Source organism: Chanodichthys erythropterus, chromosome 23 (genome assembly GCF_024489055.1).
Source record: "Chanodichthys erythropterus isolate Z2021 chromosome 23, ASM2448905v1, whole genome shotgun sequence".
Lineage (NCBI taxonomy): Eukaryota > Metazoa > Chordata > Actinopteri > Cypriniformes > Xenocyprididae > Chanodichthys > Chanodichthys erythropterus.
Window position 1 is genome coordinate 23,696,645 of NC_090243.1, and position 68,578 is coordinate 23,765,222.

At 36.5% G+C, this 68,578-nt stretch overlaps 1 protein-coding gene across 1 annotated transcript; it reads right to left on the bottom strand.

The window, feature by feature from the left end:
* Positions 1 to 16,058: 16,058 nt before the first annotated feature.
* Positions 16,059 to 60,381, bottom strand: vstm2a (V-set and transmembrane domain containing 2A). Its single transcript, XM_067378662.1, has 5 exons — positions 60,303 to 60,381; positions 58,521 to 58,690; positions 27,041 to 27,091; positions 25,759 to 26,092; positions 16,059 to 16,135 (listed from the first exon to the last, which is right to left on the bottom strand). The coding sequence occupies exons 1-5, from the start codon at positions 60,379 to 60,381 to the stop codon at positions 16,059 to 16,061; spliced, it is 711 nt and encodes a 236-aa protein (XP_067234763.1).
* Between the last annotated feature and the right edge of the window lie 8,197 nt (positions 60,382 to 68,578).

Here is a 68,578-nt window from a genome sequence, read left to right on the forward strand (position 1 = left end):
AGGGTACTGCCCCAGTGACAGCGCCGTACCTTTTTTTCTGACAGTGTAGTTCCAGTTCCCATTTTCCTGCGTTTTGTACAGGATTTATTATCATCCTTTTGTATGAATGAGATGCGCATCTATTAGTTGGAAAGTGTTATTCTAAAACATAAAATATTATTCTCTTTGTTTGGTTCTTTCATTCATCACCAGTACTTTTTCTTTTATAAATACCTGAAACACCTGTCTGAAGGAATTCTAAATAGTTTTTGAAGTTGTGAAAAAGATTTAAGTTCTGTTCCATTGAATAATTGATTCATTATACTAGGACCTTCATCTGCCCATGTTCTGAATCCACTGTCCCACACAGATAGAAACAATTCAATATATGGGCATTTTTTTTTAAATTGGTCCAAATTTTTAGAGTATGTTTTATCCATTTATCCACCAATTCTCCTTTTAAGACCCGATTTTATCTAATGTCATTTGCTCATATTACAGACAATTTCAAAATCCCTAAAAAACATTATTATAAATATTTGCAGATTAGGAACTTCATACATACTGCCCGGGGTCAAGGCTTGATGAGCCAGAACTAACAAATTTGGAGAAATGTATATCTAAATCAAGCCAAGGTGGAGGACACATATCTCTTTTATACAATATGCTATTATCAGGTTCTCAGGAATCATCTGCATCCAGATTAGCTATGTGGGAACAACACCTTGGATTGAAGATAAATGGGAGCAAAAATGTGTAAATACTGTCAATAGCAGACTTAAACTGTTATAGGACAACTGGCTAATGCGTACTTATATAACTGTAAATGTAATAACAATGAAAAAGGCACATTAATTCATTGTATGTGGGAATGTGATAGAATTAAAGAGTTTTGGAAAGAAATTAGTAATATGATATGGCATTTAGTCTCAGTGAGATTACCACTGGATCCTGGATTTTTTATTCTTGGTATTCATCCAGCTAATTGGAATATTAAGAAGGATGCACAAGTATTGATAGATGTGTATACTGCATGCCAAAAGGCTCATAGCCATTTACTGGGAAAAAAAAACAAACAGAAAGGCCTACTGTATCCCGATGGTTAAGAGAAATATCTTCATGCATTGCAACGGAAAAAATAACCTATATTATTAAGGGTAAAGAAGACAAATTTAAGAGTGTCTGGAGTCCCTTTAACTATTTATTGAACACAGAGATATTAACAATATAATGGAGGAGGAACAAACTGCTTAATAATTAGGTATTATATTCATATGAACATATACTTTAATGGACTACTAACCCTACTTTATTGCTTATATTTTTGTTTATTATATGCAATCTATTGTTAACTCTGACCAAAGTATATATTGTATCACCCAATGTGATACTACACTTTTTATGTAAAATGAGCCCCAGTGTTTGTTAGTTTTTGTGTTTGTACATTATGTGTTGTTACAGATATGTGATGTACATTGCTGTGTAAGTGTTCAAGAAAATGCAATAAAAATAGTATTACAAAAATGATTGTCCTCGGTTCTATCATGATTCCCCATTTCTAAATCCAAGCCACTACTGCAGTTAGCAGGAACCAGAGATCACCATTGCTTCAGATGTATTTTCATTAACTTTATATCCCGAGACTAGTCCATATTCATCCAGACATTGCATGAGTGCAGGGATAGAATGAGACGGGTTTTCTATGAAGAGCAATGCTATTTTATGTTTCGTCCTCCATTCCCTGAATCTGTGTATCTTTTTATTCCTCGTCAGGTGTGGAAAGCTCATATTCCATGAATGGTAAACACTTAAAAAAGGGCTTTTGTTGTTCATTCAGAGTTGTTTAGTCAGTCGTAAATGAACCTCACATAACACAGGATCCCACCTGTAACAAATTTGACTTTCTAGACAGCCAAATTTTACTAAAAGCCCATCATGCCAGTGGTGATTATCACCAATTTATTTATTTATTTATTTATTGCATGTTTTTGGCCCAAAAATCTGAGGGAGCGCATACCCTTGTTCCCTGAAAAGACATCTCCCTTGTGTAACATCTGCTGGTGCTTTTAAGTTCTCCATAGGGGGCCAGGCCTTTGTAATCAAGGGTCTGATTGTTCTCGAGTGTTTCTGAGTGCTCTCTACAGGCAGAACTACACTGAAAAATAAATTATTTCATCAACAAAGGATTGTCTCAAATGAACACCTGAATGAACTTTCAGACCAATATATTAGAGTTTTCCTGAAACAAGTTGGTCACCTCTTACTGCATGTAGAACATTTTTGTTCTTAAAGTTTTGAGTAATCTGCCCTGTTCCCTTTTTTAGTCCAGTTTATAGGATTGTTCTTGCAGCAAACCATATAGACGCACAATAGCCACATTAAATATGAGCCCTTCAGAACTCCTTGTCTGAGGTTCATTTTTATCTATAAACCTGATCCAGTAGATTTATTTTCATGTAGATGTGGTTTGGATCGCTGTCTTTTTGTTAAACCTGTCAGATACTAAGTGCTGGTGTTAGATATAAAGTCAAATGCTGTTAAGCACTGTGGGTGTGGATTTGCCAAAAACGACTCAAACTTAGACAAACAATATATTTCTGCTTTGCTTTCATGGTTTGTGATGATGGCTGTCTGAAGAGCATTCTCCAGTTTTGCATATGAATGTAATGTATCATAAGAGTGTTGGACCATTGGATGCTCCGTTGAGCGCATAATTTAATGTACATGGCCATAATGATAATTGTGTCTAAAGAAACATGAGATGCTCTGACCCAGTTGTCTAGCATCACAATTTGGCTCTTGTCAAACTCACTCAAATTCTCAAATTCAGTTCTTTTTTCCCTGATATGGCTGCTTTGTACATTATTTCCTCCTGAAAGACTTTTTATAGTATTCATATTTGGTCTCCTCATGTTTAACAGACAAAGAACTGTGGGTCCAAACACCAACTTCAGTGATGCGAGATTATAAGACTATTTAGCTATACCAAACATGTCCTTTTCCAAACAGGTTATGAATGTTATCGATTAGTTGAAGGTTCGATGCCAAAATTAAATTCATAATTTGACGTTCCTGCACTTCTTAATGATCACAGTCTGTGGTGCTGAGGAACTGTACTTTACATCCTCAATCAATACTATGGACCTCCAGCGGGCAGTGAATATTTCCTTTATAGATTTCTCTGCCATGTCCTCAAAACAAATAATTGCGCAAACAACATCTATTTACAGCAAGGTCTTCTCAGATGGCCTGAGGGGAATTTGCTGTGTTCAGGTAACCAGAGAAGAATGATATTCCTCTCCTTGATAACAACAGCATATATAAAGTATCCCAGAGGATGGACTATTGCAGCGTGATCTCATTAGTATTACGTGAAGTGTGGTTTTAGCACACATACATTTTTTCATACACTTAGAGAGACTCTAATAAGTACTATATCAACACATTGACAGTTTTATATATTTATGACTCCCATGAGGTTCACCGACTATGAAATTCTTGGAAATCTTATGTTGGTTTTGTTATATTTATAATAACACTTTACAGTAAGATTCAATTGGTCAATATTATAGTTATCGTGAACTAACAATAATTTAACAGTTTGAACCTTATTGTAAAGTGTTACTGTATTTATAATAAATAAGATTAATTAAATATGTTTAATGGCATTACATTTACTTGATTGAACAAATCTGACATTTAAAATTTTATGTACAAATGTAACATTTATGGAAGGGATAATCCATGGCTAGCTGTGCATTAAACGATTACAACGCATAACGTGGAGGCAACGAACCACCCGCTGCGAGTGCGTTCCTATCAGTTCCAGTCATCATAGCATTCGTAAAGATGTGATCTTCAAACTTGTGTTAATAGTAGACTTTACATTTGAGATGCTTTCAATTTGTTGGTATTTTATTTTTTGGTGTGTATCCTAACCAGTGTTGGGGAAAGTTACTTTATTGTAACACTAGTTACTGTTAAAAGTAACTAAATGAGCTACTTAGTTACTTTTTATGGAACGTAAAGCATTACGTTACTTTTGCATTACTTTTTCTCAGCTGGACTGGGATTGATTGTTTTTTATTAATAATAATAATAATAATAATAATAAATAATTTAAATTTAAGTTCTATTTTTTTCGCAAGTATAAATTGCTAAATCTTGTGCACGGTTTACTCTTTCATTTCCCTCAGTTTGCTAAAACTTGCGCATGATTTACTATTTCATTCCCTTGATTTACTAAATTGTCTTCATGATTTACTATTTCATTCCCTTGATTTGCTAAATTGTGTGCACCATGTACTTTTATTTAGTTCCATCGATTTACTGAATTGTGAGCACAATTTACTATTTCACTTTCCTCGATTTGCTAAATTGTGTGCAAGATTTACTATTTCGTTCACTCGATTTACTGAATTGTGCGGACGATTTACTATTTTGTTTTCCCTGATTTGCTAAATCATCTACACAATTTACTGTTTAGTTCCCTTTCGAACACACTGTTGGGGAACACCTCCGCGTGAGCCGGTGTCTGAAGCGCTTATCAAATCCCGGCAATCCTATTGGCCAGCAATAGCTTATGATGTCACTATAGGTGTGACCCGGAGTATATAAAGGGAACTGAGAGAACATGTCATCCCCTTTTCATCTTCAGGGACTGTTTTGTTTGAAGCGCATTATTAAACTGGTAAGAAAATGTAAGGATATTAGCTTAAAATAAATATGTCAATTAATCATAACTAGTTATAATTAATTATGAATATTTGGATCAGTTAATAAAATGTACTTAATGTAACAAAATTAATATTACAATCAACTAACCTGTTTGTCCAGTGAACACTCATTAATTCTAAGAAATGTTCCTTTCCAGGTTATGGGAAACAATATTGTTATTGTACGGTACTACTCAGAGCATGCAGTCAAGATCTGATCATTTAAGAAGCAATTTATTCACAGACAGGGAGTCAGAACCAAATATGTATTGTGCACAAGTTTTATTAACTAAATCACGAACACGTAGCTAACTAACAAACACAAACATACATACACACGAGTCACACATAAAGGGGAACAATGATAAATGATCGAGTGAAACCAGAAGTGGGAAACCATAGGAGCTACAAAGAAACCAAAAACCAGGAAAAGAATCATCAGTATTCATCATAAAAACTCCCTTGTAGCAAAAGGATGTTCACAATTTTAACTAACTAGCAGCAATTTAATATATCGTATGATCCTTGCATTAGGCCTCTGCCTTTTTGAAGAGTGTCTGGATGTCTTCTGCGTTGAATGAAGAAGCGATAACAAACTTGCATGGTTAGTTTAAATCTTGTAGTAGGAAAGAGTTCTTTCACTCTTCTAGAGGAGCACATGGCTGGGGTTGCAGGTTTAGGATTACAGGCCTGGCAGGCCCTTAGGTCTTGGCCTAAAGAGATCGCCCTGCAGGGCGTCAGTCTGTCCAAAGAAGCAAAAGAGAGAGGAGGAGAAGTGTGCGCTGGCTTTTAGCCTCTGGTGCTGGACATTCCCCCTCTGGGTCAGTGGACCAATGATACATAATGTGCATTTAAAAGTCTGAAAATAAACCTAATGAGGTTAAAAACACAGAATAGTTGTGATATATGACAAGCGCGGAGCGTGCGTCTGTCTCTGGATCAGCACTAAAGCACATTTGAACTTAGCAGTGAATCTTTGCATTTTATTCTTTGCCATAATCCTAATCGAACATTGGGTGTATTACAGCTTCAGAATTATATTCGTATTGACTATAAACAGTGAGAAGGTATAGCTAAGAGTGCTCCAGACCAACCTAACGAAAGTATGACTTACAGAAGGTACACTTAACTAAGAATGGGAAACACGTATTAACATTAAGGTACAGCTTAAGGTATAATTTAAGAACAACGTAGAGTTAAGAAGGTTTCGGGAAATCCAGCCCTGCACATTAACTGGTTCAGTTGTTTTGAAGAGATTCTTGTAATACTGATATGTTGCACAGGTATCAACATACCCTATACACGAACATTCAAATCTTCAAAATACAAACTCACAGACACCAAACTTTAGGAACAGGTAGGTTCACGTTAACCTTTGGTTATTATAATAAAATATGCATAACAATACTGAATTCAAAAACCAAAGATAATACACAAACAGTAATAATGGATGCCATGTCCTATGGATATGCATGTTCATTTATAACAGCTTGTCTATAAATGAATGCAGGAAAGCCTGTTTTGAGGGTTTTCTATGTGTCTCTTTGTCTCTGCTTTTCCACGTGAAACACACACATACTTCAGGGCAATAAAACTAAGGCTGGTCTTCTCAGGGGATGGGGACAGATCCCAGAGTAAGTTTTAAACAATTATTTGTTAAATATAACAAATAATTGTGTCTGATTTGTCTCAGTCGTTGCAAAAATTATGTCTGACAAATGTTTCAGAAAGTGTGTGGATCGTGTTCCGGGTTTGATGACACACACAATCTGTGTATTTTCTGTCTGGGAGAAGAGCATGCATGGGATCTGCTTGTGCAAACTGTAAGCGTTTGCCTGTTAGGACGCTCCGCTCTTGTTTGGCTCTCGTTTGTTGTCATTTTAATAGTTATGTGTTACTTTACTAGTTACTCAAAAAAGTAATCTGATTACATAACTCGCGTTACCCCCAACACTGATCCTCACATACTAAAATGTACACTTTAAAAATGCTGGGTTATTTCAACCCATGTTTGGGTCAAATATGGACAAGCACAACCGTTGGGTTTAACATTTTAAACAAACTGCGTTTGTCCATATTTGACCCAAACATGGGTTGAAACAACTGAGCATTTTTTTAAAAGGTGTACAGTTTATGTGCACATATTTATGGATACAAATGAGATCACCACGAGTTTCAGGACTAGCTTTAGAATGGAGGAGATTTTGGGTTGGTTTGAAAGTGTCATCAGCAAATCACTATGTTGTTAAACAGCGAGTGAATCACAATGACTCATTTGGTGCAAAGACAGAGGTTTTGTAGATAATTATGGCTGCACAATTAAGAATGAATCCGACACATTATTCACACAATCATCTGCCAGATTGATTCATCATCCCTGTTGAGGGACACTCTTTCGATTTAGCAAAGAAAACAGCTGAAAAATGAGAAAGTTGAGCTGAAATGAGATGTTTTGACATGTTGAAATACAGTCCTTGGCTGCGTGTCATTTGGTAGGATGGGTGTCATATTTCTCTCCCTTTCACTGCACTTTTTAGGCCATGAGTAGAGCGAACACATCTTTAATTAGGCAGTGTGAGTCGAGGCTCAGAGAATGGCCCTCAGTTAACAATATTTCGTATTAATTAAAATGTTAATTAAGACAGAATCCCTGAAGCCAGAGAGTGAGTCAGAGTCCTTTTTATAGGTCATGTGCGCTTCTCTTCTGGACACTGTCAATTTTCAGACTCCGCATGAATCCAGACTTTAAAGTCTCTGCATACAAATATCCTGTGCCCTTAAATTTATGAATTACTTTCCGTTCTTGGCCTTTGCTTGACTGAAGCAGTCTGGGATTGCCGGGGTGGATCTCATTCATATTCGTAGATAGACTATTTGTATTGACATAAAATGCATGATTTTTTATTTTTTTTTTATATACAACTTTAAAATCTTATGTAAGTGTAGTCATTTATCAGTAAATGGTGGAATTGAGAAAGACCATTTTTAATAGCATATTTATTTATAAATGAAATCCATAAATCTAGTTTAGAAATATTAACTGACTTGATATCAGGCACAAAATGCTAAGGCATTTAATTCCAGTAAAAACAAAGTTTAAATGCTTACCTCGTCATCTGCCAATCATTTTGCGGCAGCAGTACAGTCAGATGACAGAACATACAAGGCTGAACACTGCCACTGACAGTTTCTGACATTTCCAGTGCGTGAGATTGTCCTGTTTTGTTGTTGCCGGTATGCTGGAACATCAGCTCTAGAAGCTCCGCCCTCTTCTTGAAAGGGGCTGGAAACACCAGCTTATTTGCATTTAAAGGGACACACACAAAAAAGCGTGTTTTTGCAATTTTAACATGCTATAATAAATGATCACAGACACACTCTGGGGACACCAGAGACTTATATTACATCTTGTGATTATAGGCATTACAAGTCCTCTTTAAGGGAACATATGTTGACGTCAAGCGGCTTTCAAAAAGTAATAGCAACCTAAAGGTTTGCATTATGAGTTCTTGGTAAGATTTTTTCTTAATTAAAGAGTTTTCAATGTTTTAACTTGATTTCCACAGTTCTGGAGAAACTACATCTTTTTATACTAAGAAAGTCTGGGTGGCTGACCCAATTATTATACTTAAAACGAGTAGTTGCCGTTTTAACAGACTGATTGGTGCCGAGGAAAATGTAGGTCACAACTTATATTCAGATAAAGTTATTTCTGCTAACACAGCTGCTTTTGAATGACAGTTAAAGGGATAGTTCACACAAAAATGAAGATTATCACATGATTTTCTCACCCTCAAACCATCCTAGGTGCACATGACTATCCTCTTTCAGCCAAACACAATCAGAGATATATTTAAAAATATCCTGGCTCTTCCAAGCTTTATAATCTGAGTGAACTGGGCAAGATAATTTAACTCTTTAACGGAGAAAGATGCTTTTTGTGAAGTTATTACAACTTGATGAAAGATTAAGGACAAACATTTTTATTCTTAAGAATAATATGCAACACTAAGAGTCACAGAATCTTTTATCAATTTATTATTTATCACTGTGATTTATCAATAACAATAAAATTAATAAGTCATCTTCTAATGCAACATTTAAAATGCATTTTTAAAAGACTTTTTTATTATTTATTTATATGGTACTGTGGCTACATTTTTTAATATGAATTAAACAATTTTAAATGTTTATATTTTCCAGTATCAAAAGTGTATGTATGTACGTTTTTATGTTTGAATTTAATGTGGCAGTCATTAAAACCAGGGACGACCACAAGCAGGGTCATTTTGATTTAATATTGATTTTAAGTTAATCAATGATAAGATGCACAGAAAACACTTCTTTCGAAAATTCAAAGTAAGTTTTGAATTCATGCAATTTGTTCCATGTTATTTAAGGACACATTTTGGACGTCATGCTTGAAAGATGGCAGGTTGTGCGGTAAAAACAGTGAATTTCCAATGTTTTCCGTAGCTAATTTAGTTATAAACATGGCTTTTGTACAGTATAGTTATTTGAATCTGCGAAATGCTGTTAGCAATGATTCGAGGGCTCATAACTGGCACTCGAGCCCATAATAAATTAGATTTTGGTGTCATTTTTATTGTGTATTCAGTGGACGATAGGCACTTGCTGGCAGAGATGCAGGCGTTCACTCTCACATGCCCTCTGAAACAATCCTCTCCCTAAATCGTCATGATGTTTTCATGAGCTCTTTCTTTTCACTCGTGAAGCACTAATATCCCCTCATTGTATCACAATCACTATATATCTCTCCTCTTTTCTTTTGTACTCCAGTCTCCTCGCAGAAATCACACCCACTCATGACTCTCAGCGGCTTCACTTCCCCAGTATCTCCAGCTTTGTGTCAGACGTGGAGAAAAACAGGCTTCGAGCCATGCAAAACCTACGGCAAGGCCGTTTCTGTATCATGTAAAGTGTTTTAAACATTAGATTGTTCTTTTGATGTGTTTAGCGGTGGATGCTTCGCCACAGGGGAAATTTGCTTTTGCTTTATCTACATTGACGTAGCCGTGCTTCCCCTCTCCGTGTTTTCCCAGTTTCCCAGACGCTGAGTTCATTAACATGAAGGATTTTTATAGGATGCCATTAAAGGACCTTACATCAACGTCTCCTCAAATTGATTGGTTTTAACGAGAACAAATAAAAGATGCAAGTAGTGTTTTTACAATGAAATGTTTATTTATTGTCCTCATATTATTCATTCAGTAAGTATCTGTGCTGCTGACGCAGAGGTCACGGGCTCAAATGACCCAAGAAGCTGGAGATTACAATTCTGGCCCATCATTATTACGCCCTTGAACAAGGTCGTTGACCCGGATGAGTTAGTGCTACCTGGTTTAGCGGGGATAATGTGATTATGCATGTGTTTTTGCCAAAGGTGAAATGACCACTAGACCAGTGGTGCTAAAAGTGCTATGATTTTTACTTCCAATGACACGGAGCAAGAATACAGGGGTTATCAAGTCATAACAGCTTTTCCTTTTCCTCAAATAAAGCTATTATATAGCTTCAGATATTATATTTTTAACAGCATTTATTAATCTTTGTTAATAAAAATACAACTGTTCATTGTTTGTTCATGTTAGTTCATTAACTAATGTTAACAGATTTTGATTTAAAAATGTATTAATAAATAGATTAATAAATGCTGTAGTGGCGTATAATCGTGATGAAAGGGAAGTCATCTTTTCTTCTCTATTGTTTCGCATATCCATGTGAAACGCCTTCGCAAACAAGAACAAATGTAGGGCGGGCTTGATTTTGATTGGATGGTTGTGGTTTGCTATTGGTGGAGCTCATGTGAGTGACAGGTTGCCCCGCCCTCATCATCAGAGAAGAGAAGAGATGCTGCAAGAGGGAGGGGGAGATATTGACAGCCAATCAGAATCCATCCTGCTTTAAAGAGCTCGAGAATTTAAAGTGATAGACAATAAAACTGAAGCATTTATAATAAACAGAACATTATTGTGCATTGGAGTAGACACTAATATAGTTTAATAACAATAGGTTTAGCATGTTAAGTTTGCAATGACATTAAAGACCTTATTCCAATTATTATTAAAAAAATTCAATTCAATTGAAATTTCAAATTCAAGTCAGAGAAAATATTGGTTTATATGTTGGACAGTGTTTCTGCATTAGTCAATGCAGGTCAAGCTTTCGCCTGTCATGAGCTCTCAGGATTTATATAAGGCTACAATACATTTCTGGCAGGGTCTTCAGCACTTTTATCAGGCAGCTTCTCTTTATGGTGGCTTCCAAAAAAGCCACAAATCATGACTCTAAAAAGTGTGTTTAGAAGAACATGAGGAACATATTGGCTGCTTCCCCAGTCTATTTCTCCTTTCTGTGTTTTGTTTTTGAGGTAAATGAATAAAAATGAAGACAGTGCTTTAGAGAAATTTAATTGTCATATTTCATAAGCGTGGTGTGGAAATGTCTTTGAGCGGTTTATACAGCACCGTGTCATATCTTTCCTCTCATTCTCAATCAATCATCCTTCAAATTCTGTTCTTCAAACATCAGATCCTCTAAAGCACATCTGCAGATGATAAACAAGCGGCTCCTTTCTGCAGTAAAAATAAAACAGCTCAGAAAACTGATACACCACATACTGTAAATTACACTGCACTTGTCATAAAAAATCTGTCTGTAGACAGCCTGTGAAGATAGTTTATTAAAATTTGGCTCATTTTGTCTTATAATACAAACTTCAGCTTTGCTCAGCCATGACAGTAAAATGAAAATCACGTCATGTTTTTGAAAGAGTCCAGTAAACATTTAATCATGACTCAAACAAGATGGTGATCCATATATACATCGATTCCCGTGTTGAAGAAGATCTTAACCAGGAGGGCGACTTTCTGAAATACAAATCCTGGGTTTTCTCCGAGTGGAACGCATGAATGGATTCATAACATGCACAAATCAACATCATCCAAAATAACATCCAGAGATCCATCGTCAGTAATCGTTTTTATCAGATTCAGCTGCTGCTGTTCTGCTTTCCAAAAATTGAGCCAATGAGGTTTGGCCAAAACAACGTCCCAAGTGTTGTATACGGACGTAAAGTCTTTCCCATGGAAATCTCCAAACGGATGGAAACATAGAAACACACATAGGAACATTTCTGTCCTTTCAATTCACGGTAATCGTACACATATACAATTTTTCTTTTCTGAGATAAAAAAAAAAGAAGAAAAAAAAGAAGTGGAAATAAACCATGCGGCTTGTTTTTACAGTGACTTTTACACAGGCTGTACAAGGCATCAGAAACTCTCTTCTTCATAAACTTTTTAATGAAATTAGTTAGTTTTTTTGTACTTTATAATATAACAACCCCAACTTTATTTATAGCTAACCACAGGTGTCCAGCGTTAAAATGCTGCAGATGGATTTAGATGAGGTGTTTTGTCTATTTACAGCACACACAAATGTGGCTCATCATCATCGTGTGGCCTATTTAAAGTGCCGTCTTAAAGTTACAGTTTTATGTAGATAAACCTACTCAAATCAACAAATCTACGCCGTACATTACCATCGAAGGTCTCTCGGATAGCAGCTGCTCTCAAAGTCACATATGCCCATAAATCTAGAGAGAATTTAGAGCTTCCAGCTGGTTTATGATTAGTCTTTCAATTATGAGGAGTACAATTTGGCAAGAATCTTGCTGAACAACCTTCTATTGCATGACCCGTCTCATTATTCAAAGACACATCATGGTGTATTTTTTTGGTCCGTGACCTCATTTAAGGATCCGGATCATACAGCCATCGAAGTACAGACTAACAGTTTACATTCCAGTGTTCCTATTGGAGCTACAAGCCAGAAACTTCCGTCACCGAAGCTTTTTGTATCCTACACCATTAAAGCATAACCGTTTTATCATATTTCAATCGTTTATGAGGGAACTGTTAGGGTTAAATTAGAAACGTTTTCATCATTACTCATTACTTTCCATTGGATCTCAAATCAGGTTTATTATAGTTAACTAAAACTAAAACTGAAACTAAAACCATGAAAAAAAAAAAAAAACATTTAACACTTCACAATGTTAACATTAGTTAAGTACAGTACAGGACAATTAAAATGACATCTAAAGCATCTATTAATCTTAATGTTAATTTCAAAATTTACTAGTACATTATTAAAGTCAATTTTGTGTCTGTTTATATTATTTAATGGACCTGAGCTGACATGAACTAACTGTGAGCAGTTGTATTTTCCAAAAAAACGGCCATTCTAGCCATGCACAATTTTTCAAGTCATATTTTACAACTTTTGAGTCATTAATCACTAATAACACAGCATAACGCTCTACTTTTTTGCAGAGGTTTTGACAGAAAACTGAAGTGAAAAAGCGACATTTTGCTGGTGAAGGATAAAAATCGCTACGGGGTCCTTCCCTTATGTGACTTTCTAAAAGTTAACAGCATTTACTTTTGTGTTTTCTGTTGAGAGATTCTACTCCTTATGCTTTAATCCCAGTGTAATCCCAATACAACTGCCCTGAAAGCCAAAACTGAGGAACAAACACAATACGCACAACTCCACCATGGGTGAGAAAATGAGTTTTCAAAAAACAAGCATAGATTTGGCATAATACATGGGGGTGTTGTGTGTTTTGTAAACAGTCCTGCAATGTGCCCGTCTCAGCAGTCTTTGGTTAAATTATATAAAAACATCTCAAGACATCAATACATGAGCAGAATGTCAAACAGAGTGAGCTCCATCAACCGCAGCTTGAGATTCTTTTCAAAACCTTGACATTCCTGTAGGGACGTCTTGTTCTTGTTGATAACACAGTGTTGGTTAAATGTCACCATCTTCTTTCCAACCACTATTGTTGGATTTAAAAATATGGTGATGAGGGCATCACTGGTGATCATATGTCATTTTAAAGGGGTCATGATATGAGAAATAAAATTTGCCTTGATCATTTGACACATAAGTGGTCTCTGAACCATAAAAAACATCCTGCAAATGTCTAAAAAGCTTTTATTTAATAAAGCACCAAAAACGGCTTGTTTTGATATTGCAGGATCTGTGATGTCACACGGGCACATACATGAGCAAGCATCGACCAATAGTTATACATCATCGCATCATATGCCCCGCCCACCGGTGTTCAGTCGCTTAACGGCTTACATTTGTCTACACTGGATGTGAGCGTCACGTCAAAAGCAAATGCAAGTCATTATAATCACTGAGGCTGTCTACACTGATACAGCATACAGATGTGTGTTCAGTTTCTGACATCTGTCGACATCAGGACAAATGGAAAGAATGTTCGAAAACGAGTGAAAACGAGTGAAAGAATATTCACTTTCACGCGTTTTGTGACTTCAGAAGGATCTCAGCATCAGAAACAAGTGGATGGTTTATTTTAATGACGTACCAGATTGCGTCAGATGATTATATGTTTGTTCGGAGCATTTGACTGAAGATTGTGAATGAGGCACAGTTCGCAAAGAAACTTTTGTTGGCAGTCGACTGTACTGGATCAGACAGCAGCTGTATCACAAATCGTAAGTAAATGATTTCATAATGCTTTGTCTGTAAAGACGATTTTATATGGATCATTTTTCAAAACACTCACATTACGTGCAATAGCGAGTGGCGTTGATACTGTTTCCTATGCATTAGCCAATCATAACAGTGGGCGTTTACTGGAGCCATGCATTAAAAACTTATCATCTCAGAATGAGGGCTGAAAATAATTGTTTTTCCGCATATAATGTTATGTTAGATTTTTTTTTGTGTGAAAATAACTTTATTAACATTATAAGTGAACCTCAAAGAACATATTAAAATAATAATAACAAAAATTCATGTCATGACCCCTTTAATGCAGAACGTTTTGAGATATTATTCTCAAAACGTTCAGTCTGGCCCTGATTAAGCAAGATCAGAGGATGTTTTAGTGACATATTGTGTCCAGTCACTGAATAAATATCTTCCTTGTGATGTTAAATGATTAGAGTAATTTTCGTTTGGACTAAGTGCCTTTGGTGGCACAAGAACAAGGCCGAAACATTCATTTTAAAAGTCTCCTGCAAAGCTGACTGTTCCATCGCTTTAGGGAAAACGCTACCTAATTCATATCGCTTGCAATCTGCATTGCCAAACTAGAAAGACAAACTCAGATATAAATCATTCTAAGTTAGCCAGAAAGTACAAAGCTCTTCCATTTTAATTAAAAGTAAAGAAAGAGGACGAGAAAACCAATCGTCAACAGCTATTGATTTTGTCAGCTTTAGTGGAAATCCATGATGCAACTTGATTTTGAAGATGGTAAACACACGGCGGAAATGACAGTTGCTTCAAGAGGTGAAAAGCAATCATCTTCAACACTTGAATGTAGGTGAATCACACTTGAGATGTTTAGAGGACACAATCACAACATTCAATAGCACTGAAGGTCACGAAACACCTTTAGTGATTTGAAGGTTGAAAGCTCAGAAAATTTCTTTCTTTCAGTATGTCCAACCCTCCCCTCCAACAAAAAGCAAGCAAGAGCCAAACAAACAATATCTCTTCAATCCAGCTACACTGAAACGACGCTCTTAAACGGCATTGTCGTGTGTGATTTAGTTTTCAGCCATAGACTATACTATGCTCACATGCTACATGCTAAGTGAACATGACTGGGCATGTGAGTATACAACGCTACTAACAGGACGGAGGGGCGAAAGGAATATACTCACATTTATTATGCCAAAAATAAATGAAAAGCACATGTATTCAAGCAAGAACATCTGCATGAATGAAAATCACTGCAGCTCGATGCAGTGTAAACACTGTGATTTACCACATCAATTAGCGATCCAGAACACAACATGTACTAAGCCGTGGAGCTGTTAGTTTTGTTTTCAAGGCTGTTTTTGCATATGAATGGATGGCAGCTGTACAAGGGAATTTAAAATCAAATACTATATATATATATATATATACTGTATATCTGTTCATATATTCATATGTTACACAAATATAGACTCTTCCGAACTTCAGAGCAATGTATTAAATTCACAGCTGGAGATAAAAGATAAACAAAAACCAACCAAAAATATATATGGGGCGCAAGATCCCATACGAGTCCGTTTGTGTCTTCTGTTCGATTTGGAGCATGAAGCACGTGTCCGCTATGGCAGTTTCCTTCTCCTCCTATAGGCTTTTGAAACAAAAGTGCTTCTGGTGATGATCATTAGACTACATTGGTGCAGTGTTGTGGTTTGAAGTAAGGGACGACTGTGCTGTCTGCTCCGTCCAAATAGCAGGCAATTTTCTCTTGGCTCGGAAATAAGAGTGATTCTGGGAAAAAGAGTCACTGTCTTGAAACTATAGCCATGCTTCCCTCATGAGGCCGGACGTGAGGAGAAGAAGAGCAAGTCCATTACTTGTGGCTATCCTCGTACCTGTGGGGAAAAATGATAGGACATTGAGCCATGAGAAAAAACATTACTTGGAATAAAATAAACATTAAAGGGATAGTTCACCCAAAAATGAAATTTTTTATGTTTATCTGCTTACCCCCAGTGCATCCAAGATGTAGATGACTTTTTTTCTTCAGTCGAACGCAAATTATGATTTTTATCTGCAACCGCTGCCGTCTGTCAGTCAAATAATAGCAGTGATTGGGAACTTGAACAATAAGAGTCGAAAAAACTTCCATAGACAAATCCAAATTAAACCCTGCGGCTCGTGACGACACATTAATGTCCTAAGACACGAAACGATCGGTTTGTGCGAGAAACCGAACATTATTTATATCATTTTTACCTCTAATACACCACTATGTCCAACTGCTTTCAGCTTCCTGTTAGTGAGGTCAAAAAACGCGTTCTGGTGATGGAAGTGATGTCTCGCCCATATACTTCAATGAGCGCGAGACATCACTTCCGCTGTCAGAGCGCGATCAGACCTCACTAACAGGAAGCTGAACGAAGTTGGACATAGTGGTGTATTAGAGGTAAAAATGATATAAATAATGTTCGGTTTCTCACACAAACCGATCGTTTCGTGTCTTAGGACATCAATGTGTCGTCACGAGCCGCAGGGTTTCATTTGGATTTGTCTATGGAAGTTTTTTCGACTCTTATTGTTCAAGTTCCCAATCACTGCTATTATTTGACTGACAGACGGCAGCGGTTGCAGTTAAAAATCATAATTTGCGTTCGACTGAAGAAAAAAAGTCATCTACATCTTGGATGCACTGGGGGTAAGCAGATAAACATAAAAATTTTCATTTTTGGGTGAACTATCCCTTTAAAATGCCCCTATAATGCTACTTTAACCTGTTAACCTTCACCAGGATGCTGACACACTGAAGCGCTCTCTGTTTGAATCAGCTCAAAGTTACTGTTAGATGTAATGTAATTACCTTGAGGTGGATCCAAAATGGTCAATATTCATATTCATGCATTTTATTCATATTTCATGTTAATCATTTATGGCTCATATTACTTTTGATTTCATATATTCATGTACTCCTACTCTATATATTAATCCTCATCATATTTACTCTTTATTGTACCCTTTATGGTTAATTTTCTTTTATATTTAAGAGTATGTATGCTTGTTATATTCAATAGTTCTTTAAAGTGTTCCAGTGTGACAGGTCACGTCGACACGCTTGTGGTTAGATTACTGGACGTCTGCCAAGTACTGCAGAAGCGATGTTTTCGGAATTAGTTGCTCATTTGCTCAACTTGATGTACTTTTATATCAAAATATTTCTGCTGACATGTGATAATGTAAGATCTGCAAATTCCCTTAAGGGGGTCAAAACAACCCCTATATCTATTTTCATCTATTTTTAACATCTGACCAGTCTATGACATAATGGATAAATCCATTTGACCTTTTCTTATTAGACCAAGTTTGAGTGGGATGTAAATTTCCATATGCTTAGGGTATAACATGGACTGAGTTGTTGATAGTTTAGCCTTTCCCTTAGATTTTCCCTTTGCTTTTCATTGCTCTTCTGCTTCTATCTCTCATTTCATTCTGCAAATGTCTTAATTTTTTTCCTTCTTTCTGAATATTCTGATCTTCATCTATTACACTCTAAAAATGAAAATGCTGGGTTAAATATGGACAAACCCAGGGATTGGGTTGTTTTCACCCAGCCATTTTTTTCAACCAATTTTGGATTTATTTTTTTTAGCCAGCAATATAGTAATATAGTAAAAGGCATGTTTTTGCTAAACCCCCAAATAGGGGTAAATTTGTGGGGTATTTTAAGCTGAAACTTGACCAGACCAGAGACTTATATTACATCATGTGAAAGAGGGCATAATAGGTGCCCTTTAACCCAACCTGCTGGGTTTGTTCATATTTAACCCAACTTGGGTTGTTTTTAACCCAGCATTTTTTAGACTGTAGATACAATACTCTGGATTTTACAATACTCTAAATGTTATTATTAACCATTAATAACTTACTTAATTTGTTTGTTTCTATAATTTTTAATTAATCAATTTGTTATTCCTTATTCACATTTAATCTCTGACATACTCATTGCTGGACTGCCTGGATCTCATTTTCTCAAGTTTTTGCACATCACCTTGACAAACTATACACTCTAAAAATTTTTTGGTTAAAAACAACCCAAGTTGGGTTGAAAATGGACAAACCCAGCAACTGGGTTGTTTTAACCCAGTGGTTGGGTTAAATGTTTGCCCAACCTGCTGGGTAGTTTTATTTAACCCAACTACTGTTTAAAAATGACTATATGTCTGGCTTAAAATGAACCCAAAATAGGTGAGAAATTAAAAACCAGACACATAATTACTAGAGGCAACAATAATAATCAAAAGGTGTACATTTATTAATAAGCAATTTAATAAATGTTTATTGTTTATTATTCATTATCTTATTAATAAATGCTCATTTATTAAACATGTTCATAAATGTTAATTTAGCATATTATGGGTTCATTTTAAGCAAGCAATACAGTAATTTTTATACAACAGTTGAGTTAAATAAAACTACCCAGCAGGTCGGGCAAACATTTAACCCAACCACTGGGTTAAAACAACCCAATTGCTGGGTTTGTCCATTTTCAACCCAACTTGGGTTGTTTTTAACCCAGCATTTTTTAGAGTGTACTCAAATACAAATTTCTATACAGAGGAATAATATTTATTCAATTTTTACCCAAAATGCGCCGATGTTATCATTTCAATTCATACTGGCATACTTCATACATTTTGTCCACAAATGGCACTCGTGATGAACAGGCATGTCATGTGACATTCCAGGAAATCAGACAAAGGCTTCCAGAGATCGCTGTAACATGCAGATAGACACTTTTGAAGACAATAAACACAAGATTGCAACGACATATGATTGATCTGTGTTCTTCATGCCATGTTGGGTATTTTCATAATGATAGATTTTATTTATAATGCAATGCTAATTGACATAGCTTTTATCATTGTGCAGAATAACATAAAATATTATTTTTTATCTGAAGCCACATCAGATTACAGAAGTTTAATTAAAACACTTGACTTGTGATATAAAGTAAGTTTGAAGCCAAAACATGGTTTTAATCTCATAAATGGTCGTGTATTGATGGTGTGCTAAGCTAACATGCTATAGCGAGCCCTAAGATGCACCTGCCATCTAGCTGAGCAAACAGTAAAGCTCACTGAAGTGTTTTTTTGTTCAAGGAGGGCATTTGATCGTTTCAAAAAAGGTGAAGTGAGAAGTTTGATCAAAGAAATGAGGGATTAAAAGTCATCAGTATTTATAATGAAGACAAAAGAAAAGAACAATTAGAGCCATAAGCAGGAGAGGTGTGAATGTGTGCATGGAAGACTGAATGTTTCAGTTTGCCCCACAAAACAATAGAGACAATACACTGAACGGATGCTGAGAAGATGACAATAAACATCAGTTATGTTTTCTGAAAATAAAATCACATGACATGATCTTGAACTAAATATTTTATAAAACTTAGAGTTTTGGAATTATCATTATCATCTTCAGATTTTAAATATATCAAGGTCAGGCATGTGGCTTTAGCTGCAGTGCATTTCTAGAGTACAACTTTAATTTTATTTTCATAAAGATATGTCAAAAATAAATGTGTTCAAAACTCTGAAGCCATATACAACTATTTCTTTCATTATAATGATTAAATTTCACTTTACAGTAAACTGCAAAGTGTCTGCTTTCAAATGAGACTGTTCTTATGATATTCGTGCAAAGGCTTGATGAACTGTATCTGTTTTAGTTTGGGTGAACCATTTCTTGGGATTTTTTCAAAAGGAGGAGTTCAGGCTAACAGGTTAAAGGTTCCTAATTTTGTTTTGTCTTCTCCTACAGCAGGTTTACATGAATCCAAGGTCAAAAAAACAATTCTTCCTACCATCCGCTCTTTTCTCTCAGTGTCTGAAATGTAATCAAGGATTCAGTCTCTCTAAACTGAGAGCCTGCTCCGATCTGATTGGTCAGATGGCCCAGTCTGTTGTGATTGGTCGACTGTTTATAGCGCATGTCAAAAAGAGAAAAAGAGAAAACTCCCTGTAAGAGTTTTGAACACTTTTCCAGGTCATTTTGGCCCTTATGTGAGCTGTTGCATTCATTCTTCACATCTCCTGACAGCATTTAATTACAGTATGTAAATTTGCTTCAGTACGGTAAATACAGCTCTCTCTCCCCCAGCCCTGTGACACTCAATAAAGATCCATATTATGCAGTGCAACTCTTTTTAATATTACTGTTTTTTTAACAAAGTGCAATCAAAACAACTCTAAGCCACCCGGGTACCACAAAATTGTATGGTTTTATTGGTCTGCATAAATAAAGGCGACGCTATCTACCTATTCACAGAAGCCTTGTGCTAAAACCTCCCCACATAAATCAAAGTGAAAACTGCCATTACACCATGAAAAGGGATTAATGCGCACAGCCTTCCTGCACACTTTTCTAAAGGCTTTTCAGAGTATTTTTAAAACACCTATGTGCTGACAGATGTTTTACGGAGAAAGGTATGTGTTGGAAGCAAGTTTAATTTAATAAAATGTTGTTTTTTAGTGGTGCAAGGATATGCAAAAAAGAGGTAACCGACAACTAATCTGAAAGAGTGGTTGCTTTTATATGAATTAACCCATAAAATACAATTTCTTGATATAAATTAATGTACTTAGGTTGATTCAGCAATATTTTTGACTTTTTTTTTCAGTGTAGGAATGCTTTGATGACATTTGTAAAAACAAAAAATAGCAAAAAATCCACTTTCCAGCATATTGTCAGCAGGTTTGTTCATGTTCCATTTCTCGCACAGAACTATAAATAACCCTGAATTTTTAATCTGCATTTCTTGTTGTTTCTCCTCATATTTTTTGCTCTAGACCTCCTTTGAACAATGAAATTAGGCGGGATGCAAGGCCTAAAGACTTCAAAGCAAATGCGATCTGATTCCGCTCTCGACTTACCGCGTTCCTGCCTCCACTACAGAAAACAATGAGGAAAGCTCAAGGATGTATACCGGCCATAAAACCCCCGAAAACAAGGCAACAAAGAGGAAATGGAAAATGAAATATTCACTAAATCACGGTGACATTTACGGGATTTTTCTGTCAGACCGAGCACGGCAATGTTCCGTGGGGAGCTTCATTCCAGCTCTATCTCGGGGAGGAGAACCGGAGAGGAGGAACCTCCCGTGACCCGCTGCTCCTCTCTGCCAGATCTCATTTGGCCCGAGGTGATCAACCCGAACGGGAACGTTCCTGAAACAAGCAGTCGCATTGGACCGAAGCTTCCCTCCCTTCTTCTGCTGGCAGGGAATAATTAATCATTCCTGCCGGCACTTTTTACTCTGGGCCGAAATGCGCTGTCGATTATGCATCGCATCTATACGTTCATTACCAGTCGCGTCTGATTAGCTGTAAGGAAGAGCATGAGTCATGCCAGAATGTCATCTTCAATAATTACAGCTCGCTGATGTTGTTGTAGTGAAGGTTCTGGAAGGTTAAAAGAGCTCAAAGTACTCGTGTTCAAGTGAACAGATTAGATGTGAAAAAGGTATACAATATGTACCTATAATATAATCTGACCTCGACTCATTTTACATGCTGTACAAATGATGTGTTAGAAGAACCTCTATGCAATCATATTTAATCATCTTAATGGTGGATGGTTGATTGATGATAGATCTTTCTCTCATCTTTCTATCTCTTCAATCAGTTGGAGAATAATTTGATATCTATGCTGGTTTAGAAATTTGCTCCTATTCAAATCATGAGCTGAAAACTGAATCGGCCACAGAGCACAGGATGCTGAATTAATGTGGCAGGAAGAGGAATTTACTGAATTGCAATTCAAAGAAATTCACCAAGGTTACTTAGTTGTATTAGTCTAACATGATTTAAAGAGGTCATGAACTGTGTTGTTTTATTGTTTTATAATGTTTTCTGGGCTGCACTTATTAAGTTAGTATGATTTTAACATCTAAAATTGTCATAATTTAGAAATAAACTGCATTTTTTTCTACCCTGATTTTATGCTCTGGTTTGAACGCTCTGTTTTAAGGGGCGTGTCTGTGTGAGACTTCAGAGTAAACGCCCACTACTGTGATTGGCTGGCGTTTCTGCATCAGAAATAAATAAGGAATAACTCTCTCAAAAACTTTTAGCATGTTTTTACTATTACAACTTTGAGGCTTAACTAATCATGAAAAGTGCTGCATTATATTGAGATCGTGGCATGAAAGGTTGCAGTGATGATCATTGTAGTCGATCACAGAGATGTTGTTGAGATCATGAAAGCAGTGATCTCGTCATTGAAACTCAGTTTCTGCACACTAACCAATGCTTTCATCATAACTAACAGTGCAAACTCGACGTAAATAAGAGATTTGTTGAATAAAATGGAAGTTTTGGCTCGAGTCCAGAACTCAGTCACTGATAAACTCTGTTTGATTGACAGCTCCAGCGATTGTAAATATATAATTTAATCATGTTTAAATAACAGATTATGTTCATCCTATTAAGAGAATCAAGGTGAAGTTGAGCATTTAGTTGCTGGTTTGATTTACTGACACACAGACAAAGATCATGTGACTGAACATGAATCATTAATATCAGATCAGGCATTCTCTGGGTCTGGTGTCAATAAATGCTTTTTTTGGACTAACAAGGACATTTTCAGTTCTGAAACTTACAGAATATTCTTATAGTACGATGACCTCTTATATATCAAAAGCTCAAGGAAAAGTTAATTTCTCAATTCATGACCTCTTTAAGACAAACTTGAATAATTACTAATTAATAATTATTGTAATTATTAATAATGATTAATTTATTCTTATATATATATATATATAAAACAATATATATTTATATATATATATATATATATATATATATATATATATATATATATACTTATATATATATATATATATATATATATATATATATATATATATATATATATATATATATATATATATATACTTAATTTATATTTATAGTTTATGCATATGTGTTCCATAATTAGTATTTTGGTAACATTTTACAATAAGTTTTAATATGACAACATTAGTTAACTTCATTAGTGATCATGAACTAACATTTCTGCTGCATTTATCGAATCACTAATTCGATTTGTAAAGCTCCGAAGCAGTGCTTTGAAATTGGTCCAAGTTATTTTATTTTTTGGCAAACAAAAAGTATTCTCGTGTCTTTATAATATTATTAATATTGAACCGCTGTACTCACATGAACCGATTTAAATATGTTTTTAGTACATTAATGGATCTTGAGAGAGGAAATGTCATTGCTGGCTATGCAGGCCTCACTGAGTCATCGGGTTTCATCAAAAATATCTTAATTTGTGTTCTGAAGATGAATGAAGGTCTTACGGGTGTGGAACGACATGAGTAATAAATGACAGAATTTTCATTTTTGGGTGAACTAACCCTTTAATGTCAACATTTACTAATGCATCTTTAAGGTCAAATGTTGTATCTGTTACATTACTCATGTATAACATGAACATTTTAATAATTAACATTAACAAAGGTTAATAAAAGATGTACAAATATATTGCTCATAGTTAGTTCATGTTAGTTAATGCATTCACTAATAATAACAAATGGGACCCTATTGTAACGTGTCACCAGCATTTTTTTGTTTAAATTTCAGATTTCTGTATTTTTCCACTGTGGTCCATAAAATGAATTACACTAAACAATATTATTATTATTATTATTATTATTATTATTTTTTTTTTTCCATTCCTAAATTCTCCTTTGTTAATCACCATCTTGCTTTCCCAGCAAACATCATCAGAACGTTGTGGCAAGGTTCTCTCAAAGTTTCTCTCAGAGTTATCCGGTCTTTAATAATGTTCTCAAAACATTAAAACATCAAAACAACTGGATTAAATGTTATTACTTGTTTCAAAATGTTCAGAGAACATTAAAACACTTTTTTTTTGTCTTTTTTTTGTGCTAATGATAAAATGTTATGTTCCTTTAACTTTTGTTTAACCAAGAAATTTTCTTTTATAACGTTGAGATAACATTCAGTATTAATGTTTTCATAACTCAATGGGAACACTAGAAAAACATACTTAGAACATATTTTTATTAGCTCTTATTTCAAATCCAATTCAAATTCAGTAACTGAATTGGAACATAAATGTCATTTTCAGTGTAATTCTGAATGAGTCTGATATTTGTTGATCTTGTAAGTGTCTGTTTGAATTGTTGTTGTTGGCAGTAACCAGATAATATGTGTCAATATCACCCGCTTTTAAATCTTTTATTTATTTTACACCACCACAAACTTGATTTCACTGTACACTAATAATATTTGACATTCAGACAGATCTGGTCCATTGTTTTTATAAGATTTTTTTTTTTTTTTTCATGCACAGGTTGCCTGTGATTTTAAAACTGCCACAAGCTCTTTGTCGAATGAATATAATGCATGTTAATCTCTCGCCGCTAACATGATCTCACATTAAACACTGAGGCAGAGTTCGCTTTCAGAAGAGGAACACATTTGCTATTTTAAGGTCAATATAATGTCAATGAAATCTCAGGCCTGCTATTTATTGTCTGCTGATGGTTTATACTCCACTACTGATTTAAATAAAACCTATTTCCAACTCTATTACATATTACATTATTTATGCCATAATATTGCAAATCTTGAAAAGCATATTGATATGAGTTGTAGCTAGCGACGGCTAGGTCACGGGTTCAATTTCAAGTCACTTTGGATAAGAGCAAATGTCAACTTTTGGTTGCATGATTTTCCTACACTCTCAAACACGTTTCATAAAACAATGAAAATGCACAAGTATTATAATTGCAATCCCATTATTATGTAATGCAAACTTTACAAATTGGTTGCCATTTGAGTATGAATTCCAATTCCATTAATGTGGAAGTAATTAAACGTTCCTTATTACACATGCTGTGATTGGTAATAAAAATCTTGCTCAAATATTCATTATTATGTACATATTTTAAATGTTAATTTCAGTGTTATTTGCTACTCACTAGCCGCACAAGAAGGATATTTATTTTGTTTGAGTAGTGCATCATATCAGCACAAAAAAACTAAACAAAACAAAAAACATGATTTGAGCTCATAAGTTTAAAATTACTCACTAAGCACAGCAATATCTTTGCTGTCGTTCCATTGCATCACAATTGATGATTAATAATGAAATCTTGCAAATGCATATGAATCCCTTTTTTATGGAAAACAGCAAGCATTTTTAAACGCAAGGAGACCTCTTAGAAGAAAAGAGCTAAAAGAGTTAACTGTGAGTTCGGCAAGCATGTTTTTAGATTTCAGGATTCCTCCACTGAAGTAGATACCCGAAGGCGTTGTAAATATGCACTTTTCTTGAAAGGGACTTTGATATTATGCAATCATTTAAGACATTTCTCCTTATATAGAAACTGAGTCAAGAGCCCTAGGATTCTATAAGGATCCCCACCAAACCTTTTCTTTCTAAGAATAAACATTAGACCCAGAAGCAGATCCCTCAGAGGAAAGTCTCTCACCTGACCCTGTGCTGTGTTCGACTGTTTTGGAGTGTGACGTCTGAGAGGTAGAAGTGGACTGGGACCTCTGGTCTGAACTCATGCTGTCCTGGCCGGGAGCCGAGCTGCTCTTGCGGGGTTTCTTATCGGTCAGGTGCAGCGGCGAGCTCTTCTTAATGGCCCTGTTGCGAGGGCGGATGGTGGCGTTGACTTTCAGGTAGGCTTGAGCCTTGTACTCCTTGAGCTCTCCGTAGTTCGCGTCCGTGACTCGACATTCGTACAGGCCCTCGTCGTTCTTGCTCACCCGAGAGATCTGCAGCTTGTGGGAGATGTCATTGCCTTGGACCTTGACTGTCTGTGAAGAGAACAGGAGATATAAAGTCATGAATCTTCACACATCCTTTCATAAGGGCATAAATATTGACTCAGAAAATGCCAAGATCAAGTTATTTAACTATATAAAGCTCACTGTATCAGGCCTCCATATGATCAAAACTTTGCTGTCGCACACAATCTTCTGCCGTCTGATTGATGGTTTAGACTTTTTTTTTTTTTGCAAATAAAAGCCTTTTAGTATAATTGTACAAACGTCCTTCAGCTCGTGCTTCACATGTCTTTCTGTTGTCAAATCTTTACTGTTTTTTTATCAAGTAAACATAAGAATAATAAGTAATATTTCAACTGGATTGAAGCGACTCATGATTATCAGATATGATCATCAGGCTTTTGAAGAAGGTTTATTTGTTCATCTCTCAATTATCACTTTATTGCATTGCATTATATGTTTTAAAACTACAGCTTTGATCATAAAACTAAACATTTAAATATCATCTTACTAAGACATGTTATTGGCAGATATTGATATTTATATGCCTTTTGTCTCAGTATCTGCTATATCAGATGTTGATTTACAAGCATCTGAATTTCATAAATATAAGAATCTGATGCAAATTGCATCTTTTTGCTCAATTTCGGCCTCTGAAATGAAATTGTGCTGTTTTTCCCTCCATATTCTCATTATACTATACTATATGAGTCATAAAAGCCTGCTGAATCAAATATGATTCTCAACAAAAAGACATATGCAAACTTTTTGTTTTGATTTTTACTTAAATATTTTTTGTCTAAAGATTCAATGAACTTTGTAATTCTAAAAAAAATTCTGACAAGGTTTAATATTAATGCTCTGAATTGAGAAACTGGGATTGTTCACCCAAAAATGTCAATCATGTCATGTACAGTTTCACTGCGTACACACGTTTTGAAGGAGATGCAGTATTATGAACACAGATCACATACTCACACTTATTTTGGTTCCTTCTTCATCAGGATCTGGATCTTGAATCAGCTCCATCTGATCATAAACAACAAGAATAATAATTAATATTGGTAGATATTTTATTGTTCATGCTCTTTTCACTATTACCTTTGCATCTAAATTGCCACATTAAGGGGATCAAATGTGAACAATAGCATACATTATTTTACTTTTGACCATAATAAAAAGTGTTTTATCTATTGAAACTCTTGTCTGAGATTCAAATATATAATGTCATAAGAAGTTTATTCATTATTTTAATTCACACTGCAGTAGTAAAATTTCAATACATAAGTCTTAAGATTTAAATCCTCACGTTTTTATTTATTAAACGTTCATGTTTCAGGTTTATAAACATGTCTCATTACAAATGTAGTCAAATGCTGAAATCATCTGCGCACAGAAACGTTGGAGATTGTTCAGATGTGAAAATGAAGCGTAACAAGCACATTATGGGATCCCACATGCACTTTAAACTCATGCAGAGATGTTCACTGCATTTACATGAGCCGAGCCACTCGTGACACGCTTCGCTCTGAAACACGCAGCACAGTGGATATACATGCTTAAATACACACACACACACACTTTAAAATAACTAAAATACACACAGCGCAGTGTTGAAGAGGAAAGTCTGGATGGTATTTGTTTTTCGATACTGAGCACTGAAACACTTTCAAATATTGAGAATCAACATGCATTTTTGGAATAATACATGGAAAAACACCAAACCAAAAACTTGCATCTTCATGACTGTGACACTTTCTTGCATTCCGTCTGTTTTTTATTTTAATGTTAATCGAACATGTCTTTGGCTCCACGTCTCATTCTGCATTTATAAGACATTGTTCTAAAAATCAGAGATGCACGATGTATCGGCAATAATCGGTATCGGCGGATAAAAGCAATTATTATCACCATCATGCATCTGCCCACTGTTTGAAAACAGCTGATGATCAGGGTGATTATATCCTGTGAATCAAGGTGCAGAAAAACGTGTTCAGACTGCAACTCTTACTGTGTGTGAAGAAAATCTCTGTTGTGTTGAATTTAGTTAACACAACAATAACACATTTACAGTTAAAAAATAGTGACGTTAAAGCAGGCTCTATTTGACCCTATCCATTGACCCTGCATTTTCCCCCCCCTGTTTTTTTTCCTGCTACAACAAACATTTTTATAGCGCCTCCCATCCAATAATCACAAAGAGCTTTGTGCTCCTTTACTTCTGATAAGAAATACAGTCTCAGTGTTCAAATTATGTCCATTTTATCATGAACTTCAAACAATAAATGGAGTCAAAATGTGACGTGACAGATCAAGTCTTTTCTTCCACATTAATACAAGTTACACCTCCAAAAACATGCATGAACATCAAAAGGTATGTTGAAAGATACAGTACAACTTACCGAAATGTATCATGTCTTAATCTGTGTTTCAACCACAGAAAGATGTCAATAAAACAGCTTGTGAACAATGTCACATAAGGAGCTTTATTTACTGTTAATTATGAATAAATCTGTCATGAAGAAAAGTGTTTATGAAAACTACCTTAAATTATGTGCAACTGAGTTTTATATAAACATTGCAGTTTTTATTTGAGTGTAATTATTATATCTGAAGATAAACAGCAGCTGAATATAATACCTCTGTTGTTAATTGTTACCTCTAATATTACAGTATACCAAATGAGATGGTTTCCTGTATAGTTTGCAGCATTTTTTGGAGAAATTTGTTTTTTTCTCCAAATTATCGGTATTGGCATTGGCATCAGCCGATATCATTCTGAATAATCGGCTATCAGTATCGGCAGAAATATTTAGTATTGGTGCATCTCTACTAAAAATAGATGAGCAAGTTTGTCAGTCAGATCACTTTTATGCATTTTATTCATCTGGGTTCTATGGTTCTCGACTCAATTTTAAAAATTGCAATTGCAAAAAATAGATATGCAATCATTTAAGGCATAATACATTCATGCTTAACAGGTTATCAACTTTTTTCTAGTGATAAATATGCTTACAAGTTGATAAATTCATAAAATGTAATGAATTACACTTGATTTTATTGAAACTAAATCCATGAAATGATCCCATGACAGGAACCAGTAAGCGGCTCTATATCCACAGTGTGACGGAACCCTTTCAGAACCTGTAACTTTCAAACGACTATATTGTGTCAAGTGGGTGGTTTTTATTAATCGGCAAATTAACCATCCCATTAGAGCGCAAGAGGTCAAGTCATTGAGAATCACAATGGCAACTTGTTGATTATCGGTTATCATTATCGGTTCAGAAATGCGGTATCTTTACCTCTCTAATTACACAGAGAGAAAAGAAACATTCCAGCTTTTGTCGCAATGACCCTGAATTCTTGCTCGGGTCCCTCGACACCATTAAAAACTCTGAATGCTTCAAAAGCTGTTAATTGTTTGTTGATGGGAGGGGGAAAGCATGGCACACAGACGGCGAGAGGTGTTTCCGTCGCGAGAGCTAAACAGAACAATGATTCATTAGAACAGGCACAGGAACAGATGGCACTGCAGGAACCATTTTCTGCTCTTTAAGGAGTTTGAAATATTCAAAAAGCACCACATCAAAAAACAATCAGCTCAAAATCCATCAGGCTAAAGAGGAATAACGCTTCCGCTCAACGACACGCGGCCGAATAATGAACTTCATCTGCTTGAGGTCTGAGGCGATTGGTTTTAAATTAAGCAATAAGGAACAGATTAGATCCACGGTAAACATGTTCATCCTTAACGCCAATAATGTCATGTTTGCTTGCGGCTCTCCGAAAGAATTATACGCTCAGGCTTCATCCTAGCTAACCTTTTGAGAGAACACCTTGAAAATAAGCTCGAATGAAGAGCCTCATGAGCCGATCCCACACTATTTGAACCCAGATTTAAAGCTGCCTCTGCTTTATGCATTGATTTTAGTAGGCATCATTTATTTAGATGAAAAAGCGCCAAATGGCATTATGAAGAGGAAGGCCTCGCTGACAGGGTTCATTGTAACCGCAGAGGCTCTCGTCTGCCACATGATATAAACAACATTTGGCTGAAATGCTCCAAGTTTCTTTGTGGTTTTGAAGAAGGGAATGCAAGGATAGAGGGTCGGTTTCTGGACTGGCAGTTTTTACTACAGAAGACAAATACATTCTTGCTTTTTCACAGTGAAGAACCATTTTATGTTCCCCAAAGAACCTTTCAGTGATCGGTTGATTTCATGAATGTTAAACGTTCATCATGGAAACACTGATGCACTTTATTTTTAAGAGTCTTTAGTGTTGTGAAAAAGTGTGCTTATTTGTACTGAATGTAAAAACAACACTGTAATTGCAGATAATATTAATAAAGGCCACTGAAGTGCACTTCAAACGAAATGATGCCTGTTTAACAAACTTAGGTATGCTTTTAAAAAGTGCACTTTATAATAATTCCAAATTAAAATCAGTATGTTTTAAGAACCTTCTGTCGTGCTTTAAATAAGTGCACTTGTTTTGATGTTGACTAAAATACTAAAGCACATGCTTAATAATTTACATAGTGTGTTATTTAATATTATATTTATCAATGCATGTAAATACATGACATAAGTTTCATTAGAAATGAAATCAAAGTATATTTTAGTTTACCATAAATGTACTTTATTTCAAACACAACAGACGTTACTATTAAATGACATATTTAGATCCAGCTTTATTGGATCTAAAATCTTTATTTTATTTGATATACATTTATTTTTTATCGTATAATTAGGTTACACTTTATTCTAAGGTGTCTTAAATTATACATTTAAATAGTGAGTAATATTAAGTAACTATAGGGTTAGGTTTGGTTTAGGGTTAGTTGCATGTAATTATGCATAATTTACTATGTAACATATGTAAAAATGACACTGTAAAATAAAGTGTTACTTGCTGTTAAAGTTCTGAAATCACATATTCAGTTCACACTTAATATACTTTAAAAGAATATTTCCACATTAAGTACTCTTTTTTAAAAGTATGTTTCATTTTTACAGTGCTGTAAGCCTTTTCAATGGGGCCTCAGTAGTTTTATTCTTATTACAAGTTTAATACTTGAATGTACTTCTGTAAAACATAGCATATATAACATATAAAAAATGCATTTTAAAATGCAGTGTTTTTATCTTTTGTACATTATTGAGAAGCAAAAAAGATATTAAGATAATATTGTTTTTTAGATAGTATGTCTCTGGCATTGGCATTCTTATATATTTTAAGCATAAATCAAACCACATTAAGTGACGTTTACGCTTAAATCAGTAAAGAAATAAAACATACTTGAGGGGTTTCATATTCTCAGTTTGATATTGCTTCTGAAATAAATGCATCTTGTTTTAGGGACATTTAGATATGTTTACTGGAAAATAAAACCAAAATTGCGATTAATAAAATTATGTTTTGCAGACGGGATCTGATTGATTGTTCTGAAGGTTGGTGAAAGGAAGCTCTCGGAGCAGCCGAAAGGATAACTCACTCACAGCTGATGTCTCGCTAATACGGCCCGTTGATCTCCATTACGCTGCGATCTCTTATCTCGGCTATCACATCCCGAGCATTTAGCTGGACCTCCAGTAGCCTCCCATTAAAATCAAATACAATTAAACTAAATGTGCTCTAATGAATTTCCGATTTCAATAGCGGCTCTGGGTGTTCAGCATTGACTTCTAAGTAGTATCTAGCTTAATCTGCAAACAGAGCCACTTCATTTCATGAACCCAGAGTCTGCTTCATAATATTTAAAGGGACAGATCAAACTAAATATATCAAGTTTATATTTTTAGGGTAACACTTTACAATAAGGTACCACTAGTTAGATTAACTACCATTAAAACACGCAATACATTTGATACAGTAAATACAACGTTCATTCATTGTCAGTTCAGGTCCATTAAATAATGTGAATAGATACAGCTTTTGATTGATTATTAGTAAATTGACTGAGATTCATAAATGCTTCAGAAGTGTTTTTCTTAAGTTAACCGTAGTGTAAAATGTTACCATTTTTATATCAATTTAATCACATATGTTATAGAAACATTTTTTCTCTTCTATACAATGAAAGCATTTAAAGTTCACCCAAAAATTAAAATAATGTCATTTATTACTCAATTCTACACCCATAAGACCTTTGTTCATCTTCAGAACACAAATTAAGATACTTTTGATGAAATCCGATGGCTCAGTGAAAGGTACAAAAACATATTTAAATCAGTTCATGTGAGTTCAGTAGTTCTACCTTAATATTATTAATGCATTAATAAACACTGGCTCGGAGCTTTACGAACTGAATCTGTGATTCAGATCTCCTATCAAATGGCTAAACTGCTGAAATCATGTGACTTTGGCGCTCCGAATCCCTGATTCGATTCGTAAAGCTCTGAACTAATCCTTTAATGCATGAGTTTTCAAGCTTCAAAATGGAAAGAAACACCATAAAAGCATCACAAAATAGTCAATATGACTTTTAAATGTGTATTATAACTTTATGTGAGCAAAAGGTAGGAATTCACAGAAACCTCAGTGAACCTTTGGTCAGATTCATTGTGACATTATAATTACACTTTAGAATAATGTTTAATTTGTTAACATTAGTTTGTTATCATTAATTTGTTAAAGCTGCAGTCCGTAAGTTTCTCCTCTTTGTCGCCATCTCTGTTTGAAACCTGCAATTGCGGTTATTTGCAGAATTATCATCTTCACGCGGGTTATGCATCGGCACGGCTCCTCAGAATGTGTGGATACTTGGAAAAATTTCCGGAAAATATCATCTGAACAGGTAAGTAACATGTCTGCCACTTTTGTTCTAACCAACTGAGAAAAACAAACAAACAACAACAACAACAACAACAAAAACATTACAATAAATCACGCTACCAATGGTGATTAAATCTAAATAGACACACATCAATTCTGTAGCAGATCTAGGCAGGTGGAGCTGGGGAGGAGGAGGGCTTCAGAAGAACTCTGATAGATTACAGCAAACAATGAACCAGAATATTTAAATGTTGATCAAGCAATCTCATTGGTTGCAGGATCAGCAGAGGTCAGTCAGCTTGTGCCATGTGGTAATGACTATATTGCACCCAGTTTGAACTAGACACATCTCTTTTGCTGTCACACCCACTGTCTTTTTTTATGCAGAGCAGCTTAAGCATGGTTATGATAAGTAATAAGTTCACACCAAGTTTAATAATGTGACAAACAAATATGTTCCTTTTCATGCATGCAAACGCGCTGCTGCCCGACAGGCCGATACCTTCAATTGCTTCGACTAGTCATCTGTGATTCTTACGCTCTTCATTACAGCAAACTGTCGTTCTTCATGCCCGCTGAAATTGACTTCTTGTAAAATGTGGCCCTGCAATTATTTTGCATAATGCACGAGGCTCTGAGGTCCCCAACACTAAATTAATGTCAGGGAAGAAGGATAGCATCATCTATATTAAGATATAAACATATCTCACTTGAATGGCCACGGCCGTCAAGCATATTTCACCATGAAGATGGAGATTAAGCCCTCGGATATCTGCAGCTGAACCTTGAGGATATCATTATTATGAATCTGTATCTGCCTCCTTATGAGGATATTGAACAGGGTTTTTTTTTTTTTTGTTCTCAAGGCAAACCGTATGATTAGATGCACACTTCTGAAACTTTCTACCGCCACACCAGCTCCGTATTCGTTCAGCACGCAGTTTCTTCAGCTTAAAGCTGGCTGAACTTCAAGCAGTTATTATATTGCTCTTGTATGCTGTGTGAACAGTGATGCATTATGATGGCCTTGCTTTACAGCCGATGAAATACAGCTGAGACAGCACATGGAGCCACTCGGTAGAGCCGGAGTACGAGGAACATGTTCCCCTCCTTGCTTAATGACATCTGGACTCTGTGCAATGAAATGAATGTGTGTGCATCTGCAGATTTCACAACACTAAAGCAACTAATGCACATGAAGACGAGGAGCTGTGCTTCTGAGGAGGAGCAGGTGATGATTAATCCGTTTTTTTTTTTCATGCACTCGGGGAGATTTCCCAATAAAAGCATCAGGATTTGCATTTAATGGCAGTCATCAGAGGTCTTTTCATCGTTTATCACTGTCATTAGAGTTTGAGATTGTTCAATTAATGCAGCTGATTTTGCTTTATGATGTTTTTATGAGTCATTGGAATAGGGCTGTACCTTGACACAACACAAAGCAATTTAGCATTTAATATTTAGAAAATAAAGAGATGCGCTACAAATGACACATACACACATTAATTTGCAAACAGAATTATATGTAATTGAGATAAGTCTCTTCTGCTCACCATGGCTGTTTATTTGATCAAAAATACATTAAAAATATTGAAATATTATTCCAGGGTTTTCTATGTGAATATATAGTAAAATGTAATTTATTCCTGTGATCAAAGCTGAATTTTCAGCATCATTACTCCAGTCTTCAGTGTCACATGATCCTTCAAAAATCATTCTGATATGGTGATTTGATGCTCAAGAAAACATGTATGATGTTGAGAACAGTCATGCATTTTATTTTTCAGGATTCTATGATGAATAGAAAATTCAAAATAACATTTATTTGAAATGAAAAACTGTTGTAATATTATAAATGTCTGTAATTAAAAAAAAAAAAAATCAAATTCATCCAAACTTTTGAACAGTAGGGTATAAAGCAAATAATAAAAAAAAGAGCTTCTCGGTACCGTTCACTACACTGATCACTGATCTAGTGATAATCTAGTTATTTCCTCGGCTGACTGGAAGAGTTCATTAGTTGAGTGACACGTCCTTAACCGTACATGCAAGAGACATCATTTACATCCTAACATCTCCCCAACCCATTGAACCCATTTTGAACTGGTTTTCTGCACACAAATACGCTGTTACACAATACATTTTGTGTGAGTACCAGCTCTACACCACTTTCCTATTTCAATTGCCTCTCTGCATTGACAGATTGTTGAAACATGTCAAATGTGGTATAGCATCATACTTGTTATGCTGAGAAAGCTTGTTAATGCCCAGAGGGATGATATCATTTACTGCTGGGCACAGACACGCTGTTGTGCAAGTCATGAATTATTCAGGCCTGTGGAGAGGCAAGGAGGCTGTTAAGCAGTGTGTGAATATATGTATATGAAGGAAATTATTGTATTTGACAACTGCTCTCGGTGTGACTCCAGACAGATGTTGTTTATGATTGATTTCTGCTCTTGTAACTTAGTTAACAAGTGTTCCTTGTCACTCGTTGACAAACCTTGAGAAAACAATGCATCTAACTAGAACCGAAGCGCTAAGGCTGTATAAAAGTTTATAGGTCTGATTGTTTTGTTTTTGTAGAATTTTAGTGTGTTGTAAGAATGAAATCTGTAGAAAAAAAATGAATGTCCTGACTGAAAACTACTAGTGAGTCATTCCGTCAACTCAACCGGGTCCCCGGCTCAAATTTTTGATATTGTTAAGATTTTTTTTTTTTTTTTTCTGTAGAAAGACAACATAAATAGTGATGAAAACCAAAATATTAAATGTATATTTAATGAGTAATGCACTATTTTGTAGAGGAGGGTCAAAATGACCTTTTTCACCTGAGATTTGGAGCAAATTAGAGGGGTGTAAAAATAACTTTATAAAGATGGCAGCATCATTATTTTATTTTTACACAGAGATTGGTAGACCTATTAGTAAAATCTTTTGACTTTAGCAATCTTTGTTTCATTATATGCCAACAGTAACAGTTCAAAAATGGCAAAAAGCACTTCTTGTGTTTTTTTGTCTCAAGTTTGCATGTCTGTAACTCAAGAAGTTTTAAAGATATCTTAATATCCTTTTAGATTCTTGTTCTTAACAAACTTTCATTTTGGTATCTTGATTTTAAAGGCCCTCGATGGTTCAGTTCCAGAGATATGGAGATCTTAATGCGGCTCCATGAGTAAATTGGTTGATTGTACACATTTTCAGTGGTCAAAAACCAAATGTTGGTCACTTTGTAAACAGCTGATACTTTTTTCTTTTAAAGAGGAATATCTGAAGATCAAATAATGTTGAAACTAGAAATGTAAACAGCTGAGAAAGAAAACGCACGTGTAACAGAATAATTGATCTGTGCATCAGGTCTTAAAGTGACAGCAGCCTAATAAACCTGCTGCCAAATTATGAGATAATCTTAAAAATATCTATATGGCAGTTTTTCCCCATGGTATTGATGTCAAAGTGAATATGCTGAGTGGCTAGTAACTTTGGAAAATCACTAACCACAGTGGCTGGTGAGCAAAAAAACTTAAAGTCAAGCCCTGATTATAATCAATACCAATTAGCTTCCTCCATAAGTCTGGTTGCAGCGTCCTAAGCCTCCTAGTGGATGGAATGCTGGTGTCCCAAACAAAAAGTGTTGCAAATAAAAACAAGTATGTAGTTCCTGAGACACTAGTGGCACCGAGCAGAATTACAAAAATACAGCATACTTTGCAAACACCCCTTTTGCACATCATGCCTCCCCCAACTCGAATATCACAAACTTACAAGTGCTTGTGGAGGCACGTAAGAGTAGGCTACTTTCAATAAAAGTCCAGTATATTAGGAATACTTTTAGCTGTGTTGTGTCATGAGTAACTAACATTCTGTCTAGAGTGAACGCGAGCACCTCGCTTTTAACACTCTCGGGTCGGCGGTCACGCCAGTGTGATCACTGCATTTTGTTTTCTAACTAGTGTGAAAGAGACTCAAAATACTCTGTCAATGTTGCACATACAATTAAGAGCTATACACCATTTTAATCTGTGGAATATGTTCTTTTATTTGTGTACACTCAAAGTAAAAACAAAATGTTGTGCTTTTTGTAAAATAAAGAAAACTAACATGATGCGTGATCTCTCGTCTCCCTCTGAACGAAGTCCAATCTGATAGTTCTCACAAAATTAACTGTAACTTAGTGAATACTAATGACAAGAAAATTAGATTTATGTCTAAAAAAAACGTTGAAATGTCAGGTTTTAAATCGTGCAAATTGAAAACAAACCTTCTGTGTTTATGTAATCTGTATGAAAAGAGAGCCATGTTAGAAATCCGTGATTCAGCTCATAACCCGCTAATGCGGCCACGCCCACGGAGCCAGCGCTATTCAGACACAAATTCAGTCAATACATGCATTCATCGTCTCAATCGTGTATTTATTGTCTTGAAAAGTGTTTTGAATAGCCATAGTTAGCGATCTCTGGCCTCTGTTAGTTCAGTTATTTCCCGGATTGCCGATTCTTCTTTAGTGCTCAGGCATTTGTGGACTAAAGGTGCACAGAGCGCCCTCCAGCTGCGAGTATGAATTGAAAATACAGTATCCAGCACTCATAGTAATGACAATAAATCCTGAATAAATATTACTCCTCTGCATAGAAAATTGACAAACATATGAGAATCCATCAATATTTCTCCAAATGTGCATGCTTTTAAGCTAAAAGCCTATATGAAATGCCATAGAGGTAACATAATTGTTCAGACACTTTGCATCACAGAAATACATTATATTTTAAAGAATATAATAGAATACCATTATTTTAAATTGTAATAATATTTCACAGTATTGCTATTTTTTCCTGTATGTTTGATTTACATCATGATGAGATTTGAGACATGATCACAGAGGGTTTTTTCACAGCCTACCTGACTGAAAGAGCTCATTAGTTATGCAGCTCATTAGAGCTCTTTATGCAATTCTTTTGTCTTCTCAGGTGAGAATCATCCATTATTCATGATTATTCACGCCTCCACGCATACTGTGTTTCTTGACCAAAGATGTTTTAGAAAATTTAAATCTCTCTATTGTTTTATATGAACAAGCAGGCAGCATAATTTTTACCTCATTTTGAAGCAAAAATTCTAGTCTACAACCTCCAATACCCAGAAGTCTTGTGAACAAAGATTTAATATATATTTTTTGGCTTTATTTCAGTGACTTAAGTTTTTTGTTTTTTTCAATAACCACGCATAAACGTCATTCCTTCAAAAACACAAACATGTACATACATGTTCCTCACATATTATGATAGCCTAGTTTGTGCTGAATACAGTGTAATGACACTTTTTCCATTAATATGTTTATGAACAACTGAAAAAGCACAAATGTCAGGGCATGTCAAAACTTCTCCAGGCCCCAAAAATCCTCAGACCCCTGAGGGTTAATAAACCCATCCAACGTATCTGCATTTGATGCCTTTTTTACATAGCCACACCCAATCTCGCATCCTGCTACAGTAGCCACGCCCAAATATCCCATCCTGCTACAGTAGCCACGCCCCAAACTCTCAGCCTGCTACAGTAGCCACACCCCAATCTCCCATCCTGCTACAGTAGCCACGCCCCAATCTCCCATCCTGCCACAGTAGCCACGCCCCAATATCCCATCCTGCTACAGTAGCCACGCCCAAACTATCGGCCTGCTACAGTAGCCACACCCCAAAATCTCATCCTGCTACAGTAGCCACGCCCCAATATCCCATCCTGCTACAGTAGCCACGCCCCAATATCCCATCCTGCTACAGTAGCCACGCCCAAACTCTCATCCTGCTACAGTAGCCACGCCCAAATTCTCATCATGCTACAGTAGCCACGCCCAAATATCCCATCCTTCTACAGTAGCCACGCCCAAACTCTCAGCCTGCTACAGTAGCCACGCCCCAATCTCCCATCCTGCTACAGTAGCCACGCCCAAACTATCAGCCTGCTACAGTAGCCACGCCCCAAACTCTCAGCCTGCTACAGTAGCCACACCCCAATCTCCCATCCTGCTACAGTAGCCACGCCCCAATCTCCCATCCTGCCACAGTAGCCACGCCCCAATATCCCATCCTGCTACAGTAGCCACGCCCAAACTATCAGCCTGCTACAGTAGCCACACCCCAAAATCTCATCCTGCTACAGTAGCCACGCCCCAATATCCCATCCTGCTACAGTAGCCACGCCCCAATATCCCATCCTGCTACAGTAGCCACGCCCAAACTCTCATCCTGCTACAGTAGCCACGCCCAAATTCTCATCATGCTACAGTAGCCACGCCCAAATATCCCATCCTTCTACAGTAGCCACGCCCAAACTCTCAGCCTGCTACAGTAGCCACGCCCCAATCTCCCATCCTGCTACAGTAGCCACGCCCAAACTATCAGCCTGCTACAGTAGCCACACCCAAAAAATCTCATCCTGCTACAGTAACCACACCCCAATATCCCATCCTGCAACCGTAGCCACGCCCCAATCTCCCATCCTTCTACAGTAGCCACGCCCCAATATCCCATCCTGCAACTGTAGCCACGCCCCAATCTCCCATCCTGCTACAGTAGCCATGCCCCAATATCCCATCCTGCTACAGTAGCCACACCCAAACTCTCATCCTGCTACAGTAGCCACGCCCAAACTCTCATCCTGCTACAGTAGCCACGCCCCAATATCCCATCCTGCAACCGTAGCCACGCCCCAATATCTCATCCTGCTACAGTAGCCACGCCCACACTCTCATCCTGCTACAGTAGCCACGCCCAAACTCTCATCCTGCTACAGTTGCCACGCCCCAATCTCCCATCCTGCTACAGTAGCCACACCCCAATCTCCCATCGTGCTACAGTAGCCACACCCCAAAATATCATCCTGCTACATTAGCCACGCCCCAATACCCCATCCTGCAACAGTAGCCACGCCCCAATACCCCATCCTGCTACAGTAGCCACGCCCAAACTCTCATCCTGCTACAGTAGCCACGCCCAAAATATCAACCAGCTACAGTAGCCACGCCCCAATATCCCATCCTGCAACCGTAGCCACGCCCCAATACCCCATCCTGCTACAGTAGCCACGCCCAAACTCTCATCCTGCTACAGTAGCCACGCCCAAACTCTCATCCTGCTACAGTAGCCACGCCCCAATATCCCATCCTGCAACCGTAGCCACGCCCCAATATCCCATCCTGCTACAGTAGCCACGCCCACACTCTAATCCTGCTACAGTAGCCACGCCCCATTCTCCCATCATGCTACAGTAGCCACGCCCCAATATCCCATCCTGCTACAGTAGCCACACCCCAATCTCCCATCCTGCTACAGTAGCCACACCCCAATCTCCCATCGTGCTACAGTAGCCACACCCATACTCTCATCATGCTACAGTAGCCACGCCCATACTCTCATCCTGCTACAGTAGCCACGCCCCATTCTCCCATCATGCTACAGTAGCCACGCCCCAATATCCCATCCTGCTACAGTAGCCACACCCCAATCTCCCATCCTGCTACAGTAGCCACACCCCAATCTCCCATCGTGCTACAGTAGCCACACCCATACTCTCATCATGCTACAGTAGCCACGCCCATACTCTCATCCTGCTACAGTAGCCACGCCCCATTCTCCCATCATGCTACAGTAGCCACGCCCCAATATCCCATCCTGCTACAGTAGCCACACCCCATTCTCCCATCATGCTACAGTAGCCACGCCCACACTCTCATCCTGCTACAGTAGCCACGCCCCATTCTCCCATCATGCTACAGTAGCCACGCCCCAATATCCCATCCTGCTACAGTAGCCACGCCCCATTCTCCCATCATGCTACAGTAGCCACACCCAAACTCTCAGCCTGCTACAGTAGCCACACCCCAATCTCTCGCTATAGGTTGAGCTGGAAAGTGATTGACAGATCTGAACAGACACTCTCAATGATTAGATGGTGCCTGAGAAGCTCAGTGTTTCAAATTGGGGTAGATAAATCCATGAATAGCACACTAATAGTAGTCAATAGAACAAACTGAGTCAAGATAATGTATTTCAACAACAACAACAACAACAACAAAAAACTTAAATACGTCACCTTTAATCAAAATATTTGCCAAAACTATACAATTCTGTAAACATATGCCATCAGTATCATCTTCTAAACTGCCAAATGAAATCTCCTACACACAGTATGATCAGCCTGACCTGATTTGAAGGCAGCATTCATTTGCAAGTAAAGCACATTATTCATGCTTTATTTCTATACTGCTCATTTTTAAACTCCCACAGTAGCTTCAGCAAGCTGGTTCACTATCATAGTGGCATTTTTAGCCCAGCTTGAGGTCATTTAGCGTCCGCAGATGTGCCGCAGTGACGTGGTTACCAGTGGTGACAGCTGTGTTATTGATGGTTTCAGACTCTAACCAGACATCCCGTTTCCCCAGTGACTGACAGACTGAAACCCTTTCTTTCACTCACAAGAAATGGTGCTGGTCTTCCTGCATCCCTAGCTTTCTTTTTCCAGCCTCTGTTTCTGTGCTTTCAACTGCCTCTTTGTCTCCTCTGAGAAGAAACACAGTCAAACTGATACAGATCTGGTTTTGAGATGTGTAAATGTACGCTTTGAAAGGCTCACCTGGCACAATGAAATAACAGACATGTGTTTGCTGCCAAAAAAAAAAAAAAAAAAAAAAAATCTGCAAGAACACAAGCAAGGCGCATCATGTCAACACAGTCTCAAATGGAAACGTCACTGTTGTTCTGAATACAGTACAAATGACATTCACACATCACTGAACTCGTTTGGAGGATTACTTTACTTCACCCAAGGCCAAACTTTGCTAAACTTTGTTCATTCACTCTTACAAGAAAAGATTCTATATGGAACCTTAAAGGGTTCCGTCCGGCGCTTCATATATAGAACTTTTCAGAGGTTCCAATCATTTTATGGATTTAGTTTTAATTCATTTTGTTTTAATTCCATTTAAATTTTAATGTAATTTCATGAATTAAACAGCTCATAAGCATACTTTTATCACTACAAAAAAATTGAAAGAACCTGTTAAACATGAAAGTATTATGCAATCATTTAAAAGGGACATATCATGAAAATCTGACTTTTTCCATGTTTAAGTGCTATAATCGGGTCCCACGTGCATCTTCCAACCCAGAAAACGTTAAAAAGGACAACCCAGTAACTGTTTTGGCAAGCCTTTCTCTGCAAGCATGTGAAAAAACAATCCGCTCAGATTTCGCTCCCCTTGTGAGGTAGGATGAGGATCTTATTATAATATTACCACCAATTAATCTGCATGTTTCCACCCAAGGTGGCGCCATTTTGTTTTCACAAGTGACATCGGTGTACCAGTTCTAACGCCATGGCAAAAGTTTGAGCAAAGCTTGCTATCTGTTCTGTCGTTGGCTGCACAGACGAGCAGTGAACACTATTTAGAGTCTCGCTAGTTTGGATAGCCTGCAAGATGACCCTGGCAAGATTGATTGCTAAAAAAGGAGCGTTTCTGTCCGAGCGATATTTTGAAAAACATATTAGACCATTAACAGCATTTGATAGCAATCATAAACGTTAGCCTAGTGTGTATGACTCTGTTTGGCAAACAGGTACACAATCCCGGTGTCCATACAGGTTTTGAACAAAAGATGAACATGACGGCACATGCTAGTGGATGAGATGAATCAACTCCACAGCAACTACATCAATTTATCCACTAACCATTCAGAAACGTCTAAAAGTTGTAACTTCTTCCTGAGTCTCTCCATCAGTGTCGACTCCGGTTTGAACAATGTAAGGCTGAACACTTTCCTCATTTTGGCTGCGTGAGATTCTCCAGCTTTGTTGTTGTTGAGCTGTTAAAGCTCCGCCCTCTTCTGGAAAGCGGAGCTCATTTGCATTTAAAGGGACACACACAAAAACGGCGTGTTTTTGCTCACGCCCAAATAGGGGCAAATTTCTTTCTGATCTATCTACTCTATTTATGAAGTTAGTGCTCTTGGTTACCAAGGAGACAGTTTCAGTGAAGATCTTGACATGATGTGTGAAGAAAACATAGAAAACGTCTCAGTTATGACTGTAACCCTGAGAAGGGCATGTCACCAGTGCCGGGCGGGAGCGGCGCATCCTCAGCGGGACACATTCACGGTGAACACAATCATCCCCTCGAGATCAGATGTGCTTCGCTCCCAAGCAGACCACACAAAGATCATGAGTGTCTCCATCCGTAATGCAGCGCGGGCAGGGAGACACACACAATCTAAACTGCTGCTTACGTGCCATTATCTGAGTCCTACGGGACAAACAACACCAGAGACAGAGACAAAGCGTTTACTGAAGGGACAGAAGCTGGTGATGTTTGGTCCGGGAATCCTTTATAGCTTCCATGGTACACCGTCATGCGTCACAGGATGATGTTTCGTCAATGAGATTGGACTGATTCCACACTAATATAGTTCACTTGAAGGAGTGAATGAAAACGAGCGAGTGAATTCAGACACTGACTGCTGCTTTTGCATAGTCTGTGTGTGCTGTTTAACAATCATTTGAAACTTTGCAAACTGGCAGCTCATTCATCAATCGATCAAATCAATCTGCACTCTGGGAATATTATTTCATTGTATGTATTTAGGGTGTATAAAATGCATGTAAAATTATACTTAAAGAGACAGAAATCGGTTAAAAGAAAAAGAAAGAAAGAAAGAAAGTAAGAAAGAAAGAAAGAAAGAAAGAAAGAAAGAAAGAAAGAAAGACTGATTGATGTACTGCAGAGGGTTAATATAGTAAACTAAAACCATAGAAAAACTAGAATTTAAATAAAATAAAATAAAATTAAATAATATTATATATATATATATATATATATATATATATATATATATATATATATATATATATATATATATATATATATATATATATATATATATATATATATATATATATATATATATATATATAATAAAAACTATATGGACATATTTATAAAAATTAACAGAAATGATAAAAACCCACAACAAAATTACTAACATTTTAACCAAAAATTTAAATGAAAGAAAACATGAAAATTAAAACTAATTTAAAATATTGATAAAACAATAAAATAATAGTATCTCAACGATACTAGACTAACAGCACTTCATATATTTACGCTGCTAGTGGACAGATTCAAATAACGAGAGAGTGTTAAGGGCATTTATGAAGTCCAAAAGTGCCCATCATTGAAGAAATACCCATAAATAATATAAATATAATGAAACAATGTTGAGTTTGAGCCATGTCTGTTATCGAAGGATAAGGCTTTGAAGGAGAATGTCACAAGAGCGATGTTTCCCTTCTGAGACTTCACTTATCATTTACCTGTTTTAACAATGAGCTATTTTTAATTTCATGAAAAACATCAAAACAGAGATACGCTAAATTCAGGCTTCGCATCATTATATCTCATCAAGGTCCCACTCAACCTTCAGCTAATCATAAGTGGAGTTACTCATTCAATACTTACTGCTTTATTAGAATATAAAATGGACCTTCAAGGACGGTAACGTGGGCAAGAAGATATTGTTAAGAGTGAATCACTTCTTATTTATTTCTAGCCTGATTCACACGCCAGTTCCAACCTTCAAGTTCTATTTTCATTTTCCATATTTGAGCTGTAATAATTAATCTGCATAATTGCCAATGCACTGCAATGTTACAGACAGCATATGGCTTTACGTACCAGATGATTATCATCACCACTAATGCATCCAGAATATCAAATACACAATTCAACAATTCTAGCTCTCTATGAGGTTATTTTTAAAGTCATCATGAAAGGGAAGTTGCGCTCATCTTTTCTTCTCTATTGTGTCGTATATCCAAGTGAAACGCTTTGCAGACAAGAACAAATGTAGGTCAGGGCTTGATTTTGATTGGATGGTTGTGGTTTGCTATTGGTGGAGCTCATGTGAGTGACAGGTTGCCCCGCCCTCATCATCAGAGAAGAGAAGAGATGCTGCAAGAGGAAGATATTCTGATTCAAGATTACCAGAACATGAATTTAACACAATAATGATGATGTGCAGCGATAAATCATTTATAATACTGCAATATTAATTAAGAGTCATCCATTTTGATTTCGTGGTGACTTTAAGGTTTCAGGAGAGCAGCACACGTCTAACCCGCACCTTCAGCCTCGTTTCACTGACTGCAACACCTGACTTCCATTAGCCTTTGGAAAGTCATTAGTCCAGGGGTTCTGATGTGTGAACGTTTGAATAATGTGTTTATTACTGACAAGAAGTGGAATTGTTTAGTTCACCTATTAAATTAATCTTTGACAGTCGTAGCATGTCAAAGTTGAGGAGTAAAACACAATTCATGTCAACACAAACGTGTAGAAGAAGTGCAATTATGAAATCTAATCTGATCTAGATGAACCCATGTGACATACGATCCATCAGGTGTTTAACGTAATCAAAGTGCCACTAACGAAACCGAAACAAAAGCGATTGTCATTCATATGTATGAAGCAGCTGCTCACGCAGTCTTCTCAACCACACGTCATGTTTATTTTATGTCACAGACAATCCCTGAAGTACTTGAATAATAGTTTAGATTGTTTTATCTGCTCTGATGTCTGTGGTACTGACCAAAAATAGAGTAAATCATCTTTCTAAACTAATTTTAGGCTGGCTGTTTTGATGCCGCAATGTTTTATTCACGTCCAACAAAGACTGTATTAGGTAACTAGATAGGGCGCTCAAGGCTTTCCCCAGTTTGCCAGTCAGTCATTCTCATGCCTTTCAGGACAACAAGTGAATGAGGTAGTTAGAGAGAAACATCATAGCTCTGACAGGCGTCTCCCACAATGCACTGCAATGCAAACCTCATATACATAAGTGTGAAGCAGATGTTTTGACACTTAGGGTCCTATAATACACCCGGCACAATGCGACGCAAGGCGCAGCGCAAGTGTGTTTGCTAGTTTGCGTCCGGCGCCGTTCGCATTTTCCCGTTCAGCGCCACGTCCTTAAATTAGTAAATGCATTTGCGCCAGTTAGTGCGCCCATGTGCGTGCTGGTCTAAAAAAAGAGTTGTGTTCAGGTGCATTGCCGGCGCATTGCTATTTTAAGGAGCTGAAAATAGACTGCGCAATAGACCAACTCAAACCTGGTCTAAAGTCTAAAGTCAATGCCGCAATATTTTTTTGTTAGAGCGCGTTGGTAGAAACTGCGCCTCTGGGCGCGTCCACAGTGCGCGTTGACTTTGCTTATTACACACATTTGCGCATCACACAAACATGCCAAATATTAAAAACAAAAGGATTACAGTGAAAAAGAATATTATTGTGTAGGCTACATAAATATAAAAATGTAATGATGAATAGTCATTGCTTGTATTAGAATTAGGCTACCTATTTTCAGTTCAGCCTATTACTACTTATAATGATGAACGAAATTGGCTAATTAATTGAACAATCGTGCCAATACACACACATATATATATTAACTGACTCATCGCACGGAGCTATTTGAAAGCATCCAACAACTGAAAGATTGACTGGCCACTTAACCGGTAATTTCAGCAAAACATCACTCGTTGAACTCCTCAGTTGAATCGGTGAGTTTAATAAGTCAGTGTATTTTATAATGTTACGTATAATTATATATTATATATATATATATATAACTTCGCGCACGAGCAGATCGGTTTCTTCGCTCGTTCAGCTTTTCCACCAACAAATTCCGCCATGTAAATAGCAATCCGCCATGGCGCGAGTGCATCTCGCTCTTAAAGGGAATGGGAGATGACGCTCTTGATTGGTTTATTGAACGTTACGCCCATTACTCATTAAGAGAATAGGGAATTTCAAATTATGTGTCTGATTTTTAATTTCCAACATATTTTGGGTTCATTTTAATCCAGACATATAGTCATTTTTAAACAATATTTGAGTTAAATAAAACATTTAACCTAATCACTGAATTTGTCCATTTTCAACCCAACTTGGATTGTTTTTAATCCAGCATTTCTTGAGTGTAGAGTGTTTTTAATCCACTTAAGTGCATCTTTATGTCATTTTTAATTAGTTAACCAAAATATACAATAATTTAAATTATATTGAAACTTCTATGTTATGTATTTGAAAATGTTACACATTTGTACACTATAAAAAACTTTTTTTTCTTCTGTCAAATAAACTTAGATAATTAATATAGTTTAGATAACATAATATTTTGAGTTTCTGTTGATTGAACCAATCGCCTTCATTGTATTAACTCAAATTTTTAATTTCAATGAACTCAAAATTTTAAGTTAAACCACTTTAAGTTAAACTAACATTTTTTTTTACAGTGTAATGATGAATTTGCAATTTAGTACATTTAAATATATTAATTGTAAATGTAATATCTAATAATGCAGCTAAAATGATAATCAAGTGCTTTAGTATGTTAGTCAACACATCAAAACAAGCACACTTCTTTAAATAATGACAAACGATCATTAAAACAATGATTTAAAGGTGCCCTAGAATGTTTTTTTACAAGATGTAATATAAGTCTAAGGTGTCCCCTGAATGTGTCTGTGAAGTTTCAGCTCAAAATACCCCATAGATTTTTTTTAATTAATTTTTTTAACTGCCTATTTTAGGGGCATCATTAACTATGCACTGATTTTTTCAGCACGGCCCCTTTAAGAGATGCGCTCCCTCTGCCCCACGAGCTCTCGACTATATATACATCGCATAAACACAGTTCACACAGCTAATATAACCCTCAAATGGATCTTTACAAGATGTTCGTCATGCATGCTGTATGCATGCTTCGAATTATGTGAGTAAAGTATTTATTTTGATGTTTGCGTTTGATTCTGTGTGAGTTTGAGGCTGTGCTCTGTGGCTAAAGCTAACATTACACACTGTTGGAGAGATTTATAAAGAATGAAGTTGTGTTTATGAATTATACAGACTGCAAGTGTTTAATAATGAAAATAGCGACGGCTCTTGTCTCAGTAAGAAACGATGGTAACTTTAACCACATTTAACAGTACATTAGCAACATGCTAACGAAACATTTAGAAAGACAATTTACAAATATCAATAAAAACATCATGATATCATGGATCATGTCAGTTATTATTGCTCCATCTGCCATTTTTCGCAATTGTTCTTGCTTGCTTACCTTGTCTGTGCACAGATCCAGACGTTAATACTGCCTTTCCTTGTCTAATGCGTCGAATGGGCTGGCATATGCAAATATTGGGGTCATTCATATTAATGATCCCGACTGTTACGTAACAGTCGGTGTTATGTTGAGATCCGAGTGTTTTCCGGAAGTCTTTTAAACAAATGAGATTTACATAAGAAGGAGGAAACAATGGGGTTTTAAACTCAATGTATGTCTTTTCCATGTACTGAACTCTTGTTATTGAACTATGCCGAGGAAAATTCAAATTCTGATTCTAGGGCACCTTTAAAACACATTGGAATAAACATAGACAATTATACACTCTAAAAAAATGCTTTGTTGTTTCAACCCATGGTTGGGTCAAATATTAACAAACCCAAACGTTGGTTTACATTTTTAAATTACATTTTTAAACCTAAAAGTTGGGTTTGTCCATATTTGACCCAAACTTTGGTTGAAACAACCCAGCATTTTTAGTGTATACTTTAGATATTTGAAGCACTCTACAAGTGAACCATCAATACACGTTTGTTCTTTTTCTCAAGGTTACTGAGCTATACGTGAACTACATGTTTTAATTCTGCTCACTTTACAATCTCACATCGAGGATGTTTTGAACCTGCTTGTGAAAAGATGAACTGTTCTCCAGGTTAGTGGCGATTAAAGCACTAAAAAACAAAACGCAGTGGCATTTCCATTCGAGCAGGGTGTAACCTCTTCATTTATAGGAAAGTGTGGCGTTTCGGCCATGAGGCTCAAAGTCATCACACACATCAGTATAGGTGTTGTCTGTAGTCATTCTGTCATGTGAAAAACCTCATTTCCTTTACGGTCCTTCACGGCTGTTCACAATCCTCATCTCCATAGGGTCACGACTGACTCTTAATTGAACCCGTTCCACCCGAGAGCTGCAGGTTTCCGTCTCCCAGCAGCACTTGAAGGGAATCTCATGGAAATTGCGGCGGAGGAGATCTCGGTCTGGAGCTGGTTGGGGATTTGTAGGATTTGTAGTGGTGTAGGAGGGATATTAGGGGTAAGCCGGCCCCATATGTTGAATAAATCATTCACTGATGTTTAATTAAAGTCCTGAGGGATAAATTAGCCTGACTTAGTTTAATAAAGTTTTGATGAATACCTGTGTTGGAGAAATTCACACCTCATGAAGTGCTCGATTTTAATATAAATCACTGTGAGGATTATCATGACAAAGTACTTTATCTCCACATCACAAGAAGTTGTCTTCGAAAACTGCAAGTCTCCAAGAAAGTAAACAGAAAAACATGTCTGTCCAACCAGTTTATACACAACAACATTTTTTTTTTCACTAGAATTTTCAAAATCAATATAATGATTTTATAAAAAAAGTATAAAGTTCGTAAAAACTAAAAATATAGCTACAGAGCGAGGTTTGAACGGAGATGAATTAACTTAATTCTCAAGGGTTTAGAGCAAACTCTCGTTTGAGGAATATCAATGCAGCGCTGTTTGAAAGAGCAGGAAGAAGAAATGAAGAAATGAAAGCTTTCTTTATACAGAAGTTCAGGAGCCATTCAATACTTCCAATACGCTGCCTTCATGTAATCTTTCAGTGGAATCAAACGCCGGCCGTCCTGATGGGATTCCAGTCAAAATCCATTAGTAATTTCCTGCTGAGGTGCGATTCGGGTAATCTGGGAATCGAATTCCAGTTCCACAACAAACGAGATAAGAACAGGAAGAAAACACACAATGCTGACGGATATATTGAAAATATGAGAGAGCTGAACTTTATTTTTATTTCTCTTTTCCACAGCTATCTCTAACAAGATTCATGCAGCTCCAGTGAACACCTGTTATCTGTTAATTACTTTACCATTTATACATGTCGAGTAACTGTAAAATACGGATGTTTTTGTATGATTTACCATTTAATTTATAATGAAATTCTACAATATATTCAACAATACACATGTTTACACTAAGATATTGTTTTTTTTTTGTTTTGTTTTTTTTTTGTAAGTAAAACCCATAGGAAGTTTACAGTAACTGATTAATTATATTTCCTGTTGGTTTTGTTGTGTGTTATATACACTTTATGTTACATGTTATGTTGTTTAGTTCATTTCATAGCATTATTTTAGTGTGATGATGGTGTTTCATGGAAAAGACAATTTTGGCCTTTTATTTTACCACCTGTGTTATAATAGTCATTATCTGTATTTTATTTATTTTTCTAAAGCAAAGCAGATTTTAGTATTTGGCATGTGTACATGGATATGAAGGCCCCATTTTGTAACCATTTTTTTTTTTTTTTTTACAGATTTCTGGCTGTTTTTCTCTCTCTCTTATTTATGTCTTAATGTCTCTCTCTCTTTTTTCCCTCAAAGTCTTGATGTAGTTTTTGTGCTCTACTAGATTGAATGTTGATTATTCTCCTCATATTCTCCATTGTTGCAGCTCCTCTCTTCCCAGTCTTTCAGTAACGCTCTGTTTAGTTCCTGTCTCTATGAAGCCCCTCCTTCTGAAAAGCACAATGTGCTCTGATTGGTCAGCTGGAGCAGTGTGTTGTGATTGGTGTTTGGGAAATGTCCCGCCCCTTACCATAACTGCCACTCTACTAACTAACTCAACCAGGCCCCGCCCCTTTATTCTGCGCATTAATTATTTATATGAGGAATATTGTGAAGAAAACATTGGAGTTCAGAAACACAGACACTGATATAGAATAGAACGGGAAGTTTGCAGAGCTTTTTCATAGTCATAAATAGCATAATATGTCCTCTTTAACAATGAAGTTACACCAGAGACACATGCGAGCGCACGTGCACTTGTTGAAAGCCGTTCCAGAGAGAGAGAGAGAGAGATCAAATGCGAGTCATTCACTAATTGGAGCCCACAGTGGCCGGTGTCTTCAAAGGGAACTACTTTTGTTTTGATCCCTCAAATTGAATTGGACTGTGCTGCTGGCATCTCTTCTGCACATTACATGGCTGCTGATTCGCCCTCCCTCTACATGATCATCTGTCCGGTCGCTCGTCTCTCTCTCTGGGAAGCTGGTGGCAGCCTCTCTTTATCGCACAGCTATGGCAGTTGTGGAAAGAATCCATTATGCTGGGATCTCCAAATCCTCAACGGCCCAGAGTCAAGATTAAAAGAGTGACTGCCCACACACATTTATACTCGTCATCCCGCTGAAGCTTCACTCTAAATCATCAAGCAGGCCAGTTTCCTTTTTGTTGTTTTCCAGTGGGCCGATGAATATCTCTTCCTTTCAGTTTTTGTTGCCAGTTATGCTGACTGAATGCGTAATCGATGCCAGTTAATTCCTCTGAGGGGCTTTCCATGATTTTGTGCCTGCCATCAAAGCCTTTGTTCAGCTATCACAGCTTGTCAATGAATATAAGGTTCATATGCCACTGAAAATTAAGAAACACAACCACAGGCGTGTATCATTTTGCTTAAGGTTCAAAAGTCGTGACATTTACAAGTTTGCTTGAAATGGCAACATGTCCTGCACTCTCTCAGTGCTTCTCAAAACCACTAATTAACTACAATATTTGACAGTCATTTTTAAGAAATGATCAAACAAGCTCATCTAAACGATCCCCAGCAAAATGATTATTTTGGATGGTCAATTTTGAGCAGATAAAAAAATAAAAATGAAAAAATAATTGGTTCAGGTCCATGTACTATGTAAAATTTATGACTAAAATTGGACGGTTAAGGCCTTTGCACACCGAGTCCGAAATTTTCGTATGTGTTTTTTTCGTATTTGTGATTTGCACATGCGTATTAATGAATCCGTTGTGAAAAGAATTGGCAAAACAATACAAAATGAAGTCTTCGAGCAATGAGCATGATTTAGTTAAAAAATCACTTCTTAAAAAGAGAAAAAGAAAGAGGACATATTGGGTCCATCCAATCCTGAGATTGCGTAGAGATAAAGGAGAGTTCACCTCATCAAGGAGCTGTGGGATTATCCCGAGCGATTGAAAGTTTAGGATGTCAGTGGCTCAGTTTGATGCTTTGCTAGCGATACTGGCACAATCTGTCTTTATATTCGGTCTCTTTGTATTCCACACTTTATTTGTCATACAGTGCTGCTCTTTGAGCTGTAGATGACGTGGATCAACTTGTCAGATGGCATTCACTTGTACGGTGGCTCTGAATTGTCAAAACATCTCTCAAAATGCGTGCCACGGATGCAAAAAACGCAAAAAATCGAACCTGATACAATTTTGTTTTATGACGGACGAAAGTTTCGGAGGCAGTGTGTAAACAAGATTGAGACCACATGATGTCGTATTTATTTTTTAAAGGATCATGAACTGTGTTGTTTTATTGTTTTATAATATTTCCTGTGTTGCACTTATAATGTTAGTATGCTTTTTACATCCAAAATTATTTAGAAATAAACTGCATTTTTCTACCCTGATTTTATCCTCTGATTTGAACGCTCTGTTTTAAGGGGCATGTCTGCTGTGAGACTTCAGTGTAAACGCCCACTGCTGTGATTGGCTGACATCTTTGCATATTAAATAGCTAAAGTATTACTCTCTCTTTTAGTGTGTTTTTACTATTACAGCTCTCAAGGTTAACTAATCATGAAAAGTGTTGCATTATATTTGGATCTATGGCATTATATTGAGATCGTGGCATGAAAGGTTGCAGTGATGATCATTGTAGTCGATCACAGAGATGTTGTTGAGATCATGAAAGCAGTGATCTCGTCATTGAAACTCAGTTTCTGCACACTAACCAATGCTTTCATCATAACTAACAGTGCAAACTCGACGTAAATAAGAGATTTGTTGAATAAAATGGAAGTTTTGGTGTGAGTCCAGAACTCAGTCACTGATAAACTCTGTTTGATTGACAGCTCCAGCGATTGTAAACGGAGCGCTCTTCTTTATATAATTTAATCACTGTTAAATAACAGATTATTTTCATCCTACAAAGAGAAACAATGTGAAGTTGAGCGTTTAGTCGCTGGTTTGATTTACTGACACACAGACAAAGATCATGTGACTGTACATGAATCATTAATATCAGATCAGGCATCAGAATGAACACAGTTACTGACATGTTGCTCATTACTGTCGAGTTCAGGCACTGCACAATATTTTGTAATCCTCAACGGCATGTTTATTGCTTGGTAGCTCGATCCGGTTTAGCACCACATACGCCTATGTTGCTTAGACTAACGTTACCTATTCTATTGCATGTCATGTGCGAATCGGTGGGCGGGGCTAAACAGGCAGGGATGAAGTAGGCGTTGATCTTCTTCTGCAGAGGCGGAGCTTGCTGCCCTTTGACGTCATAGATCCTCACTTTTAGAAATCTCCTTTAATATACAAAAATTTCAGATGCGAATTTCGGACTCAGTGTGTAAAGAACTTTATTTTTGTGTTGTTCAAATTGTTTTTGTATATGCAAAAAATACGGATCTGATTAAATTTTAAATTATACCATTGCATATATTACACATTATTGTTCAAAATATGTTTTAATGCTGTTGAAAGAAGTCTGAAGTTGGTCAGATTTTTTTTATGTTTCTGAAAGAAGTCTCTTTTGCTCACCAAGACTGTGTTTATTTGATCAAAAATGATCCTTTAGAAATCATTCTGATATGATGATTTGATGCTCAAGAAACATTTATGATTATTATCAATGTTGAAAACAGTTTCATTTTCTTGTGGAAACTGTCATACAATTTATTTTTTTCAGGATGTTTTGATGAATAAAAAAGTTCAAAAGAACAGCATTTATTTGAAACTGAAACATAAAAGTCTTAACTGTAACTTTTGATCAATTTAATGCATCCTTAATGAATAAAACATTAGTGTAATTATAGTGCAATAGCTGGTGGTTGTCGAAACCGTACAGACCGAAACCAGCCTATATATTTTCTCTAAGAGGGCTGAAAACCCATTAAATTGAAATGCAACAGTACAGTATAAAGCTGTGCTGAAATTAGAGCTCTCTCAAAACACCTCCATCTCAACTCAGAGTCTATTAGCAGCCGTTTTCAGCGATCACGACATCCATTCCACTGCTAATGCCCGATGGGACTGAGAAACTCCACGCAACTATTGCTAATGAAAAATTGTGCTTGAAGCTACACAAAAGTTGCCCATTACTAATACAGCCTTAAACTCCCTAGTGACATGTATATTATATTCATACGATTTCTTATAACCACTAAACCAATGTGTCTGTGCACAGAAGACTCGCAACGAAACCTTGACATTTTCATTTGAAAGTTTGTTGGCTTGCCAACACATTTATGACTTCTGAGAATTTTACATGCATTAATTAGTTGTAATCATAATAAGCTTTTCATTAGTGTTATGCTACTGCTATAAATGAACTCTGTCTAATAACTGCCACACAGTTCTTCCAATTAAGCCATATTGGTGCAATATCAAAGTCTCAATAACAAGCTCCGAGTGTCAATGCTAGAGAGAGTTGTTTTCTTCTTCTTTCCTTTTTCGTGACCATTTCTTTATCCACATGTCCAAGCCTCGACTTGGCTTGAGGCTACAGGTTAAAAATCACGGAAAAGGACACTGCCGGTTCAAACTCGGTATCATGGGCAGATGGAGAGCTTCATCAGAGCAGCTCTGCATTGATTATGAATGTGTCTGTCCTAACAATAGCCCACGCTGATGGATGCAGCTATCGGAGCCACGCGCTTTCATTGACCTTCAGGGCTTATTGTCTTTAAAGTCTGGCGGAGGGACTTAGATAGAGGACTGGGTGGTAATTGGGCTAAAGAGAGAGGGAGACTGGTTGGTATGGATTTTGCATTAGTTTGTACTCGTAGGGAGTGTGCTGTCTAGATCGGCCAGTCATTTCCATTGGGAAAACGAGACATTTGTGTGAAACCTTAAGTGATAAAAGGCCTTCTGCTTGTACCACGGCAGAATCAGCGGTAGCTGTCAATTAAGCTTTAAATGACTGAAAATGCCTTCAGTCATGCCACTAGCAGCAGAGCCGGCCGGAGTTTAAGGAGAAACTGCCTGATGTCTGTCCAATGAATTTCTTGTCAACTTGGATCAATGTGGACGCTAGAACTGTGTTCCAAAACCTAGTGCGCTCGTCTCGCTGCCTACTGCCTACATGCATGAGCCTAACCTAAAACTAAAACCATAAAACGCATTAAAAATAAAACAACTTCTTTCATTTCAGCTAGTTCCCAAGGCAACATTTCTCATTTTCATTCAGTTTAACCCTTTCACCGACAGTATTTTTGATCATTTTCACAAAACGGCGCCCAGAATATTTTGCTGTTTGAGTATCTGAACTCACAATATATCAAAAGAAAGAACAGAGCCTCTGCTCTAGCTTCATGCATGCTTTTATTATCAATGTGGGGAAACATTTTGAACGAAAATTGGAGAAAATCACGTTTTTGTCAAAGACTTCATTCAGAACTAAGTCCATCAACAGCCCCAAAAAGTCGTAGTCATTAACCCTGCATGGGTTGACATTTCATTCAGTAACGTTAGGCGGTTTTGATTTATATGCTGTTTAATGTTTGATGATTGCGTTATTTTACATGCTTCTATCACTTGTTTTTGCTTCTTCTTCACCTGTGTTTTGATCCAGAGTATTATCACAGCTAAACTCTGAAATATTATTCTGTTTTCTATGTGAATAGACTGCAATTTATACCTGTGATCAAAGCTAAATTTTCATGATCATTCAGATGTCATGCTGATTTGCTGCTCAAGAAAGTTTCCTGTCGTATTTTTGTGGAAACCATCATATATTTTATTTTTCAAGTTTCTTTAATGAATGGGAAGTTAAAAAGAACAGCATTTATTTGAAAATGAAACATTATGAATGTCTTTATCATCACTTTGGATCAATTTAATGCACCCTGGCTGAATAAAACTCTTCATTTATTTGGAAAAACCTTTGAATGGTGGTGTGTGAATGTGGCTTAGCCACTGAACATTAGTATGCAATAATACTTCTCACATTCTCTTTGAACTGTTTTATCCAGATTATATCTGGCAAGTGTGTAAGATCTGAGCCGAAGCCCTTCAGGATCTGCGTATGATATGTAATGTGAACTTCTGCTGTATAATTCCAGCCTGTGAGTCATGAAGAAGAAGCATGTTCGACTGGTCACGCTCCTGTCTCGCAGCCAACAAACCTGCATATTACGATTACACTGATGGATCTATCCTCTTACAGCTGGAGGAACTGTTATTTTCTTGTCTGAGATGCCAATGGTAATTTATCCCTTATAAAATAAAGTCAACGAAAAGGTAAGGCATGCCATTAAGCAGTGCATTTGTCCTAACAGGATGCAATCAAACAATTCTTTTGTTCAGTTCAATTTAGCAGAGAGTCTTTCAGTGCTTACAGAATTATTTCACACAGTTTTGCTTCTTAGTCTTACCATAATTTCTCTGGTGACAGTTCATTATTAACCAACAATCAGGGCCAAGGTAATAAACTATATCATGCAGTCTCTAAATCTTGACATTTCAATTGTTTTAGACTTAAAATGCCTTCTCTATTCAATAAATCTCCTCTGAATGTGTGAAGAACAGCCATAATTGCATGATTTGAGGTATTGCCATGACTAGTCATCTTTGCACAAAAGCGCAGTGATGATAAAAATATGTTGTTTGGTGATTCACATTTGATACTCTCTAATTTTCGCTGCGTTCACATTCAGTGCTAGAAGGTAGTGTTCATCTAAAAATGATCAGTCTGCCCAACTCTTTCTGAAAAAGTGTATTAATAAACTTCCCAAAGTCGCAGCGCTGCCGTATACTCTATAAAGTTCACAAAAGAACACGACTGCCTGGAATAAATCCAGCGAATTCACTCGAGACCATCAGCGAATGAACTTCGAGCCCAGAAGCTGCCATAAGTATGCAAATAAAGTAGATCTTTGCATTCGCAATTGCATTATCATTTGCATTTTATGTGGGCTGTAGCTCTTTTGATAAATGACCTCGTTCCTTGCTACAGGACATCAGAAATGAGCATCCCCACACTAACAGCCACGATTTATCCAATTTGAGCGCTGCACATGGAGGGACTTTTGGCGACACCAATCGGAGCAGATTACAGCAGAAGTGCTGCGGCCTGAGCCGAGGTGAGTCCTTATGTGTCATTACAGAGCAGAACGTGTGCTATCCCTCATTCACCACTATTAATAGCACCGTGAGCTTGGAAAGCGCTCTATATTTCGCTGTCAGCAATAGTGACTGCCATTATACTGTACATATCGATGCCTACAGATTCAGGGCATGGATCATATCCATTATTCATTATACTGTGACACAACAACAGCACCGCCGCAGTCCGGCGCGTCTCCCGTCACGTATCGCTCCTAACAGCCACTCTTCAGAGGTGAACGCTTTGATCAGAAGCTAATGGCGGATGTCACCCGTCTTATAATTCCAGATGTCTTTTCATAGGACTTCTCCTCGTCAGGGACCCAGCTGCGTGTCATCTGACGCACAATACTCCGAGAAGAATGAGATTCAATCTTCGATGCACTACAGCTTCTCCCATCCACAGTCCAAATTGATAGATCCAATGGATCAAAGCCTCGGTAATATGTGTGTGATGAGAGACAACAACGGCTTAGTGATTGCAGTATTAAATCAGAGCAAGAACAATAAAGCATGTTCTTCTTCCTGTGCGGTCGGAGCAAACAAAAAGGCATTTATCAAACGGAAAAAAAAAAAAAAAAAACTTGTTTGATGTCAGTGAACTGCCAAATGCTCTCCCAGAAACAACCGACTGTACTGTTACAGCCTAGAGACATCTCTCAACCTGTCAGAAACCACCATAATGACACGCAAGCCGTGACTCAGATCATTTGTTGACGCTCGCAAACATTTTGTCGTTAAACATGTCGTCACACACACACATTCTCTAATGCACACGCTTGATGTTGTTCACAGTAGGCCTCACTTCTGCGTTTTGTCCTTCAAAGGACCAGTGATCTCCAAACGAGTGTCACAGCGATTCCGGAGCGGATCTCAGAGCCTCAGGAGTCTTGCGTTCACTATGAATCATGAAGCGTGAATCAGGCTCCTGCTTGCAAGTCAACATCCTTGAGCAAAACAGCTGATTAATCTGACATGTATTGTGCTCTGTGTAAGTGTGTGTTTTGACGTGTGGGGTTAGGGCACTAATTACGTGGCATGAGTGGGAATTCTGCACGCTCTGCCTTTCAAAAGGACAGGAGGAACATGAGTGAAAGTAATTGCTGAGGTGGTTTAGAGCAGCGGAAGGGAAATGGCAGCAATACAAACACAACAAGTAAGCAGCGTCTCAGCGACAGGGTCACCACATTAAAAACAGCTCATCCAATCAATTGAAAGTGCAACGGAGTGGGTGGATGAAATAGATGCATGTGCATCAAAAAGGGAGAAATTCATGCAACGTGCCGAGGATGCTTAACAGCGCTTAGGAGACTTCTCCTGTAGGCTGGAATGACGTTATGAACAATTAACCCTTCCTTAACCCCCTGCATAAAATGTTATTACCTCCGTATCGTCCTCATCCTCCTCGCTCGTAATCAGTTCCTCCGGAGCACGAATAAACCACCACTGGATCTCCAAGTAAACCGAGGTCATCCCACTTTGAAAGGCACATGCCATTTCAATGTTCTGTCCTTCCCGTGCAGTGATGTTAGAAGGGAAATCTGTAAACTTTCCTGCAGGAGAGATGAAACAAGTTAACATGAAATTAAAGACAGACAATCTACCAGTGCTTATACTGAACTCTTATATTTATATATTATATTTTAATAAAATTATAATACAATTAATTTGTAATAAATTAATACAAATTTTAAAAATATATGTATATTTTAATAAAATAACAAAATATATGTCTTTTTTATTTTGTATTTTTATACATGCTTAGAAAAATGAAAATTATATATATATATATATATATATATATATATTTATTTATTTTTTATTTATTAATTTATATATATTCATTTATATAATTATATGTAATATTTATATAATTATATATAATTTAGTTTTAAAAGTATATATATATTTTTAGTATTAAAACAGTTTTTCATATATATTTAATTATTACTTTAATCATATTATTTTAATCATAAAATAATATTAAGATATATATATATATAAGATATATTAAGATATATATACAATATATATATATATATATATATTGTAATAAAATTTATACAAATGTTTAAATATTTCATTCATTTAAAATATTTTTTCAATAAAATAACGAAAAAATATTTTACATCAAAATGTCTATTTAATATTTATTTTTATTCGTTTATTAAAAAAATATAATATTATATAATTTATTTTTAAATATACATAATTTATTTTTATTATTTATTATTATGGTTATTTTAACCACATATATATATATATATATATATATATATATATATATATATATATATGGTTAAAAAATATTAAAAATATATATATGGTTAAAAATATTACTAAAAATATTAATAAAAATTAATAATAAAATATATATATATATATATATATATATATATATATATATATATATATATATATATATATATATATATATATATATATATATAATTTTATTATTAATTTTTATTAATATTTTTATTTTTCTATTATACGTTCAAAATGAAAGAGATACTTTTCGAAACAATATTTCCTTTTTTTATTTTTTATTTTATTTTTTTTTTTTTTTCCCTTTTTCTTTGCTCCGAGTCAAATGTTCCGGTTGGGTGAAATTTAATGAATTCTTCCAGACTAGAATATCGACGGGTTCGTGCAGCAGAGCCTCTCTTTGTTAAACGGCATTAAATGAAGGACTTTCTCCCTCTCGCCCTGCTTTTATCCCGGGTTTAACGGGAGCTGTCCGTGGTGCTGAAAAACAACCGCAGTCCGTCTAACGAAGCCCAGTTCTGAGCATCCGCCACTTGAGATGCAAGTCGCGCGTGCTGTTCCTTCAAAATTACCCTTTACTACCTATAATGCTGGCAAAGGACACATAGTTCGAGTTCATGTGAAGGAGAAGCACAGAAACGAGACCAAACGCGACGAGTTCTCCGAAATCAACAGTTGATTTCTCCGTTTCTCCTCTCGACACGGACAGCAGGATCGCGTCCTTATAACTTTTGTCACTCAGCCTATTATTTAAAGACTGCACAGATATATGAGGAGATCGTTTTAACGGTAATAACAGACAACGAGAGCATATTTTGAGTTTGAGAAAATGTAAAGTTAATAACAGTGCATTATATTGTGGAAAGATGCATTAAAAAGTCTTTATTTTCTTCTTACCATCAAGAGAAAATCCAACTTGAATGGACAAACAGGAAAAGAGCACAAATCCAATACTGTCATGTAAGGTCCCCATCATTCCACAGACAGATCTCACATGAGCTGGAAAAGAAATGTCCTCCAGAAATGTTCAGCGCATTAAGCAAAAGCCTCGTGAAGATGCCGCGCGGGAAACATGCTGCAACTCTGGCGCAGAAGTCGCTCGTGAAGTTGCGCACAGGTGCGTTCGGCTCTGCACTGTCTCTGCGAGGTGTTGATGGAGTAATGATGCTCTCAGTTCCTCTCTCTCTCTCTCTCTCTCTCTCTCTCTCTCTCTCTCTCTCTCTCTCTCTGTGCTCGTGAAACGTCAGTGTGCGGCTCTCACTCGCGCGCTCCCCATTGCGCGCGCGAAAAGAGGCGTGAGAGACCAGCATTTGGAGAAATATATAAGATATAAGAGATTGCTCTCAGCGATTACATGTCAAGAAGAAAAAAATAAAGTTATCCTCAGAAATCACAGACATTTCGCTTATTTATGTGTGCAAAAAAATAGCTATACTTAATATGAAAAATCCTGGCAAATAGAAATTAAATATATAATTTGCTGATGCACTTAATGGATATTTTTAAAAAATTGTTTTATTTTAATTGCTTGTAAACACACACACACACACACACACACACACACACACACACACACACACACACACACACACACACACACACACACACACACACACACACACACACACACACACACACACCATATATGCATGAGACAGTTGGAAACATCTTGAAAAACAATCTTTTTCCACAAATGTTGTATTTATGCAAACTGTATAATATCCATTTCTAGTAATTGTGCAGTTAATTCCCATATTGAATTTTCAGAAAGTTTTTGAGTATTTTTTCCTTTTCCCAGATTTGTCACTACCGAAACACACTAATAAATAATTTAATAAGAAGGGTCACATTGACCTATTGAGATTTTGTTTACATCGACCTTGAAAATATATATATTTTTTGCTATTTTGTAAAAACTGTTTTCACAGGTAAATCGATAAGAATTACAATTTTAACAATATTTCAAGTGTAATTTATGATATTTGTTGTATTCTGAATCCAATCTTTGTTTGTAAAAGTCATAAAGTTTATCAAACTGATTTCAAAGTGAAGGATTGATTAGTTTGAATAAACATTGATCCAAACAATAGAATAACATCTGAGCTGATCATTCAATATACTGTATTTTTGACAAATCATCCCATGATTCGGTCGTGACAGTAATGTGTTGGTAGTGACCACATCACATGACACAATTTAACTCACATACTAAAACATATTAAAACACTAATGATGTGCATAACTGTAGTAAAATTATGTTTATTTCCCCCAAATAAACGATTATGTGTTTCCTTTTGTCACTACCGAAACAGTCACGATTGAAACGTGGAGAAGTTTCAGTAGTGACAATTTTAGACACTTTTGAGCAGCTCAAAGATGATCATCACATGGTTATCCATCACAGTTCTGAACAGTTTTACACACATAACAACTACATTTTATTGAATGACACCCAAAAAAATTTGTTTAATTGGAGAAAAAGGTGTTTGTTAGTGACGTTCCTTAAAGCTCCACACAGATTTTTAGGCTTTTGAACACATTTAACTCAGGATGATGATCTATCTGCTGTGAAAGAGAGGCTGTGAGAGGAGGAGCACAGGGATATATATATATATATATATATATATATATATATATATATATATATATATATATATATATATATATATATATATATATATATATATATATATATATATATATATATATATATATATATATATATATATATATATATATATATTTTAACTTCACTTTAAAAAAAAATAATAATAATAATAATAATAATAATAAAATAAGATTCAAAAATTATTTCAATATCATTTTCACAAGTTGAAGTTTAGGGATCAGGGTTCAGGACAGACTCCTCCCAACTGAAAGTACCCAATAAATGATGATTATATTTATATATATTAATGTTACTGATATTTTAAATATTATTGTGGGATTCAGCAGATAATAGAAGGATCTTAGTAAACATCAAAGATTTCAATACTTAAATGATTTTAGATGTGTTTTTTGGCTGTGGGACAGCAGTTTGCACCAGTTCTGTAGAATGGCCCATATATTAGCTATGAATGTAGTCCTATATGTTTATGTGAAAATCAATGCATGTGCATGTATTAAAACCCTCTTAAACTGGAATATGTTTTGCGTCCAAGACATTTGTCAATTATATAAGGAAGGTATTTTTAACCAAAATGTTGGACTTTGTTCCTCATAAATACCAGGTCAGGGCATGTTTTCAATCTCACTGTTTAATGACTCACAAATGTAGAGAGAAGAGCAGATGTGGATTCCTCTCAAACCTCATATGTGACCGTTTAATGGACAGCGAATCATTTCTTTTCTAATCACCAGCAGTATCTGCTGGCTATATAAACAGAAGCAAACTATAGTCATTCAGTGCACTCACACCAGAGACGGCGTGTGTTTGAGCCCCACTCGAGTAAAACCATAAATCAGCAGTTTAAGGTGAGCTGGTAAAGAGAGCAGCACAGGTACTTAATGCATGCTCGCCACACAGAATCCTTTGAGCAGAGCAGTGTGCATGGAAAAATAATTACGCTTTTTTTTTTCCTAGACTGATGATGGTGGCAGAAATGTAAATTGTGTTCAGCATCTGTGATATTTATTATAGTGCACTCAGTATTAATATTTTATACCTGGTCTGATAACTGGCTCTCTGCTGCACATCATGCAGATAAGATGCGACCCGCACAGACTACTGATGCCCTTCACAATCACTTCTACAGGCCAGAGATTGGATAAATATTCAAATGTCTTTCTCTGGCTGAAGGCTTTATTCATTGCAAACACAGAAACGTTGAATGCAATGATGACTTTAGGTCAAAAACTCTGTCGCCGGTGTGTTAGTTTGTAAAGCACTGCAGAAACACTTTATATGTAACTTAGTCTCTGTAACACATACTTTACTCTGGACTCATCAGCACCCGCCCCCTTTCAGCAGCGCTGCGTCCCAAAGATTTTTCTTTTCATTCTTTTTTCCTATTGGGATTTTTACAAAGTCTCTGTTAAAGAGTTATAAGCCATGAACCAAGTCAACCAGGTGAGGTGAATCTCCACAAACACTTCAAACTTTGATTTGAAAAAAAAGTATTACAAATGTTGCATATCTATGTGTTTAATGCAAAATATGCATGTATATTGAAACATTTTAGTATTTTTTAAGAGCAGGCAGAGAGATTGACTTTATAACATCATTTGCTGTGCTTCATGGGAGTGGGCGGAGCTAAAGATATATACTGTTTTCAACTCTCTGATTGGTGTAATTTTCTGTACAGTATCATGTCTAATGTAGTTTTTATTCTGAATTTTTTTTTAAAAAAAGAGCGTGATTGTGAAAAGATAACAAAATGAAGGAAATAGAAATAAAAGCTAATTCAAAATGTGATTAAATACTGCACACAAATCTTACATCAATTAACAAATAATATTTAAATATGCCTAGAGAGTCATCTTATCCCATGCAGCAGTGCGGCAACATTTCATAATTTTCAGTTTTGCGCAATAACAACTGTTTACATTTATGCTAATAACAGGCCATCATCACAGGGATCATCATCATTCTCTACATGCTAAAATCATCGAAATAGGGTACAATATATGAATAAATGCATGCTGTTCTTCTCCCAAACGTGTCGATTGTTTATTTCCCCAAAGAACCTTTCAGCGATCAGCTCATAAAATAACCACTTTTCTCTTGGAAACGTTTATTTTTTAGTTTCATAATCTAAAGAACCATTTGTGCAATGGAAAAATCAATGGATGTTAAAGGTTCTTCACTGAACCTTCAATGCCAATAAAGAAGCATACGTAACATGTATGTCTGGATGACGTCAATTGATGAGAAAGGGCATTCACTTCACACAGTGGATTACGTCATCACTATTAATAGAATATAATAGTCCAGGAATACTGTGAATCAAACAAACATCTGCAGCTCTATTCAGTGTGGGTGTTCAGCGGTACATACGAACATCCTTGAATCTAGAGAAATGAACATCATAACCGGCTTTAGTGGCTCACTGTGAAACACACTGAAGAGGAATATTAGTTTGAGTATATTAATATCTCGTATCTCAATCTGTCGGCTTCCTCTGTGAGCCGTTGTGTGCAAACGCCACTGACCTCCTCGGCTTTTACCAGCGTGTCACGTAGACACAGTCTCATCGGCTTGTAAATATAGATTTGCCTAATACTTAGTCATTGCTAATAGCATATGCATTAGACAAATGAGAGGTACAAGCCTGAGGGGGTTTATTGAATATGCGGTACCTTGGAAAATTAATTATAGCCCATGGTGTTGTATTAAATGTCAGCTGGGTTCTGCTCAAGAGCAACAGGAAGCACCAACGGTCAAGTAATTTTGCATGGTGAAAAATGCAAGAGCTGTGATTGGAGAAAAAAAAAAAAAAAATCTAATAATATAGATATATATCCTATTTATGTCCAAATGGTTATTTATTGATTTTATACTTAATTTTCAATGTATTAGGTTTTTCGCCAGTCGAGCAAGTCGTGAAGCAGCATCGTTTGTCACAGTCCAGAATGCTAGACAGAGGCTTTGCCTGGCCTATGAATGTTGGCTCGATTCAAAGCAAAATATTTGGCAGGGAAACACCACATGCAAAAACTGCAGTGAAGTCGTGTGGATTTCATGGACTTGGCAGGGCAAGATAGTTCTACAAGTGGGCTTGCACAAAACACAGAGGGTCTGGATGGTGGTTTGAAGGCGGAATCAAAAGATCACCAGAATTACAATAACATTCCCACTTTACTTCAATTAGCTACACAGAGCAGTCTGCAGTGCCACAGATTAAACATCACGCTTTATTGACCCCTTAAACGTTTATAGACATTGCAACGTTTCCTGGTGGGCGGGCTTAGCTGGAGGCAAAAAGAGACGCTGGACTCAATGTTGACAAGCGTAAGCTAGCATGTTTTAGGAGGGATTTATTAAACATAGATGCAGAAGAAGGTTCAGACCTGTCCGAATATGTACAGTCACTGGGCTAACTATGATTATGGCTAGCAATGTGGATTATTTGAAGAGACCATTCAAAGGATGGCACACACATCTATCGCTCTATGTTTGTTTAACATTTAATAGCTAGTGCGCTGAAAGTTGGCGACTTTTCACCTATAAAACAGAAACTTGCTGATTTGTACTAGATAAAACCAACACACCATTACATACGCATCGATTATTTTACCTGATATGAAGTGTGCACTGCAAACACGAGTATTATTTATGATCGTCTCCGTCCAGTCTGTACGCCGTATTGCTTTCAACCACAATTATCTTTTTCATTTCTGTGAAGGAATGTCTGCCGGAATCTAGTAAAACTTTAGTTGTGAGCCAAAAGTCCTGTTCCTTCTATTCTGGCAGCCAAAAACACAACAAGACGACATTTTAAAGTCAAAACCTCAAACTTTTAGCGCGCCCGCTATTAGTTCTTATATATGTTTTGCCTCCAGCTAGAGCGGTGACGTCATAGTGACGTAGGTGATTAAGGGGTCTATAGTGCGGGATAAAAAAGAAAATACTGAAAAACTGTATATTGACAGTCATTCGATTCGATCAAATACACTGATTCATTCAGACACTGATGATGTCATAATGAGTGAATCGTTGAATCATCTACTCAACTGATTATTTCAAAACACTGAAACTCCAATACGGTGTGTTGCTCAGATTTGTTGATAAATTATACCATAAGCTGTACCTTAACGTTAATATGTGTTTCCCGAAACATTCTTAGTTAAGTGTACCTTCTGTAAGTCATACTTTCGTTAGGTTGGTCTGGAGCACTCTGAGCTATACCTTCTCACTGTTGACAATCAATACGAATATAATTCTGAAGCTGTAATACACCCAATGTTCGATTAGGATTATGACAAAGAATAAAATGCAAAGATTCACTGCTAAGTTCAAATGTGCTTTAGTGCTGATCCAGAGACAGACGCGCGCTCCGCGCTTGTCATATATCACAACTATTTGGTGTTTTTAACCTCATCAGGTTTATTTTCAGACTTTTAAATACACATATGAATTAAATAGGCTACTGCATAAAAAAGACATTTATAGTTTGCTAAAATCAAATTACACTGATATCTACAGAAGCTGCAACAATAACCCTTTCAATTATAATTTGTGTTTTATTATATAAAGTGTTTTATTCATATCAGATACACGTATAAGAAACAATAAAGTTTACTCTATTCTTCTCCCAGTTCACCAGCCACATACTTTTATGTATTTCGGGAAGATTTCGTATATCCGACAGCTCTAACTGCCATGCAAACTCATCGCGCAACAAAACATATTCACTTCCACATATTTTACAATCAGAATTAATCATAAATTCATGATATAGTTAACAAGTTTGTGAATATTTTGAATAAAAAAAATGAAAAAATGATATAAACGTGATACATGTGTCACAGTTCCCGTGTTCCCCGGACTCCATTTCCCACAGTCCTCCTGTTCTCCACACCTGCACTCACTTCCCTCGTCATCTCCCCATCATCACTTATCGTCATGACCTGGACTTCCTCGTTTGCACTCCCTTTATATATGGACTCGCTCCCTTCACTCCTTGTCTGTTCTAAATGTTATTTGATGTGTTGGATGTTGTTTCTAGCTCCTTTATGTTAATAAAGACCCATTTATTGTGGAAGTCTGTGAACGCCTCTTCTCTGCAACACCAGCACGTAACAACATGTCTTTCAGCTGCATGACGCGTCTCCAAGGAATTAAAACTAAAAACTTTGTTCTAAAATGACTGTCACCTTAAACTCACGCTGATGGAGGCTCCGCGCCCCCAGAATATAGATAAATTACAATATAGATTTAGTTTGCAATTTGGATTACTTTTATAACATCCCATGAGTCCTGATAAATGCAATTTCTACTTCTGAAGTGCTTCTTTTTATAAAGAACACTGATTTCTCACATAATGTAGTGAAGCAGCCCCTGTATAGAGTGAGTTATCAATTCTCGAGCCATCGATATCAACCAATTCAGCACCAACGCCATGGACAGCACCTGGTAACGTCGCACTTAAGAAGATATACCTTAAGAAACCTCATAAGGGATAGTTTGGGGAACACGCCTAGAAAGGTCTACCTTTAGTGTCTTTGTAGCGCGCTAAGAGACAACGTTATCGGAAATCCAGCCTTGACCATCAGAATTACAATAACATTCCCACTTTACTTCAATTAGCTACACAGAGCAGTCTGCAGTGCCACAGATTAAAAATCACGCTTTATTGTCCGGGATGAGAAACGAAAATACTGAAAAACTGTATATTGACATTCATTCGATTCGATCAAATACACTGATTCATTCAGAAACTGATGATGTCATAATGAGTGAATCGTTGAATCATCTACTCAACTGATTATTTCAAAACATCGAAACTCCAATATGGTGTGTTGCTCAGATTTGCCATTTTGCATATTCGATTTTTCTCACACTCCCCATTTCTCAAATTTACATATATATAATGTGTATATATATATATATATATATATATATATATTATATATATATAGCTATAAATAAGCACAACAATAGAATTGATTGTAAATACAGTTTGTCTCGCTATAAAAAGCCAAGGCGAGCATCTCCGCAAACTCAGAAAATAACCAAAACAGGTTTTTTTATTTAGTACAGTGTCTAGATTAACAAATAAACAGACATCACCTGTAATGAATATCCCATTACAGTTTAGTAATAATGACTTTATGAATTTCTTCACTGAGAAAATAAAAAGCATCAGAAATATAACTGTAAATGTACAATATTTGACATCGTTTTATGATTCAGCCTCAATTATTGCTGCTCAAGAACAATCGCAGTGCGTTGCACAGCTACAGGACAGTAAGAGTTAAATAATTATTACATCTAAACCAACAACACACTTACTAGATCCAATACCCACTAAACTACTGAAAGAGTTGTTAGCTGTACCTCTTCTCAATATTATTAATTTGGAATTAGTTTCCACTGTTATGCCAATGATACTCAGTTATATATTTCATCATGACCAGATGAAATCTCTAAATTATCCAAATTGACAGGGTCTGTTTAAGATATAAAATATTGGATGACCATTAATTTTCTTATATTAAATTCAGATAAGACT

Excerpts from the sequence above, each read along its gene's own strand:
- vstm2a (XM_067378662.1), bottom strand. The coding sequence starts at position 60,381 with ATGATGGGGACCTTACATGACAGTATTGGATTTGTGCTCTTTTCCTGT. Across the intron at positions 58,691-60,302 it reads AGTTGGATTTTCTCTTGATG|GAAAGTTTACAGATTTCCCT; the intron begins GTAAGAAGAAAA and ends TCTCTCCTGCAG. Across the intron at positions 26,093-27,040 it reads AAGAAGGAACCAAAATAAGT|ACAGTCAAGGTCCAAGGCAA; the intron begins GTGAGTATGTGA and ends TTCTCTTCACAG.